Source organism: Melanotaenia boesemani, chromosome 3 (assembly GCF_017639745.1).
Source record: "Melanotaenia boesemani isolate fMelBoe1 chromosome 3, fMelBoe1.pri, whole genome shotgun sequence".
Lineage (NCBI taxonomy): Eukaryota > Metazoa > Chordata > Actinopteri > Atheriniformes > Melanotaeniidae > Melanotaenia > Melanotaenia boesemani.
In genome coordinates, this window is record NC_055684.1 from 219,715 (window position 1) to 291,803 (window position 72,089).

General features: G+C 39.9%; 1 protein-coding gene, 1 long non-coding RNA gene and 1 other non-coding gene across 3 annotated transcripts; 2 read left to right on the forward strand and 1 right to left on the reverse strand.

The window, feature by feature from the left end:
• The first annotated feature begins 25,841 nt into the window (after nucleotides 1-25,841).
• On the forward strand, nucleotides 25,842-26,003 carry LOC121637593. The gene has a single exon (XR_006009899.1). It is a non-coding gene; the product is annotated as a U1 spliceosomal RNA (small nuclear RNA).
• A 3,555-nt stretch (nucleotides 26,004-29,558) lies between these two features.
• LOC121637553 lies at nucleotides 29,559-41,512 on the forward strand. The gene is made up of 3 exons (XR_006009867.1): nucleotides 29,559-29,570; nucleotides 31,407-31,412; nucleotides 41,389-41,512. It is a non-coding gene; the product is annotated as an uncharacterized LOC121637553 (long non-coding RNA).
• A 24,108-nt stretch (nucleotides 41,513-65,620) lies between these two features.
• LOC121637536 lies at nucleotides 65,621-72,060 on the reverse strand. Its single transcript, XM_041981753.1, has 9 exons — nucleotides 71,909-72,060; nucleotides 71,688-71,828; nucleotides 68,563-68,628; nucleotides 67,829-68,033; nucleotides 66,575-67,572; nucleotides 66,432-66,501; nucleotides 66,069-66,234; nucleotides 65,743-65,864; nucleotides 65,621-65,706 (listed from the first exon to the last, which is right to left on the reverse strand). Exons 4-8 carry the CDS (start codon nucleotides 68,028-68,030, stop codon nucleotides 65,744-65,746), a joined length of 1,557 nt encoding a protein of 518 aa, XP_041837687.1. The 5' UTR covers nucleotides 68,031-68,033; nucleotides 68,563-68,628; nucleotides 71,688-71,828; nucleotides 71,909-72,060; the 3' UTR covers nucleotides 65,621-65,706; nucleotide 65,743.
• Nucleotides 72,061-72,089: the final 29 nt, after the last annotated feature.

Here is a 72,089-nt window from a genome sequence, read left to right on the forward strand (position 1 = left end):
AATCAGAATCAGAAATACTTTATTAATCCCTTGCAGGGAAATTCATGGACATGGATCATGGAGGAGTTTCTCCTGGTCTTACTGGGAGACTAAACTTTTAATTCTGAAAAGAAAAGCACATCATCATCCAGTTGAGATACATCAGTATGTTAACTAGCTGCTGGCTGTCGATGGCTTTTCATGTTTCCTCCTGATACAGTTTTAAAAATTGTATCTTGTTTGGTTTTTATCATACAGTGCTTATTCTGATTATTTTGAATTTTGCACCTGACAAATACCCTAATTCAGAAAAAAACTAACACTAAAACCAATAAAACTAAACTAAAACTAAGTATTTTTAAAAAATGAAAACTAATAAAAAAACTAGAAACTTTGCTCTAAAAACTAATTAAAACTAACTGAACTTAAAAATAAAAAGTCAAAACGAAATAAAAACTAAAACTAATAAAAAAATCCAAAACTACCTTGGTCACTACCTCCATGTGGGAACCCAAACACAAAGGAATACCTGAACTTTGTTATGGAACATAATCATTTACAAAAACCAGACATCTGGGAGTCTGCAGAGCTTTACATAAAGCTAAAAGAAATTGCCCAGCTCTAAATCAGGGTGAATTCTTTATTTCACTGACAGTTAAGTGCCTGTCATTGGTGGGTTTTTATGATTTGTGTTGGAAAGCTAAATACTGTCCACAGTTTTACTACTTGTATTAGCATTTTAGTGCTGTAAAGTCAAATAACTCTGTTTAAACACGGAAGTAGGGGCAAATCAGCAAATGTTACATTCCCAAACATTTTGTATAATGAAACTACTAACTAAAAATAAAAAGTATTGCACAGTATTGCATTTATTGATATTTTTCAAAGTTTGAACACATTACTTTTTCAAAGACTTACTATTTAACAGCACTGTCAAAATTTTTATATTTAAAATAGTAACATGGTCATGAAAGTTATTTTAACTAACTTTAGAACGGAACACAAAAGTCAGTACCTCAGATAGGTACCATTTAAATTGCAAACTATTTGACCATCTTAAATTACAATGCGGCCTCATAGAAAGAAACAAAATAAAGGGCAGTCCTACTTGACTGTCAAGGTGACCTCTTAAAATTGAAATCCATATTAGCATTTCCCCATCTATGTCCAATTCAAAACATCTTTGAAATTTAGACCAAAAAGAAGAACAAAAAGGTACAATTTGGCATCTGTTTCAGAACAGCAAACCTAACAAGTCTACCCAGACAAGAACTCTAGGGTCATATGGTCACATTGCTTAGAAACTAAACAACCATATCCTGGAGAATTCTAAATTCCAAAGTCCATCTGTGATTTAAAAACAGAGTATGAGTCAATAAGTGGTAATTTCAAGGTGTTAAGACATGTATTTTCCACTGGGAATAAGGTGTCATGCAGGAACTGTAACTTTGGCAGTGGGTCCAGTCCAGAAGGAGGAAGTGATGTCAGCCCATATGCAAAGAAAACATATTCAAATACAATTTCACAATGTCTTCACAGACTTTACATAAACCTTCACAGTCAAGGAGATAGTCTGTCCAGTATCCCACAGTTTGACTCTCCAGAAGTCTCCTGTTACTCCCAGATGGACTAAAGTTAGGTTTGAAAAGCTTCTCTAGGTCAAGCGCTGTGAGGTTCAGGACTGGGGACAGCAAAATGGGGTGTTGCTGTAGTGCTTCCAAAAAATTAAGTGCTTAAAGACCATCTGTAAATCTAAAAATAAACACAACATTGTGCCATTTCCTGTTCACTAGTGTATTATTACATGCACAAACACATGGCCTTATGGAATGTGAACTCGAATGATCAGTTTTTGTTGTTCCAACATACCATAATCTATGCTATTATATTCTATTCTCAAATTGTTCACAAGCATAGCATTATTTGGAATATAATCTTACCTATCAAGTACAGATGAGTTGCGGTCAGTGATATACCACCTGAGGTAGTCGGAAACAACGTCTTTCTTCTCTTTAGCAGTTGAAACATGTCTCAGACAACCTGCTGTCTAGCAGTGTTCTGTGTCTTATGACACATTCACGCAGGACGTCCACTGAAGCAGCATTTCCAATCTGAAAAACAAAAACAAACAAACAAGCAAAAAAAATGGACATGAGCACTGTAAAATTATCATGGATCTCTTTGTCTATTTTTCATTCTATGACAGAGAAGGCATAGTGTTAACTTATCAAGATTAAGCTAATGTACAATCAGTAATAAAGGAAGTGAACACTTCCGAAAAATAAGTTGTGTAATGTGTAATGTAATGTAATAATTTTGTTCCATAACACTGGAACCCTGTGCTGATCTCACCTCATGTAAGACTTTCCCTATGTCTTCATCAGTTACTGAAGCAAGTCGTTGCTGTCGGGCAAAAACCTCCTATGTCCAAAATTCGTGATTTTTGTTTTCCTTCATAAATCAGTACTATTGGTCACCCTTTATGTCTGTCTGTTGTTTTACAAATATTTAACCAAAGATATATGATTAAAACATAATACAAAGTTTGATGGCATTATGTCCAGTTATTACAAAACCATTCCATTTTTTTAAATTTTTTTTTAAAAATTACAGTTTTGGAGATAGGAGGTTTTTGCCCCACAACAGCGAAGTGTTGCTTTGAATGAAGCCTGACCTGCAAGATAATGGACCAGCTCTTCTGACAGGAAATGAGGTCCTGGACCTCCATGCACAACAGATACTGCAATCATCTTTCCTGCCATGTAGTACTGATCCTCCCTAACAGCTGTAAATAAATACATAATGAAAAATAAAGCATATATTATTGTAGATTTAACAAACATATAACCCTATGTATACCAATTGGATTGTAGACTGTCAATTTGGCCGACGATCCCAACAATTTTTAAGAAGAGGCGTGCAACTTCGGTCCATTTAAGCCTGGGATTGGCAAAATGTATTGAATATCTTAACCACCACAGTCATCACTTTCCAAAGAGCAACTAAGAGCTTTTATACCCTCCTGCTGCAGGTAATTAGCTGGAACAACCAGTTGAGGTGGGATTAGACTATACAAGCTCAAAAGTATCCACAAAAATGTCTTACTTAAAATAACAACCTGTAAAGCAAACATCATGAAGAAATATTTACATATATACATACTTAGGCATAATCAATTACTGATTTTGCAACAAAATTCAAATATACATTTAATTCATGCACTACTTCCCACCCCTCCTTGTTCACATAGTTTGTTCCAAAAGCTCTTAAGCATGTAATTAGGCCTACTTCCCTCTTTCACCTCTCCTGCCCTACCAAGAAGACAACAAGAGGTGAGTATTGCCATTAATTTCTTGAGCTTATAATTGTACACAATTAGAAATAGAACAAAGTAAAATTAAGTATCAAAATGTTGTCAAATGTTAAAATACTAATTTAAGTTCTCTTTTACACAGGCAGGATGGCCAGTCCCCCTCTGCAAACAAACAAACACTTTCCCCTTTTTTAACATTCAATAAAACAATTAATCTGTGTGGTCATATCTACTAATCATTCCAATAACATTTGTAAGACTTGTGGTGGTGATGGAACCACCGGTCTCCATCACATAGACCAAGAACTGATGTTTATCTGGTCCATCGAAAATGGGACGGTCTTTCAGATGTTTCATTAGCAGACTCAAAAACTCTCATTTTGGGCCACGTGCGTCCAGACCTTCTTCCAAAACACCAGCAGCATTAGTAAATTTTACTAGCATGTCATAGGTTTCAGAGTATGATGAAAACCTGAAGCCTTTAACTGCATCATCCCAAACATTAGCGAGATGTTGAATCTGCTGACTCTTCCATGATCTATAGCATGGGAGAGGTTTGCAACAGTGTCAGGTAGGGTAATGTTCACACTGGACGAAAAGTACTAAGATACGGAGTGATCCGATGGCGCTATCTGTCCGTAACTGTCACAAATATGGACAAGATACGGGAAAATCCCCACTGCATCCCTCATGGATCCTATTTTTAGATCTCTCCGGATCCGGACCACTAAAGATCCAAAAACCCGGATTTTCATCTGTGAGGTATCCACAAGATGCATGTTTATGTGATCCCTTGTGGATCCAATTTTAGATCTCCTCTGATACTGACCACATCTTTGGCGGATCATGTTCACAGATCACGGGAAATACGTCGAACATCCGTGACGGATGCCCGTGGAATATTCGCGGATTTTTCATTTATGCAATATGTCTGATTTAATAGTTCTCTTCATTAATTCTATGGTTTTGCATGTAACCTTTCATGTAAAAGTACTAACCTAGTTCTTATCTTTTAAGATCTTAGCAGGCATTAAAATCACTCAGTCAGTTTCAAACATCACAATCATAGTTATAATGTGACAGTCTTTAATCTTGGTTTGTGTACCATCATCATGTTGTACAAATCATTTGACCAAATTACACATTACTATTTCAGCAAGCATTTATAAAATGACATTGTCAGATTAAACTGTTTAAAAATATCAGCATTATTAACTGAACAGTGGGAACAGAACAGAATGAAGCAGTCTAATAAATCAGGTACATAACTGCACTGCTGTATGAAAACATGTCAGACATGAAAAACAGACGAATGTTTTTCTTTTTTTCTTAATTAAAGCACACAGTTTTATTTCAAATAAATGGATCTGGTCCCTCTCAGCGGCTGCCTCTAGCTATATACACCACTGGGCGCTCTCTGGTGCACCATCCTGGAGGACATCTTTTGTAGGTCAACGAGGTGGCGCTGACACCTTTCTAACATGTCCGTGAGTCTTGTTGCCTTGTCTTGTTTGGAGAGATAAGCATAACTTCTGATCAAAGAGGTGTCATGTTCCTCTTCATCTGTAACCGGAGTTGTGCTCAGACGTGAACTTGCAGATTACATCACAGAAAACACAACAAAGCAACATGAAACATGACAAATACACAATCTGCTCTGAACATTTGTTGGTGACTATGTAAAATCAAAGTGCCATTATTTTGTATCTGAGTCAATTTAAGATGGACTAAAGCATCATTAGTCTGTGATCTGATGAATATATACCTACTGAAGGTGATGCTGCATAGAAAATACATGTCTTGTAGTCAACTTACAGACTACTAAATGGTATTAGATGTCTTACCTCTCATTTCATCTGTATTTGTGCCCGTCCTCCAGACTCCTGTGCATCCTTTTTACCTCACACTAAAACAGCCAATATCCCAAACAGATAAAATTTAGGTCATGTGAGAAAAATATTTTGACAAACTTTTGAAACACCTCATTACAGCGGCTTGTACAGCTGTTTTTTGTTTGTGCCTGTGTTTGCAGACATATTTTGACTAAGGCAGTCGCTACATAAAGTTTAACATACAGCCTTACCATTTTTTCCTAAAATAGGGACAATGTGTGGATATTTATCACAGTGGCTCTGAATGTTTAAAGCCTCCGGGTGGGGGGTCCTGGATCCCAGGTTGTAACAGTAGTAACAGTATATGAAGATGCATATTAGATCTGTTTTACTCACATCTATGAAAACAACAATAAAGGCTTAGTGAATAACTTAGAGATGGGTTGTGGGAATCTGCTGCAGAGTCGCTGATATTACTGCTCCTGCAGCTAGTCTGTTCTCCACAGCTTCAGTCAGTTCAACCAGTTTCTCCATCACCTTGTCAAAAAGAAGCCAACCAAATTTACTCCCAGTTTTACTTTTGACAGTAATTTTGTCCACCCAATATGTATTTAACTTACTTTAATCCCAATAAACACTCGATTAATCGTCTGTCAGTGGTTACTGAACAATTTAGAAACAGTTTTAACTGATTCAACCATAAAATAAAACACAAAATAAATTTTACAAACGTTTTATATTTAATCCAGTTTAAACAAAACAACCGTTCACTTGTATTTATCTAATGAGGAGCTTACTTGCCAGGTCCAAGATGGCGATCACGTGGACGTGTCGCAACAATGGCCGATGGGCCTTATGTCGATGAATGAACCCATAAAAGCTAGCATTTAACATCTTAGTTTCAAATAAAGTTACTGCAGTTTCACGGACATGGGTATAACAGTAAGTTTGTCTGCGAAGCTAAACTTAAGTAACTCAGTATCTATAACAACTGAAACCATTTAAAGGCCTAAAAATACAAGTATCAACTTACTTCCACATAATGTCCGATGTGACTGGACGGCAGGCTCTGCTACTGGCACCAGCTGGGCGCCAAATATGAGAATTAAAGTTTTCATCTTCTGTTGGCATCGAAATTATCTCGGTGTCCTCTGAGTCTGAAGAAAGGGTGAAGAAGAGTCGTTTGCTTTGTCCGAAGAATACTTTTACAATTTATTGACGTGAACTGTAATTGAAAACACGACAATAAAGAGAAGTGCAGCGCAGAACTACATTGGCGCTGATTGATGACATCACACGATGTGCGACAGTTGAGGAGTAGGACCCCACAGGAGAGTGAGCGGAGACCTGCTGTTAGTAGTTACTCAGGGAAATTTCACATTCATAAAAGGAAAAGGGCCGACGGCAAGCCGAAGTTCACAATGTTTCTACAAGATCTTTTTCAATACAGCTCCAACCTCAGTGGTCTTTAGAACTCAAAAGCCTTAAAAACTAAGTTTACTTTGGAAAAATTCTTATTTCATTGAGATGACTCTTTCCTCACATTACTTTAACTGATGGTTAAATGTATAAATGTATAAATGTATATGTATATGCACACACCTGGATTTTTCATATATGTTTATGTATATCTCCTAGATTTAACTTACTCACTGGTCTCACTGAATATCATGTAATACTTGATCCCTATACAGTTAATGTTCTGTATGTTTCATGTTCAATAGTTTAAGCAGGAGATTATTATCTTCTAACAAACAAAGATGATTACTTGGTCGTTGCCTGGATACTTATTTTTATTCAGCATCTCAGCGAAATAAACTGTTTCAGAATAAGGACGTGTCTTTATTGCCAAACAAGTTAGCACATAAAATGAATTTATTTTGGAGTGTAAAAACAACGAATTATAAAAAAAAATAAACAAAAAATAAACAACACTATGGGTTAAACACAGAGAAGAAACTTCCCAGCTGGGACTAATAACTTAACAAACCTCCCACTGAAAAGAATCTTTGGCCCTTGGGATACCAAGACTAAGGTTAGGTTTTCAAGAATTAGGGAGGAAACTGTGAGCATTTTTGTTCTACTGTCATCACTGAGATGCATTTAAGGTCAAGGATGTTTAGTCTAAAACAGTATTAATCACTTAAAGATTACTTCTTTTGCCATTTTTTAAATGATTTTGGAATAAGATTAGTTGTTTCTCCAAAAATATGTAACAAACCATATTTTCAATATTCATTTTTTTCTTGACTGTCCACCATTGTAGCGTTTGCAGCATTTGTAGCGTTTCAAGGATTCAAGGATTCAAGGATTCAAGGAACTTTATTGTCATACCAGCTCACATTTACAGTAGTAGCGGTTTAAAAGTTCCCATCCAAGCTGAAAGCCAGCCGAATACCTGCTGGCTTCCAGCCCAGTTCCATTCCAGTTCCAGCCAGCTGCCTTCCAACTTCCAGCCGCCAGAGAGGCCCCCTCCTTCTCCTGGGAGTGTCGATGTTTTAATCAAACTCCACCCATTCCTTGTAATATAGGGTAGACCCAGAAGATGGCGCTTCTCTCACAGACTTCTCATCGCCCGTAGTCTGTCAGATTTTATCTGAATTTACACTGACCGGCAGAGGCGCCACTCAAAGCACCTCTGATGGCCAGTCACAATTCATAAAAATGCATAAAACTTAATACATAATCATCGTTTGACGTGGAATGTGAAATTGTAACATGCTTGTGCGCTGCCAATTGTTTTATTCAGAAATGAATGCTAGTAGGTTAATAAAACCTTTCAAATACTGGATCACAGCCCCTAGCTCTATTCTCAATAGGATGTATTTATCATACTGATTAATCTTTTAATATTAGCATTATTAACATAGACAAATCAGATTTGGATCAAGCAACACAGAATCTGTTTGAGGTAGCTAGGAAGGGTTATTTTATTCTCATATTATTTATTTCACCTCCATAAGAAGACAGGGCGACAGATAAAAGCCCCACGCAGGATCGGAGATAATTTCTTCCACTTCAATGTGTCTAATCGCGGGGGGACATCCAACACTCGCTGTGCTGCGACTTCCTGCTCGCCGGGAATCCCGATTACGTCACCCCTCCAGGTGGGCTATTCCCCGACACGCTCTGATTACCATTCCAAAAGGTACTGTATGCAGCCCCCAACTTGAACATGCGCCTTCTTCAACATTCGCACTTGCTCCAGAAAATTACCATCTCTTAGGCTCCTCCACCACCACTTTGACTGTGGATTGATACGTAAATGAGCCGCAATGAGGCAGCTGAACAAGTGACCCAGTTTTGTGATTGTTGCACATTGGGTAAGAGTGGTCAAACGAGTCCAGTTTGTGTTGTCATGCTACCAGAAATTCAGTATGGCTAGTCGGTCCTAATGCAGTGAATTTCCATGTTAATGTTGCCAAATTCAATAGCATAGCAAGAGATGAAAAAAGAAACAACGATATTTCTTCAACATGTTAACCAAAATATTTACCTCTTAAAGCATAAACCAAGTATTTACAACAAGCAGTGTGCTTTTTAACGTTAACGTGTGCCATAGCCTACTGCACCGCTGTTCCTCCTTCCAAGTCTTCTTTTTTATTATATTGTTGTTTTATCATCTGAATATACTACAACAACACAGAGAAAATATATGAAAGTTTATTTTACGCTGGTATTTGCGCAGCAGAGTTTTCTGCCGCTGGATTTGTAGTCCAGGAACGGAGAACACAGCTGCTGCCAGGAAAGGTGGATTACATTTTGTTAAAGCACAGCAATCTCCGAGTAGCCTATTATAAATACCCTCTCAGTGGCAAAATAAAACACACTGGTCTGGTTTAGTCTTCACTCTGAAATGGTTCAGTCAGAGGAATATAAAGCTGTTTTAAAAATGTTGAACAAGCTTAAAATAAACATTCATAGGCTATCTATGTGTTTTAGATTAACACAATGATAAAACAACAATAGGCTATAATAATGGAAAAGAAGCGGTGCAGCATGGCAATGATGCGTTAATGGCTCGGGTCGCGGGTTAAACATCAGTCTGGTTCGGATTTAAATGGAATAAATACATTGGTGACGAGTCAGGTTCGGGAGTCATTCTAACGGGTTAGGGCAGGTATGCGTAGCAAAACAGAACCGTGCAGGACTCTGCTCTAAGCAGTTCGGACTTGGTTGACCTGGAACCATTTGACAATAAAATCTGGAGCCATCCTGCAACGCGCTCGCTTAGGCGTCCAGTTAAACCGTGTTTATTCAACCAGTCCCTACTTCATTGCATTCATTCTTTCCTCATAGCCTACGTGCACATTTTTTTCAAGATTGTTTATGTCAGTTTTGTTTTGGAAAATGAAAAAGGAGTCTTTGCGCAGAACTTATAACATTATTCTAATCTTGCCACTTGCCTATTTTATTATTGTGTATTTTTGTAATAACATGTAAATTCACTGCATAGGAACCAACTAGTCTACTGAATTTTGTGTGACAACACTAACAGAACTGTTTTGACAATGCAACAATTACAAAACTGCGGCTCATTTACTTATCAATCCATAGTCAAAGTGGTGGTGGAGGAGCCTTGGAGATGGTAATTTTATGGAGCAAGTGCGAATGTTGAGGAATTTAGCCTTTGTTCAAGTTGTGGGCTGCATATATGCAGCCCACAACTTGGTATACCTTTCAGAATGATAATAAACAGAACAAGACACACCAAACCAGGAGCTAAGACCACGAAGTTCAACATCATGCCTATCTATCTTTGGCGTTTTTACACCAACATTTTTATACACTGGATAATGATAATAATTATCGATTAAAGTCACGGATAAAACTGCTGTTGTTAAAACACAGCCATCTCTTACAAAATCTAAAATGTAAAACAAAAAAAACAACAAACAAAAAATCTGGATCACTGTAGAAATATCTTTATTCATTGCTGATCATCTGGCCATTGAAGCGTTTTTATTTGGAATTGGGAACAAATATTTTCCACCCTGTTATATTCTGTTCCACTCTGTTATGTTCCATTCCACCCTGTTAGTAAGGTGTTTTTTATTTTATTTTTTTTTTTACTAAAAACATTGAGGACTGTGAACCTTGTTGCACCATATTAGGAAGTGAGGAACATTAAATTGATTTTGCTTTTCTGTTCCCAGGTCAAAAGGAATGTAATTATCTCTCATTTGAAATACTTGATTATGCTTTCCTTCTTGCCTTTGTGGAAACAGAAACGTGATAATCTCTCACTTGAAAGCAAGCTGGGCGTAGTGTGATGACGATGAAAACTCACATGACCAATGCTCAATAAAGGGTACATGAAAATGTGAGAAATGGTCAAAAGCACAAATACCGTTTGTGGTGAGTGAAACTATACAGCACAGTCCACAAGGCTTTTTTCAAGCACACTCCTCCCCCCAAGGAGTATGCTTGAACAGCTAACGGCAGGTAATGGCTGTGTTTACAAATGTAAAGGTGCTAATTGTTGGCCATTGAATTGTTAATTTCAAACCGGGCAGCCTTTTGGTTGTACTCTGGGCATGGTAGAGGGGTAAGAAATCTCTGGGTTTTCTAGTGTTAAACACTGGAAGCGTCGCCAGCGGTCTTTTGATGACCGCCAGTCACGCTATCATGCTTATAGTGTATTAAAAACTAAACGGCTGAACCTGGTATTTTAGGACTTTTATTAGATAGTTGTTGTCTATAGTTTTACCTGCTTACTTGTTTGGAAAAGTAAATACATCAATATTTACGAGCAGTTTAGCACGTCTAAACTTCCACAGAGCCGCTCAGGGAGACTCTTTCTCAGCCAAACTGTCGTATATCACGGCTATGGAGTTGTAATAAATGGCCGCCCTACTCTGCTTCTGATTGGCTGTAAGATCACAAACCCTGTGTGATGATAGGCTGCTGGTTCCTGTCATTCCTACCAGCCTTTGCGCATGTGCCTGCTTCAGACAGCGGGCAGGCAGCTGTCCCACCGCTGAGACACAGTTGTATGACGTTTTATCACTAGATCGCTATGAATAAAATCCAGGGACACTTCATTTCACAGTATAAACCATTTATTTACTTATCTACTTAGGATAATAGCACTTTGAGGCCTAATTCAGAATATAGGTTGGGCTGGGTCCGGACTTTTGTGATCCCTGCTTTACACATTATCAGTATTATGTTATTTTTACCTGCCGATATTACGTTATGATTTTGTCAATATTCAGTTACGCAGCAGCTGTATCAACCCCCACTGTGAATAACTTACGTTGCAGTCAAATGACCGCTGGCAGCGCTCCTCGGGATGTTTAGAAAGCTCGCTGCTAGTGACATTCACCACTTAGCCGACTTGAGGAGGTTGTGCTTTGCCTCATAACACCATTAGCTACACATGTTGGCTTTTTTGATACATTTATTTGACGCCATTTTCAAATCAAATCATTTTTTAAATGTTGGCAAAAATGCAACAAATGAGCGACACAGCTCATTATAAACTGTTTAGAGAGCAGCAAGATCAAATCACTGCTCCTCCCCGTGGACAAAAGAGGGATTGCAGCTGTTTTTTTACTTGGGCTGCTTGGGGGCAGAGCCTCGCTGACGACGTCATTGCGGGGGATTACATTACCCCCACAGACCTGTGAAGGATCGGCCAAGGATCAGTCAAGGACCAGTCAAGGACCAGTCAAGAACCAGTCAAGGACCCATCATGGAAACAGGGGAACTTTTAAACCGCTACTACTGTACATGTTTATGGTACAAAATTAGAACTGAGGTCCCGGTTTGAGCCATAAAAAAGAGGGCAATAAGTGAAATAAAATAAGACATGAAAAAAAATAGAAATATAGGCTAAATATAAATAGAATATAAGCTAAGTACAATAGAATATAAACAACAAAATTTTTAAATAAAAATAACAGTAAACACTAAAGAGCCCAGTTTGTAGTGTTTGTAGCGTTTGTAGCATTTATAGTGTTTGTAGTGTTTGTAGCGTTTGTAGCATTTATAGCGTTTGCAGCATTTCTACTATTTGTATTTGTAGCGTTTGTAGCATTTGTAGCACTTATAGTATTTGTATTTGTAGCGTTTGTAGCATTTGTAGCATTTGTAGCGTTTGTAGTCTTTGTAGTGTTTGTAGCATTTGTAGCATTTGTAGCGTTTGTAGCATTTGTAGTATTTGTATTTGTAGCGTTTGTAGCATTTGTAGCGTTTGTAGCGTTTGTAGTATTTGTATTTGTAGCATTTGTAGCATTTGCAGCATTTGTAGTGTTTGTAGCATTTGTAGCGTTTGTAGCGTTTGTAGTATTTGTATTTGTAGCGTTTGTAGCAGTTGTAGCGTTTGTAGCATTTATAGTATTTGTATTTGTAGCGTTTGTAGCATTTGTAGCACTTATAGTATTTGTATTTGTAGCGTTTGTAGCATTTGTAGCATTTGTAGCGTTTGTAGTATTTGTAGTGTTTGTAGCATTTGTAGCATTTGTAGCGTTTGTAGCATTTGTAGTATTTGTATTTGTAGCATTTGTAGCATTTGTAGCGTTTGTAGTATTTGTATTTGTAGCATTTGTAGCATTTGCAGCATTTGTAGTGTTTCTAGCATTTGTAGCATTTGTAGCGTTTCTAGTATTTGTATTTGTAGCGTTTGTAGCAGTTGTAGCGTTTGTAGCATTTATAGTATTTGTATTTGTAGCGTTTGTAGCATTTGTAGCGTTTGTAGCATTTGTAGTGTTTGTAGCATTTGTAGTATTTGTAGTGTTTGTAGCATTTGTAGCATTTGTAGCGTTTGTAGCATTTGTAGTATTTGTATTTGTAGCGTTTGTAGCATTTGTAGCGTTTGTAGTATTTGTATTTGTAGCATTTGTAGCATTTGCAGCATTTGTAGTGTTTGTAGCATTTGTAGCGTTTGTAACGTTTCTAGTATTTGTATTTGTAGCCTTTGTAGCAGTTGTAGTGTTTGTAGCATTTATAGTATTTGTATTTGTAGCGTTTGTAGCATTTGTAGCGTTTGTAGCATTTGTAGTGTTTGTAGCATTTGTAGCGTTTGTAGTGTTTGTAGTTTTTGTAGCGTTTGTAGTATTTGTAGCATTTGTAGCATTTGTAGCATTTGTTGCGTTTGTAGCATTTGTAGTATTTGTATTTGTAGCGTTTGTAGCATTTGTAGCATTTGTAGCGTTTGTAGTATTTGTAGTGTTTGTAGCATTTGTAGCATTCATAGCGTTTGCAGCATTTCTAGTATTTGTATTTGTAGCGTTTGTAGCATTTGTAGCACTTATAGTATTTGTATTTGTAGCGTTTGTAGCATTTGTAGCGTTTGTAGTGTTTGTAGCATTTGTAGCATTTGTAGCGTTTGTAGCATTTGTAGTATTTGTATTTGTAGCGTTTGTAGCGTTTGTAGCATTTATAGCGTTTATAGCGTTTGTAGCATTTATAGTGTTTGTAGCGTTTGTAGCATTTATAGCATTTATAGCGTTTGTAGCATTTATAGCATTTATAGCATTTGTAGCATTTGTAGCGTTTGTAGCATTTATAGCATTTATAGCGTTTGTAGCATTTGTAGCGTTCATAGCGTTTGTAGCATTTATAGTGTTTGTAGCGATTGTAGCATTTATAGCATTTATAGCGTTTGTTGCATTTGTAGCGTTTGTAGCGTTTGTAGCACATATAGCGTTTGTAACTTTTGTAGCAATTTACAGCATTTATAGCGCTTGTAGCGTTTGTAGCGTTTGTAGCATTTATAGCATTTATAGCTTTTGTAGCATTTATAGCATTTATAGCGTTTGTAGCATTTGTAGCGTTTGTAGCATTTATAGCATTTATAGCGTTTGTAGCATTTGTAGCGTTTGTAGCGTTTGTAGCACATATAGCGTTTGTAGCGTTTGTAGCAATTTACAGCATTTATAGCGTTTGTAGGGTTTGTAGCATTTGTAGCGTTTGTAGTGTTTGTAGCATTTGTTGCGTTTGGAGCGTTTGTAGTATTTGTATTTGTAGGGTTTGTAGCATTTGTAGCGTTTGTAGTGTTTGTAGCACTTGTAGTATTTGTAGCATTTATAGCATTTATAGCGTTTGTAGCATCTGTAGCGTTTGTAGCGTTTGTAGCATTTATAGCATTTATAGCGTTTGTAGCATTTATAGCATTTATAGCGTTTGTAGCATTTGTAGCGTTTGTAGCATTTTTAGCATTTATAGCGTTTGTAGCATTTGTAGCGTTTGTAGCGTTTGTAGCATTTATAGCATTTATAGCGTTTGTAGCATTTATAGTGTTTGTAGCATTTGTAGCATTTATAGCATTTATAGCGTTTGTTGCATTTGTAGCGTTTGTAGCGTTTGTAGCGTTTGTAGCGTTTGTAGCACGTATAGCGTTTGTAACTTTTGTAGCAATTTACAGCATTTATAGCGCTTGTAGCGTTTGTAACGTTTGTAGTATTTATAGCATTTATAGCGTTTGTAGCATTTATAGCATTTATAGTGTTTGTAGCATTTGTAGCGTTTGTAGCATTTATAGCATTTATAGCGTTTGTAGCATTTATAGCATTTATAGCGTTTGTAGCATTTATAGCATTTATAGCGTTTGTAGCATTTGTAGCGTTTGTAGTATTTATAGCATTTATAGCGTTTGTAGCATTTGTAGCGTTTGTAGCGTTTGTAGCATTTATAGCGTTTGTAGCATTTATAGTGTTTGTAGCGTTTGTAGCATTTATAGCATTTATAGCGTTTGTTGCATTTGTAGCGTTTGTAGCGTTTGTAGCGTTTGTAGCACGTATAGCGTTTGTAACTTTTGTAGCAATTTACAGCATTTATAGCGCTTGTAGCGTTTGTAGCGTTTGTAGCATTTATAGCATTTATAGCGTTTGTAGCATTTGTAGCGTTTGTAGCATTTATAGCATTTATAGCGTTTGTAGCATTTGTAGCGTTTGTAGCGTTTGTAGCACATATAGCGTTTGTAGCGTTTGTAGCAATTTACAGCATTTATAGCGTTTGTAGGGTTTGTAGCATTTGTAGCGTTTGTAGTGTTTGTAGCATTTGTTGCGTTTGGAGCGTTTGTAGTATTTGTATTTGTAGGGTTTGTAGCATTTGTAGCGTTTGTAGTGTTTGTAGCACTTGTAGTATTTGTAGCATTTATAGCATTTATAGCGTTTGTAGCATCTGTAGCGTTTGTAGCGTTTGTAGCATTTATAGCATTTATAGCGTTTGTAGCATTTATAGCATTTATAGCGTTTGTAGCATTTGTAGCGTTTGTAGCATTTTTAGCATTTATAGCGTTTGTAGCATTTGTAGCGTTTGTAGCGTTTGTAGCATTTATAGCATTTATAGCGTTTGTAGCATTTATAGTGTTTGTAGCATTTGTAGCATTTATAGCATTTATAGCGTTTGTTGCATTTGTAGCGTTTGTAGCGTTTGTAGCGTTTGTAGCGTTTGTAGCACGTATAGCGTTTGTAACTTTTGTAGCAATTTACAGCATTTATAGCGCTTGTAGCGTTTGTAACGTTTGTAGTATTTATAGCATTTATAGCGTTTGTAGCATTTATAGCATTTATAGTGTTTGTAGCATTTGTAGCGTTTGTAGCATTTATAGCATTTATAGCGTTTGTAGCATTTATAGCATTTATAGCGTTTGTAGCATTTATAGCATTTATAGCGTTTGTAGCATTTGTAGCGTTTGTAGTATTTATAGCATTTATAGCGTTTGTAGCATTTGTAGCGTTTGTAGCGTTTGTAGCATTTATAGCGTTTGTAGCATTTATAGTGTTTGTAGCGTTTGTAGCATTTATAGCATTTATAGCGTTTGTTGCATTTGTAGCGTTTGTAGCGTTTGTAGCGTTTGTAGCACGTATAGCGTTTGTAACTTTTGTAGCAATTTACAGCATTTATAGCGCTTGTAGCGTTTGTAGCGTTTGTAGCATTTATAGCATTTATAGCGTTTGTAGCATTTATAGCATTTATAGCGTTTGTAGCATTTGTAGCGTTTGTAGTATTTATAGCATTTATAGCGTTTGTAGCATTTGTAGCGTTTGTAGCGTTTGTAGCGTTTGTAGCATTTATAGCATTTATAGCGTTTGTAGCATTTATAGTGTTTGTAGCGTTTGTAGCATTTATAGCATTTATAGCGTTTGTTGCATTTGTAGCGTTTGTAGCGTTTGTAGCGTTTGTAGCACGTATAGCGTTTGTAACTTTTGTAGCAATTTACAGCATTTATAGCGCTTGTAGCGTTTGTAGCGTTTGTAGCATTTATAGCATTTATAGCGTTTGTAGCATTTATAGCATTTATAGCGTTTGTAGCATTTGTAGCGTTTGTAGTATTTATAGCATTTATAGCGTTTGTAGCATTTGTAGCGTTTCTAGCGTTTGTAGCACATATAGCGTTTGTAGCGTTTGTAGCAATTTACAGCATTTATAGCATTTGTAGCGTTTGTAGCATTTGTAGCGTTTGTAGTGTTTGTAGAATTGCATTTTTAATATTCTACACAAAGTTGACAACGATAGTTTTTTTTTTTTTTTTTTTAACTTGTCCTGTCCAGCATCATAGCAGCAAAATGATAATCTGGTTGCTGTATCTTGCTGAACAAATTTGCTATGCCAAGGGGAGGCCTATGGGTAAGGCTCCTCTTCATAATCTGATTCATTTATTTATTTACTTTGAATCACGGAATCTATGTAATCTTGCTGAACCTGACCGGAGGGGACAGAAAAAGAAGGAAAATACCAAAAAGAGCAAAAGCGAAAGAAGAAAGGAGACAAAAAGATCACAGACAGAAGGAAACGACCCTTCAATCCACACCATCACCAGACAACAAGCTGTTACACCTGTACATGAACACACCAGAAAATTTCCTACAACTTTTACAAAAACAAACAAAAAAAGAAACAAAAAAACAAAAACAAAAAACAAAAACAGAGCATTAAGAGTTCTTAAATAATAACCAAATCAAAAAGACACATCATGAAAGTAGCATAACAACGACCAGATACTAACTCACAGGAAAAATAAAAAGAAGAATTATCTCTTAGTAAATAAACCCACTGGACACTCAGTGACTGTGTCAGCATGTTGGTGACTGAAGTCGACTTCATGGCTACTTCAAGTCATTTTCTTATTTTTACTCAGCAACTCTGACTAATAAACAATTTCAAAATCAGAATAAGTCTTTATTGCCAAGTAAGTTTGCACATACAATGAATGTGTCTTGGGGTTAGCAAAAATAAAAGTGAAAAAAGAACACACACACACACACACACACACACATACACACACACAGACACAAAAAAAAACCAAACAAACAAAAAACAGAACACAAACCGTATTTACAGGGTATAACCCCCCATTGCTTCCCTAGCGCTGGAATATGGCTTGTCTCCCTCTCTCCAGGACAGAGAGGTGTTGGTGGGGGTGGGAGGACCTTTAGAGGTGAGCAGCTTCAAAGAGGCCACATCTCTGTTGGGGGAGGGTGAGTGGCTGGTTTGCTGGGACTGTTGTGGAATGTTGGTTCCAGCACATTGTCCTTGAAAGCAGTAGTAGACGTAGGGTTGGTGGCAAACCTGAACACATCTGTACAGTCCACAGCTCCACTGGTCCACTTCTTAGATGTCCTCAAGATTCAAAGTGTTTATTGTCATTTGTCCAGTAAGGAAACAATTTTCCCTGAACAATGAAATTCTTACTTTGCCGTCTGCACTGAATGCCATAAAAGAATATAAATAAAACATAAACAAGTTAAAAAAAACTACATAGAAGATAAACATAAAGATAATTCACTTAGTTTTTTCACAAACATAAATATTCAGTTTAAGTCTTAATTACCAAACACCTACAGCTGATATAAGAAATGAAATAAAGGACCATGCCCCACAGAATATTCTACCAAGTGAAAACTACAACATTAGACTGTAAAGCGCTTGTTTCGGCTTGAGCAGGGGTTGATTTTCAAAGTTTGTAGAGCTAATCCGCGTTTTCTTCTCTCTGAACAACAAACCGGCAGAGCTGGAAAGACGCTGAGGCCACAAGGCCAGCTGTTGTATTAGACCTGATCAGTGGAGAGAAGGGAGATGATTGCTTAACTATGTTATGTGACACAAACATTTCAGAGAGCGGGTGAAGCTCTTACAGCTTGTGTGTGTCCACAGGATGATGCCACAATTTGTTTCAGTCACAGATAGTTTCCTAAATCGTTTTTATTGCAAGAAATATTATTCACCATTCACTCTGATTATTAAATGTGTATCAAGCTAGTAAGTCTATCCTAAATGGTTTTTATAATGTTATCCATCCTTCACTCTGTATCAAGTATGTAAGTAAGGTAACCAAGACAGAAAAACAGGCGATGACCTATTCAAAATTAAATGCAACGTTGCCGTTGATCGTGACGTTTGAAGGACGGAAATTTAACTGCGACAGATGTGCATACGGAGAATATCACACACCAGGATTTCTTAAAGTTGTGTATATGGAGGGTATCCCTACGAACCCTAACCCTAGGATCTATCACAGGTGTATGTCCTATACTTGGATTTGCTATAGATGTGTATACAGAGGGAATCCTACAATAGGATCTGCTACAGAACGATCTTCCCAAATATCCCCGGAAACAGTCAGGATATGCCGCCGATACGGAGACTTGTATCCACTTGCATCTCTCCGGATCTTAGGTCTTGTCATGTCAGTGTCATGTCTTCCCTGTAATGACAAAAGTGACACAGAGGACATTCATCACTGTACAACAATGTACTTGTTTTATATAAAAATTATTTAAGTATTAGTTTACATTGCTGTGTGTTGTACTTTTGGTGAAGCAGCTTCAATCAGCTCATCACTGTCTTCTTCAATACAGGGTGCACACAGTTCTGTGTATTTGCTATTGGAAATAATCATTCCCATAATAAAACATGTTCAGTTCAACCATTCATTGTCATATGTAATAAATACTTTATAATTTTAATTAAGGGCAGCACTGTCACTTATCACTTGCTTATAAGGAGTGTTGACTGGATTTTTTTCAAGTGGATCAAGATCCTCTCTATCAGATATCACAATCTGGAAAAAATAAAATAATTAATTCATTAAATAAATAAATAGAACTACAATGATGGCAAAAAATGTACGAATACCTGTCCTGGTTGTATTGTGGATGAATGTCTTGGAGCATCTCTGAAATATGGTAAAATTGGTGAAATTATATCTTTGAAGAGTATAACAGCGTTTTGGTTAACATTTTTATTCCAGGGGGGACATAAAGAGTAATAAATATAATTATTAAAAATGGCAAATAAGTTTCTCCAACTGAACGTTTATCACAGAAAATGCACTGGACTTATTATATCAAATAAAAATAATTTCTTTTCCAAAAATGTGTACTTACTCTTTGTCAACATGTTTGTAATGGGGGTACGGGGTCTTGTGGTTCGAAAACCTGAGAGGAAAAGCAAATGGCCCTCAACATGTGAAAAGCTTTAATGTTTCTACGCCTCATCAGCTGTGAAAGAGCAATTTGTTTCTAAAATTAATTACATAAATGTCAGATAATCAAAATAGTCACTCATGGATATTCCAAAAGAATTACCAAAACACAGATTTAATGCTAAATAAGATTAAAAAAATTAACATACCACAGTGTCAGCCCGGTGGAACTCAGCTGTGCTTCTGGATGTAATGACAATTTCAGAATCTGAGTCTGAGGTATCATCCACTGTAGTGGGAGCAGACAAACGTTAACGTGTTAATCGTGCGTTTATGCAACGTTTTATTAACGTTAATTTAAATCTCATGTTAATGTTTTTTTTTCTGGCTGCTGGCTTTGATGACGGAAACATGGCGTCCATGTCTCCCTTCTGTTAAGCATGGACCTCACGGAGACAGGAGAAGGTTAACATAACTTTGTTAACATGGAGAATATACTGGAATCATCTTACTCATGCTGAGAACGGAAGGGCTGACTGAAGGACCGGGATCCATGCGGGTAAGAACTTCAAGGTCCGACAGGGAGTGAGTGTGGTGCTGGGGAATTTAAGGGCTGGTGAGTCAATGGGAAACAGGTGTGACAGATTGGCTTGATAGGTATGGAGGATCAGGGGAGTGCTGACGGAGGATTAGCAGGACAGGCCGTGACACCTTCCCTACTGCAGCGGTGCATTTGATGTAATCAGGACAGAGCGGGTTTATTAAAAGGAAGAGACGTTTTCTGTGTGGAACTTAAGAAAGAAGAAGAACTTGCAGATGGCAGAACATTGTGATTTTTGGATGGGAAACTGCACCCAAAAGACAATGAGAAACTTTTAATTTACTTATTTATTTTAATAAATGCGGTTTTAATTTATGTAAGACAGCAAAGGTAAGACATGTTTTCTGACTTTTACAAACGTGCAGCATAAATCGGGTCTTCTTCTGCCTCTGGTTCGGTGAATCTTGGTCATATTAAGATGAAACTTCCAGCTGTGGAATCTGTGAGATGTGAGCTTTCAGTAGAGGAGTCGTTTGTTCGTGTTCATGTGGAAACATCATCTGTGTTTACATGTTTTTCGGACTTTGTGTACTTGGTCTTTTAATTATTGTTGTCTTAACTGTGTTTGTTGGTGATAGAAATTTTACTGAGCTGGTAGCTGTGATTCTGGACTTTCTGTGGATACCACACATGTTTATAGTTACATCTACAGACCCTTAACTCCCGATAGCGGAGGCTGCAGGTGCAGAGGTGAAGCTAAACAGTCAAGAATGTAAGGTTAGAGAAATCCAGAAATTGATTCTGGATAATTCTGCACTGAAGGTGCATGGATGGAAGTTATTGTGCATATTGTGAATATTTCTCTCTCCTCACCATCTAGAAGCTGTGAGATTCTCATCCTGCTTTCTGTCTGTTCACCTGATGCTGATATTCATCACATATTGTTCCTTCTGTGTTTAGAAGGAAGCAGCATCACAGCTTTAAATCCATCCTGTTGACTTTTTACCTTTTAGTTAGTAAATCCTGAACATTTCATCCTTCTTTGTCATAAATATTTGATTTTATATATGAAGAAATATTTTAACTGTTGCTGTTTAAAAAGAAAACTGTTGCTAAACCTGTTAATGTGTTTAGTGCAGGGGTCTGCAGCCTTTCCAATCCAAAGAGCCATTTTTCCCTCAGCCAGAAAAATAAAACTCCTTTAGAGACGCAGATGTTACCAGACTTTTCAAAAAGGAAACTTAATATATATTTTAATGAAGAGCCACCATAGGATATTTGTTATTTTTGAAGAACCACATTTTTATTTCCATTTTTAGGTTTTAAAATAAAGAAAAACATAAAACTTGTATAAAAAAGAGGATAAACAGACTTTCTTCTAAGGGATGTAGATATTTGTGGAAAATGATGTAAAAACAAAAAAAAGTCCCTGGTTTCCAACCTAATGACAAGAAAGATAGATCACCATCAATCCTATTTTTTCTGCTAACAAATAAGAACAAAAAGAAAGACCACGTTGAAATGTAATAATCCTGCATTAAACCATGAAGATGGTAAAGACAATTTACCTGGACAGGTTTGCTCTGTTGTTTACGTTTGAATCTGGACCCACAGTTGAATGATTGCCGCTCTTTTGATTTTTAGCTTCTGTAGTCCATGAACTGTTTGCATGATGTGCATGTTTGTTCGGCTGAAATAAAGAGTTTCACATCAAAACACAGTTAGCAGCAGCTCAATTAGGCTACGAAAAGCATGGTACCATAGAGGATAACCAAATTTGAATGCAAGCTAAATGAACACATTAAATTGAAAAATCAAGATACACTATTGATGGACAGAAAGTCAGTGCCATATCATACTTACTTTGTTTAATAATAATAATAATAATAATATTAATACATTTTATTTGTGGGCGCCTTTCTTGACACTCAAGGTCACCTTACAGGATAAAACAAAAGAATAAAACAAATCAATAAATACACTCATAAATTAAAGGATGCATAAAATAATAATAAAAAGCAGTGTGAAATATTACAGTGAGTATGCCAGTTTAAACAGATGAGTTTTGAGTTTGGATTTGAACAGTTGTATTGAATCAGAGTTACAGAGGTCTGGGGGGAGGGAGTTCCAGAGATGAGGAGCAGAGCAGCTGAAAGCTCTAATCCCCATGGTAACAAAGCAGGCGGGGGGGGGGGGGGGGGGGGGGGGATGATGAGGTGGATGGAGGAGGAGGATCTGAGGGAACGGACTGATATGGAGACATGGAGGAGATCAGAAAGGTAGGGAGGAGCGAGGTGATGGATGGCCTTGTAGGTGAACAGCCGGATTTTGTAGTGGATGCGATAGATGACGGGGAGCCGGTGGAGCTGCTGCAGGACAGGGGTGATGTGATGGGTGGAGGCAGTTCTTGTGATGACCCAGGCTGCTGCATTCTGAACCAGTTGAAGTTTATGAAGTGTTTTTTGGGGAAGACCGAACAGAAGGGAGTTACAGTAGTCGAGACGGGAGGTGACAAGACCATGGACAAGTATGGCGGATGTGAGGGGTGCTGTCTAGGATGACACCCAGACTCTTTACCTGAGGGGACGGGGAAATGGAAGAATCATCGATGGGAATGGAGAAACTGTCAGATTTGGAGAGAGCGGATTTGGTGCCTATTAATAACATTTCTGTTTTGCTGCTGTTTAATTTAAGAAACTTTGAGGTGAACCAGGACTTAATGTCTTGAAGACAATTTGTGAGGGTGGACAGTGGGAGAGTAGAGTTAGGCTTGGTGGAGAGGTAGAGCTGGGTGTCATCCGCATAGCACTGAAAATGTATGTGGTGTTTTCTAAAAGTATAATCGAGGGGGAGGATTTAGATGATGAACAGCAGGGGCCCAAGGACAGAGCCCTGGGGCACACCAGTGGTGACTGGGACTGACTGGGAAGTAAATGTTTTCAACTGGATCAACTGAGTGCGGCCAGAGAGGTAGGATTTGAACCAGCTGATGGGGGGTGTGGGTGATGCCGATGGAGGAGAGTCTAGCCAGGAGGATGGAGTGGGAAATGGTGTTGAAGGCCGCACTCAGATCAAGGGGGATGGGAATAGTTAACAAACCGGAATCAGCTGCCAGGAGGAGGTCATTAGTGATTTTAAGTAATGCGGATTCGGTGCTGTGGAGTGGGCGGAGACCAGATTACATACAGATACACATTGTTGTGGGACAGATGGGCTTGGAGCTGAGAGGCAACTGCTTTTTCCAGGATTTTTTAAATAAATGGGAGATTGGAAATGGGACGGAGGTTGTTTAGATTGTTGGGATACAGACCAGGTTTCTTAAGTGTAGGGGTGATGGCAGCTGTTTTAAACAGTGAGGGAACCAGTCCAGTGGTGAGGGAGGAGTGAATGATGTGGGTAATTAGAGGTGCCAGTGAGGATGCAGATGCTTTGACAAGGATGGTTGGAAGGGGGTCTAATCGACGTGGAGGATTTGGATTTTCTTATTAACTCGGAAATGGCAGAGACGGTGGGAAAAGTAAAAGCAGAACGGGAGAGGGAAGGAGGCAGAGAGGGAAATATTGGGGATGGTTTGTAGGAGATCTTTGGAACGAGCTGTTGATGAATATTCTGGATTTTGGAGGTGAAGAATGAAATGAAGCTGTTACAGAATGCAGAGGAGGCTATGTGTGGAGGAAGGGAGTCAGGTGATTGGGTGATAGTTTTCAGAACAGAGAATAGGGCCTTGGTGTTGCCTTCATTGGAACTGATTAAACTTGCATAGTAGGTGGATTTGGTGTGTTTGCAGCAGTCCTTGTAGTGGGTCATATGGTTATGATACATTTGTTGATGAACAGTTAAACCAGATTTCCTGAAGAGGTGTTCCAGCTGGCGTCCTTTGGCTTTGAGTTGTCTGAGGGCGGGGGTAAACCAGGGTGAAGAGCGAGTGAAGGTAACAGATCTGGTTTCAGGGGAGCTAGGTTGTTGAGAAGATTCTGGAGATTATTGTTGTAATATGGAACAAGTTCGTCAGGGCTGGAGAGACTGTCAGGGTGGGGTAGAGAGTTAATACCGGTTGAGAGATTGTCCAGGTTAATGTCCTTAATATTACTGAAAGATATATCACGAGACGGCTTGTTTTCTGAGAGAACCAGATTAACATCAAAAGAAATTAACATGTGATCAGAGAAGGGAGCTACATCAACTTTGCAACCTGTGGGAATTACACCGAACAACAAATTTAATCAAGAGTATGTCCTTTGAATGAGTTGGAACGGTAATAAACTGCTGGAAGCCAAGACTGTTTAGACAAAATGTAAAATCCCTTGTGAGAGTATTATTTACATTATCCATGTGTATGTTAAAATCACAGAGAATTATTATATTGGGTAAGTGTAAAGAGAGTTCAGCTTGAAACACAGAAAATTCATTTATGAACTCCGTATTAGGCTTAGGTTGACGGTAAACTGCTGCCACAATTGTGGGAACAGAGCCAGGCAGCACTGAGACCATAGACTCAAACGAGAGACCGGCGAGATTCTCCACTTCTCGCGGGAGAACAGTGCGAGACCTCCTCCCCGTCCAGAGTCATGTGGTTTGCAGTTGTAAACAAACCCAGGCGGGTTAGCTTCGTTCAGAGAGACGTAGTCATTTGGCTGTTGCCAAGTTTTAGTCAAACATAAAAAATCCAACGAGGAGATCCTGGACGAGATGGCCCTTGTCAGTTAGTGAGCTGATATTCAGCAGGCCGAAACTGGAGATGACAGTACGTTCAGCCGACCTAGCTAGGCTGGCTAACACACTGTGATCAGCAGTCCGGCTGGTATTCCAATGATGGCGTCTGTATGTGGACCAAATGGACTTTTTCTGGTTGGAGTTGTCCGAGTGGTAATTCCGACAAGAACCTTGGTGGATGCATCTCCACCGGGAAAAAACAGCATGGTCTGGGTGGAGGTTAAGCACAGATGGTGATGGTCCAGCCTGTTGAATTGCAAGAGCTCTGCTTCTGAGTACTGGAGGATCCCGGTCACTGGTAGAAAGATGGATGAATAGAGAACCCAGGCAGGGCAGACCAGAGGTAAATCAGAAGCCAGAATGAACCGCATGTCAGCTGTAGGTTGGCTCCAGAAGCCTTTGGTGTAGCAGCAGTTGCGGTCACACAGGAGTCTAAGAATTCAAGAGAAGAGTGGTGCTGCAGATACCAGAGCGAAAAACAAGTGTCCTGACTAGTGTTAGGAAATCAGGAAACACAAAAGTTGCAAGTGTCAGAGCAACAGAGCAGCAGCCAGTATGCGCCAGCCCAATCACTACAAGATACAAGACCACTGTTGGGGTAATTTATCAGTTAACGGAGCCTTATGCTTCTTTCTAGATTGTTGACAGGTTGTTTGACATCCTGAACAGCCGAAATCGACACGCCAAAGGACTCAAAGCTCTGCTGGGTGCTTTAAATTGGACAGAAAGAGTAGAGCCCTTGTTGAGAAGCAGGGAATACTTGCTCAGTTTGGTGATGAAAGATGGCAGAACTTTCAAACTGTACTTTTGATGTCCCTTGCAAGGTGGAGCCTTCCGTCTGGTCTGTGTCCCATAAAAGCTCCAGAGACCTTCCACAGGAAGAACAAAAAGGTGTAAATTGGCCTAAGTTGGCTCCACAAAACGGGCAAACCATTGTTTAGTTAGCAAAAGCTTAATTAAAGACTAGTGTTGTGTAGAGTGTAGTGCAAAGGATACTGTACAGTGTCTTGTTTAGTGTAGTGTATTGTATAGTGTTGTGTATACTGTAGTTTAAAGTGTAGTGTACAGTGTACACAAGTGTAGTGTAGTATACTTACCTGGCAGGGGAGACACCATGATCACGAACGTGGATCACCCAGGGCGAGGCTCGGCCATTGCACTCCGGCCGTGCTGACCCTTGCGAATTCCCCAAATGTGGGAATCTCGACTGCATAATTTCTGGTAGTGGGGGACTGCGTTCGCGCTCTCCAAATAACTAGAGTGTGCACATCTGTTTTATTTCTGTAAATATTTTATACCTTAGATCTTTTATTTATTTCTATACTGCTCTCTTTGCACTGACACTGGGGATGGCTTAATCTCGTTGTACATGTGTATAATGACAATAAAAGGCATTCTATTCTATTCTATTCTAGATCAATTTTTTTCAACAAAATAAATGCAGAAATCAATCTGTTGCTGCTGCTTTGTTAGGTGACCAGATGCAAAACTATCCGACCAGCAGAGCTTGTTTTGGACACATTTGTGTCTAATATCAGAGGTGGGACCCAGTGTCTCCAGATAAATTAAAACAGATGTACACCAACATATACCCCTAATATATGATGTCTTTGATAGATTAGTGTACAGTGTAGTGTAGAGTGTAGTGCATAGTCTAGTGTAATGTGTAGTGTTTAGTGTAATGTACAGCGCAGTGTAGAATATAGTGTAGTGTATAGTTTAGTGCAGTTTGTAGTGTAGTGTATAGTACAGTGTATAGGATAGTGTACAGTGTATTGAATAGTGTAGTGTAGTGCATAGTGTAGTGTAGTGTGTAGTGTAGTGTATAGTATAGTGTACAGTGTAGTCTAGTGTATAGCATTGTGTACAGTAAACTGTATAGCACAGTGTTGTTCATAATCTAGTGTATAGTGTAGTGTAATGTATGGTGTAGTGTGTAGTGTATTGTATAGTGTTGTATATGGTGTAGTTTATACTGTAGTGAATTGTATAGTGCAGTGTATACTGCAGTGTACAAAGTACTGTATAGTGTATTGTAGTGTATAGTGTAGTGTACAGTGTAGCACACAGTCTAATGTATAGGGTAGTGCAGTATAGTGTCTAGTATATTGTATAGTGTAGTGTATAATGTTGTGTACAGTACAGTGTATAGTGTAGTGCACAAAGTACTGTATAGTGTAGGGTAGTATATAGGGAAGTGAACACTATACTGTATAGTGTAGTGTAGTGTATAGTGTAGTATAATCTGTAGTTTGTAGTGTAGTCCATAGTGTCGTGTACAGTCTACTGTAGTGTATAGTGTAGTGTAAAGTATACTGTATAGTGTAGTAGTAGTAGTATTTCTTTATTGCGGACTCATGGTCCATAGTAAAAAGAAACAACAAACAGACAGACAAATAACTACATGTAGTGTAGTGCATGGTGTTGTAGATAGTGTAGTGTATATTTTAGTGTAATGTGAATTGTAGTTTACAGTGTAGTGGAGAGTGTAGTGGAAAATCTAGCGTAGATTGTGGTGGAGTGTATAGTGTAGTGTGTAGTATGTAGTGTAGTGTGTAGTGTAATGTATAGTATACTGTACAGTGAAGTCTATAGTGTAGTGTATAGTTTAGTGTAGTTTGTAGTGTAGTGTATAGTGTAGTTAATATTGTAGTATGTTGTGTAATGGAGTGTATAGTGTAGTGTACAAAGTACTGTATAGTGTAGGGTATTGTATAGTGTAATGTGTAGTTTGTAGTGTTGTCTAGTGTATAGTATATTGTAGTGTATAGTGTAGGGTACAATGTAGTCTAGTGTAGTGTGTAGTGTAATGTATAGTATACTGTACAGTGAAGTCTATAGTGTAGTGTATAGTTTAGTGTAGTTTGTAGTGTAGTGTATAGTGTAGTTAATATTGTAGTATATTGTGTAATGGAGTGTATAGTGCAGTGTACAAAGTACTGTATAGCGTTGTGTATAGTGTAGTGTACAGTGTAGTGCATATTCTAGTGTAGTGTGTAGTTTAGCTTAGTTTGTAGTGTAGTGTATAGTGTATCTTATAGTGTATTGTACAGTGCAGTTTATAGTATAGTGTGCAAAGTACTATGTAGTTGAGTCTAGTGTATAGGGTAGTCTACAATGTACTGTGCAGTGTATTGTAGCGCATAGTGTAGTGTAACATGTAGTTAGTAGTGTAGTGTAGTGTATAAAGTACTGTATAGTAGAGTGTCATGGATAGGGTAGTGTGCACTATACTGTGTACTGTAGTGTAGTATATAGTGTAGTTAGTAGTGTAGTCTAGTGTATAGTATAGAGTAATGGGTAACTATAGTGTAGTGTATAGTGTACTGTACTGTAGTCCAGTGTACTGTGTAGCGTACAGTTTACTATATAGTGTAGTGTAGTGCATAGTTTAGTGTATAGTGCAGTGTATAGTGTAGTGGACACAGTACTGTATAATGTAGTGTAAAGTGTATTGCATAGTCTAGTGTATAGTGTAGTGTAATGTGAAGTGTAGTTTATAGAGTAGTGTGCAGTGTAGTGCATAATCTAGTTTTTGGTGTATTGTAGTGTATAGTGTAGTCTATAGTATAGTGTAGTATGTAGTGTAGTGTATAGTGTACTGTACAGCAAAGTTTTAGTAGTTTAGTAGTTTAGTGTAGTTTGTAGTGCACTGCATAGTGTAGTTTATAGTGTAGTGTATTGTATAGTACAGTGTACACTGTACTGTACAGTGTACTGTATAATGTAGTGTGGTGTAAAGTGTAGCGTATAGTGTGTTGTAATGTGTAGTGTATATTGTAGTGTACAGTGTAGTGTATAGTCTAATGTATAGTGTAGTGTAGTATATAATGTAGCATGGTGCATAGTGTAGTGTAGTTTGTAGTGTAGTGTATAGTGTAGTTTATAGTGTATTGTATTATACATTGCAGTGTATAGTATAGTGTACGAAGTACTGTGTAGTTTAGTGAGGTGTATAGGGTAGTCTACATTGTACTGTGTAGTGTAGTGTAGTGTAAATTGTAGTGTAAAGTGTACATAGTAGTCTAGTATATAGCGTGTATAGTGTAGTGTAGTGCGTAGTATATTGTATAGTGTCCTGTATAACAGTCTGTAGCAGCTGGAGCTCTTTATCGCACTATAAACCAGTATGTAGCAGTTGGAGCTTTTTATCCAAGTAGCTGAAGCCTTAATCCGAATAAAAAACATTGTGTAGAAACTGGATTTTTAATCCCATATAAACCAGTCTGTACAGGTTGAAGCTTTGAAAATCAGTATAAAACAGTCTTTAGCAGCTGGAGCTCTTTATCCCACTTTAAACCAGCCTGTAAAAGCTGAAGACATTAATGCCAGTAAGCACCAGGCTGTTGAAGCTGAAGCTTTTAATCTCAGTATAATCTAGTCTGTAGCAGCTGAAAGTATTATACCATTATAAACCAGTCTGTAGAAGCGGAAACTTTTAATCCTTTTATAAATCAGGCTGTAGAAGCTGAAGCTTTTAATCCCAATATCGCCTCTCAAAGCGGCAGGCTCCTCTCACAGCAGGCTGGTTTGGCAGGATGAACATGAAATCAAACAAACGCCCCAAGTTAACTAAGAAAAACAAAAATAATAATAATAATAATAATCTATATATATATATGTATATATATATATATATATATATATTGTTACGGCCCCTGGCCTTTTGGATTGGCCTCCAGCCTGTCACTCCAGACTTGGATATGCAAATGCTGCTGAGCCAGTGCTGCTTCGGGATTGGCTGTGGACCAGAAGCTGCAGTTCCTCCCCTCCACCTCACCGATTGGTCGCTACCGCTCCCGCTCATCGTGGCTGGAAGTCATTGAGAGATTCCTCGCCCTTAAATAGGAGGACCTGTCATTATTCATGGCAGCTGTGTCACTAGGACACAGTTCTCCTCGTGTTGGGTTCTCTGAGTAGTTTGTACATTGTGTGGTTTCTTTGAGCTGTTTGTATGGTTGATGTGTCTGAGGACACTTGGTGGCTCTTGAACCTTTAGTATTCTGACTGGACTATTCAACAGACGGATTGCAATTTCAGTAATTATAGTCATTGAGTGTTTGGGAGTCTTCTCATTAGGAGAAACTCCCCTCTTTTGTTATTTAGGATTGTGTGTGACTCTATAGTTTGGTTAAGTTTCCTTTGTGTTTTTTGTAAGCGAGTTATAATTTGCCGCCGGTTAGCGTGCGTTTTCCTTTTATAGGTCATCTTTTGTTTATTATTGTTGTAATTTACCTGATAAGGACACTTTAAGTTTTGTAAATATTTGTGTAAATAAATTATTGTTATTTTTGATCATAACACCTGCTTGTTGTGTTACTCAACCCCTTCCACCCCTAGACCAGAAGGGGTCCGTAACATATATAAAACAACAACAAAAAAACAAAACAAAACAAAGGGTAGATATTCCAAACCACACCAACCCGGTCACTCTGGATCACAGCGAAGAGGATCTCACCAGCCCGATGGATTTCATTAAGAAAGCTTCCAGCAGATCGTGATGAGGAAGCCCAACGCTGCGAGGACGAGTTCTAAAACCAACTCCAAAAGGGTTTGCCCGGTGGATTCCAACCGGCAGTGATACGACAGATATTTTAATCGCCATCGAGATGAAGCTATCCAGTCTCGATACGGGGCTCTCCCTGCTGGAAGTTCTTCGTCATGAGTTTCAATCTTTAAAAGAAAGTTTGTAATAAAGCCAAAAGCAGGCGGAACCTCTTGCTACAGAGAACAAGGCCCTCAGAGACTCGGTGGAAACCCTTACCGAAGGAGTTAGCCGACTATCAAAGAAAAATAAAAAAAATGTTTGTTCACATTAGATAATAACACTGCCAGTTTCTAGTGTTCACAAATATGGACTTATTTTATATGGGTTCATTTTCTGTTTTTCACACACTCCCCCCCTTTTTTGTAATTTTTCTCTCATTTTATTCTTCTTTTTTCTCTCTCTGCGCTCTTTTTTGTTTTTCTTTTGATGTATCTTGATCGGGAGATGTGGAAAAATTGGCTTTCAGGCAAAAACGTCTCTGGACGCTGACTTGAATAATAAAAAGAAGTTTATTACAAAAGTTCAGACATCAAAACAGATTTCTGCAGCAAAATCTGGAGGTCCCAAAACCAGAACAAAGACTTAAAGACGTGATGTGTCGTTCTGTCTTATATAGGGTTTAAACAAAGAAAATTCCCCAGTCCTGTGTCCTCCAATCATAGAGTTTGCCTAGAGGATGCTCATTTGCATAGAATGCATGTTCGTGTGTCAATCCAGTCTGTAGGACAGAGAACCTCATATGGTAAAAACTTGAGTGTGTAACATAGAAATGCTATGCTGAGATACCTCATAAACAAGCAGAAGGGTTTTAAAATCTATTCTGTGACTGACTGGAAACCAGTGTAAAGATTTCAAACCTGGTGTGCTGTGTTCAGATCTCTTAGTCCTGGTTAAAACTCTAGCAGCAGCGTTCTGGATGAGCTGCAGATGTTTAATGCTCTTTTTAGGAAGTCCTGTTAAAAGACCATTACAGTAATCCAGTCTACTGGAGATGAATGCATGGATGAGTTTCTACTGGTCTTACTGGGAGACTAAACTTTTAATTCTGTTGATGTTTCTGGTAAAAAGCTTCTTAGTGAAGCTTTGATGTGGCTGCTAAAAGTCAGATCTGAGTCTATCAAAACTCCAAGGTTACGAACTTGGTTGGTGATTTTAAGAGCCCGAGTCTCCAGGTGTTTACCAATGCTGACCCTCTTCTCTTTCTACCAAACAGAATAATCTCAGTTTTGTCTTCATTTAATTGTAGGAAATTCTTCTTCATCCAGGTGTTTATTTGCTCCAGACACTGACACAATAAGTCTATTGGACTGCAGTCATCTGGTGACAGAGACATAAAGTTGTGTATCATCTGCATAACTGTGATCATTAATACTATAGTTCTGTAATATTTGACCCAAAGGGAGCAGATACAAGTTGAACAGAAAAGGTCCAAGGACTGACCCCTGGGGGACTCCACAAGTCATGGCCACTCGCTCGGATTCATAGCTGCCAATCGTAACAAAATAACTCCGGCCTTGTAAACAGGACCTGAACCAGTTAAGGACCGCACCAGAAAGTCCAAACCAGTTTTCCAGCCCGAGCAACAGGATTCTGTGATCTACAGTATCAAACGCAGCACTGACATCCAACAGAACCAGGACTGATACTGGACCAGAACCAGGACCGATACTAGACCAGAATCAGTATTCAACCTAATGTCCTTTACCACTGTGACCAGTGGCTGTTTCAGGGCTGTGATGAGGTCGGAAGCTGGACTGAAATTTATCAAGATTTCCACTTTCATTTAAAAAGTCATGAAGCTGGTGAAATACAACTTTCTCAATAATCTTGGAAATAAAAGAGGTTAGAGACTGTCTATAGTTGTTCATTATAGAGGCATCTAGAGTCCTTTTCTTTAGGAGGCTTAATAGCAGCTATCTTTAGTGACTTGGGGAAAATGCCTGATGCCAGCGAGCTGTTAACTATCACTAGGAGACCACTTTCTACTGAGGTAAAAACTGTTTTTAAAAAGTCGGATGGTATCATGTCCACAGCGCATGTTGTTGATTTCAAATGCCAAACTGTTTCTTGTAGGACTTTTAAATCAACCATTTTAAATTGTGACATAACATCAGAATTATTTCCGGGTTTTAGACACAGACTAGTTTTCTTGTGTGATGGTTGCATTTCTCAGTGGAAATGAGCTCTTATCTGTATAGGAGGGTTTGTAAGTTTTTCAATCAATCTATTAATCATTTCAGATAAATGCAGCTCTCTGGCCTTGCACAGCTCATTGTTATAGTTACGCAGGCTTTGTTTGTACAGCTCATAGTGAATTTGAAGTTTATTTTTCCGCCATTTCCGCTCAGTTTTTCTGCATTCTCTTTTGAGGCTGGTGACCACAGTGGTGTTTGTCCATGATGTTTTCTGTTTGATCAAAGTGCTCTTGATTCTTATTGGTGCAACAGCATCCATTACATTCAAGACTTTCAGATTGAAATTATCCAGGAGTCCATCAACTGACTCTGCTCTGGTTGTTGGTAACATAGCTATGGCCTCCACAAACTTAGCACTTGTCCTTTCATTAATGTACCTCTTCCTAACCGAGGAGCAGGTTGGTTGGACATTCTGAGTGATCAGTAAATCAAACAAAATACAAAAATGGTCAGAAAAGGCCGAGTCAGTGACCACAACAGAGTAAATATCACCACCTTCAGAGAGATCCAGATCCAGAATGTGGCCTGTAATGTGGGTTGGTTCTTTTCCATGTTGCGACAAACCAAACATCCAATATGGAAGAAAATTCCTTCACATTTCCATCCATCATGTTATCTATGTGAATGTTCGAGATAACTGACAATAATTCAGAAAATTTATTAATAAAATCTGCTCAGTGTCTTGGACGTCTGTAGATGATTAGAAAATAATTTTAGAAATTCCCCTTAAAATAAAACTAAGATACCCAAAAGAAGTCAAATCAGCCAATGAAATTTCTTTCCATTGGAATGAATCTTTATATAAGGTAGCTTGTCCTCCCCCTTTCCTCCCATTCCCACATTTATTCCTAAAATTAAAATGTTTCATTAAGAACTGCAGCACTTCTGTCTTCTGTTCACCATGCTTCTGTCAGAAAAAGAAAAAATCTTAACTGAGAAATGATGAAGTTATGAACTAATAGTAACTTGCTGGACAGAGATCTAGTATGAAGTCCAGCAGCTTTATGAAGTTTAAATTGGTCTCTGTTGTATTCTGAGTTATACAAGGTACAGTTAACAGATTAGATCGATTCACGCCACAAACTGACTGTGTTCGATTCCTTATTTTACTAACCCAGGAATCCTACTGGGTCCAGGCTTGATCTCAGAACAGCTGTCAGTAGTAGCAAAACTACAGCAGGACCCTGAACGTATCATGGTATGTTATCTTTGCTGTGAATTCTGCTGCTGCTCTGTGAACATCCTGCACCTCCTCCTGTCCCCTGCTGTGCTAGGACAGATGATCTAAGAGGAGGATGAGGAGGGGAGGCCCTGTATTTTTTCGTAGATGGTGGTTTCTAGGGTCTGGTCCGGGATAGAGACATCCTTTGAAGACCTTGGGTGATGTGGAGCAGAGGGTCTGGTGAGGGGGGAGAGCTGGGAGTTGGTTGTCTGGGTCCTTCGCTTTTATCTGTACATCATGTTTGGGTTTGACATTTTGTTACAATCGGCAGCTATGAATCCGAGCGAGTGGCCATGACTTGTGGAGTCCCCCAGGGGTCAGTCCTTGGACCTCTTCTGTTCAACTTGTATATGCTCCCTTTGGGTAAAATATTACAGAATTATAGCATTAATTATCAAAGTTATGCAGATGATACACAACTTTATGTGTCTCTGTCACCAGATGACTCCAGTCCAATAGACTTAATGTGTCAATGTCTGGAGTAAATAAACACCTGGATGAAGGAGAATTTCCTACAATTAAAAGAAGACCAAACTGAGATTATTCTGTTTGGTAGCAAAGAGAAGAGGGTCAGCATTGGTAAACACCTGGAGACTCGGGCTCTTAAAATCACCAACCAAGTTCATAACCTGGGAGTGTTGATAGACTCAGATCTGACTTTCAGCAGCCACATCAAAGCTGTCACTAAGACAGCTTTTTACCAGCTCAGAAACATCAACAGAATTAAAAGTTTAGTTTCCCAGAAAGACCAGGAGAAACTCATCCATGCATTCATCTCCAGTAGACTGGATTACTGTAATGGTCTTTAACAGGACTTCCTAAAAAGAGCATTAAACATCTGCAGCTCATCCAGAACGCTGCTGCTAGAGTTTTAACCAGGACTAAGAAATCTGAACACATCACACCAGTTTTGAAATCTTTACACTGGCTTCCAGTCAGTCACAGAATAGATTTTAAAACCCTTCTGCTTGTTTACAAATCCCAGAATGGTTTAGGCCCAGAATAAATCTGTGATATGTTCAGAGAATATAAACCTAGCAGAGCTCTTAGATCCAAAGACTCTGGTCAACTAGTCCAGACCAGAGTCCAGACTAAACATGGAGAAGCAGCATTTAGCTGTTATGCTGCAAACAAATGGAACAAACTGCCAGTGGAGATTAAACTTTCCCAAAATGTAGACATTTTTAAATCCAGGTTAAAAACCTTTCTTTTCTCAGGCGCCTATGCATGAAATCTGTAAGGTAACTTTTTAACTTATCTTGCTTTTAATCATTTTAATGTAATTTATTATTTTATTGTGATTATGTGTTGATTATGTGTTGATGCCTTTTACTATTCTAAATATCTGTAATGTCTTTGTTTTATGTAAAGCACTTTGAATTGTCCTGTACATGAAATGTGCTATACAAATAAACTGCCTTGCCTTGCCATCCCAACAGCATGACGCAACTGTGCACCAAGTAATCTGTATCCAGGTGGATGTGGCCCATCAGGCCTGAGTCGCTTTTTACAGTTCTACAAGATGCTGAAGTTATTAGTGAACTTTATCCCAATGGTGATACATGCATTTGATAACTATGTGTTCAGGCCACAAAGTCTACTGAAAAGCTCAGTTCCTTTACCCACAGTGGGAACGGGTCCAGAAATGTGAACCTGGTGCTCCAAACTGACACAGTCTCTCTAACAGCAGACAAAAGTCTTTCTTCAGGATCTCAGAGCCAGTTTTCCTCCTCAGAATATCAAAAGACCCCATGTGGACAATAATCTTCACACCATCTGGATGTGAAGACAGAATGGTCTAAAGATCTCTATCAGTTCCTCGACTGATGGATCAGGAAAAGTTAGATTTTCCATCTTTTCCATTCTCACATGCTGTTATAGAGTCCCCAACCAGAACTGAGTCTGTTTCCTTTAGTGTGGAGTCGCAGATAGCTTCTCTAGGTTGTGGAATTTTGGCCTCTCCTCCTGGTCTGGTTAGCCCTGGGCTGAGTTTCAGGGCTATTTCTTGAGTTTTTATAGATCCTTGTATTACATTCATCATCATTCATTTCAATATGACTCAACACATCATATTTATTATGCAGTGAGACTTCAGGTGGTGGAGTGAGTGCTGGAGCTTTAAATTTCCTGCTGGATTTACCTCTGCGACGAACAACATCAGACCAGGTTCTGGCCGGGGTTGATGACTTTGGTCTGGCACCAACACTGTTCCAGAAGGAGAGATCAGTCTGATGGTCCGGTTTGGGATCTTCCCAGCTATTCCAGTGTCATTTGAACACATCCAGGGAAGTGTATCAGCCAGGTCTGTAGCGGGAGGCTCCACCTTCGACATGCCTTCGCATATGAAGATTTGACTCAATCCATTTGACAACTCAGTAGCTTGTACAGAAGCTACAACAGAGTCAATAAGTTCCTCATTCACAAGAATGCCTTGCAGCATTTCAGTCCTCTTCTCCAGCTGTTATTCTCAAAGAAAGTTGGTCACACTCAGTGCAGCTCACTGATACTGCAGGGTTAGGAAACATTATTCCGCTAGTTTTTTGCTGGTAAAGATAAGAAAAATAGATTTAAAAAAAAGAAGAAAAATGCAGGCAGAAGGGAGAGCAAAGCAGGAAGGGTCCACCTGGCAGCAAAGTAATCTAAAGTAATATTTAAATCAGACATGTTTGGGTTGGCAATGTGAATGCACCTTCTTTTTACATGGACTCTGAAAAACAACATCTGGTCATGGTAACGCTGAAGGGAACAGGTTTTTCTTCAAGCGTCTGGTTTAAAAAGAAAATCTATCAAATTTCTTGGGTTAATCCTTGTAGGTTATGAATGTGCTCGCCAAATGTCACAACAATGCAGCCATTATTTCTAACATTTTGATATTGACCTAAGGTTGGAGACAGGGATGAGGAAAAGGGAGACAATCACCGTGACAACACACTAATTGTATTTCCTCTTATCAGTGAAAAACTGACATCTAGATGATGGAAGTAAAGGCAAAGCCAAAAGGCCAAAATGAAGTACAGGACAGGGTTCATGTCCCTGGAATTTACACGCATGATTTATTCAATCCTGCTGATAGAACTAAAGATATTAACCAAAATTTTAAATGGACACCAGGACAAACATTTGCATGCATTTCACTGGCTCCTATCAAGGAGCAGATGCAAGACTTTTAAAAAAACATATCCAGGTTCTACTTTAAGTACAACTGAAGGAGGAAGATGTTGGTTTGGTTCCTGGGTGTGGCCAAACTGGCAGATCCCTCAGGTTGGCCATGCCCCCAGTATCTCCATGGTCTCTGCAACAGAGAGATGCAGGTGTGTGAGAGCATGAAGGTTACTTCATCTCGGTTGGTGGTGTATCTGGTCAGCTTCTTGGTTTCTGTCTCCTTGATCCATCTTCTTTGTTTGTCTCTGGTCTGATGATGTACCCATTGTCTCGGCCCATGATGTGTCCATTGTCCCAGCCTTTCATATGTGCATTTTCCCGGTCCATGATGCATGCTTCATCCCAGTCCATGATGTGTCCATTGTCACAGTCCATGATATGACTTTTGTCCTGGTCCATGATTGTTGAGTTGCTCCGGTCCATAATGGGTCTGTTGTTTTGGTCCAATATGTGATAGTTGTCCAGGTCCATGATATGTCACATGTCCTGATCAATAATGTGTCCATTGCCCCAGTCCATGATGTGTTCATCATCCAGGTCCATGATGCATCTTCCCTCATTAAATTGCCCTGTTTGGGCGCACTTTAGCTTCCCAGTGAAGCGTTTAAATGAACAAGGACTTGTGTCGAGTAGAGAACAAGAGATTCGCTGATTTGAATTGGTGGGGTGAGACAGACGTTTGCAATGCGACTGCACTGGTAGCTTCAGTGTGAATCAGATACAGCTGCCAGCTAAATGCAGAACGTATCTTTCTTAGCATGTCTGCATCGGTAAAACCCATGTTTGCATTGATTATTACATAGTTTATCTCCTCCTGACCCACATTTTCGAGATGCCTTGAATGCGTCATCACTATCTTCTGCCGTTTTGTTATTAAAACAGATGAGAGGCAGCCAGCGCAGCCATGGTTAGTAAACAGCAAGCATGGAGGGAAGCAAGGCAACAGGAGAGGAGAAGATATTCAGCATTTGTAAGCTTTATTAGTGTTTGGTAAAATGTGGTAAATTACACACAGAGAAGACTGTCTGTGAATGTTGCATTACCTCCATCATGGTGGAGGTCATGTTGTGTTGGTCTGTTTGTTAGCAACAGAACTTAAAAGGTTATGGATGGATTATGATAAATTTTTTTAGGAAATGTCTGAAATGAAATAAGGAACAAGTGATTAGACTTTGGGGGTGATCCAGATCAACGCCTGGATCCAGAATTTTTTTTTGAAGGATTCTGTGGGGAGATGACAATGGCTTGGTGGGAGTTTGTGCTCTGTGCTTCTAGAAAAAAAAATCCTAAATAAATGTATTGTAAAAGTAGAGAACAATATTAGAAACAAATGTAATGAAAAAGAATGTGTCTGATTTAGTTTACTAGGAATAAAACAGTCATCTGTCTGGAACATTTCAAACTCCATCTTCTTTTAAGTTGAATTTAATTGGTTTTATTTGATAGAAAACATGATGTTCTCTGACAAGCTCTGCACAAGCCTGCTAATGAGCCATTAATGTGAATCAGGTGTGTTGCAGCAGGGAGACATCTAAGACCTGCAGGATCTGGGCCTGGAGACCAGGGTTGGAGACCTCTGAAATAAGCTTTTCTAAAATCTCTACAGCCTTACAAAACATTATGTTTTGTAAACAACTGAGAAAATTTTGGACATCAATTAATTTATAAGAAAAGCTCAAATTAAACAGTTAGCTCAAGTTTAGCATTAGCTTGCTTTTAGCTTAAAAGTATGTATGTAGGTGGAACGATGCAAAACTAGAAAAGCTTGTTTGGAAAGACAAATACAGCCTAAGACTCGTCAACCCCCCTACAAGAGGTTAAATTAAGCAAAGAGTAAACTATTAACTTAGTTTTAGCTTAAATGTAAGCGAAGTATGCCAGCAGAGAGATACATTATTGTAGAAAAGCCTTTTTTGGAGGATACCAGATGTTAGATTTAGTGTTATGGCAGTTGTAGAAATTCTGTTAAACTTTTGTATTCATCTAAGGACTCCTCCATCCATTAATAGCTGGTCAAATTAAGCATAAAGTAAACCTTTAGCTTGCTTTTAGTTAAAAATATTAGCTCACTTATCATTTAACTCAAACTATTTCTGATAAACAGAACAATGGCCATGAGTAGAAGATGAATCCATTTTATCGTAGCTACAACTCATCAGTCAGCCTTTTACATGGCCAATATTAATACAACTATATCCAGCTTCTTTTTTTATTTTTTTGTTCAGGGCACTCTAACAGCAAGTTCTGTGACAACCTAAACATCAGGGACATTTGAAGTACAATTTTTAAAGAAAATACATTTTTAAAAAGAATAGTTTTAGCTTTAGTTTAGTGTATTTTTCATCATGTGCTCTGCATCTCATCATTTTTGTGCAAAAATCCAAACCTAGTGATAAAATGATTTTATTAACCCCAGAAGGAAATGACATTAAACTGCTGCTCTGCATGAAGACACAACCAGCATGTTTGAAATTAGTTAATTAAGCAAAACTGTGTCGCTTCACGACATAAAAGCAACATAACTGGGTTTTCATGCAGATACAAGGAGGAGGTGGGAGGAAAGGCAGAAACAAAGGCAAAGATGGAGGATTTATGGGAGCGCTCACACACTTTCACCATCAAAGGTCACATTGACACATCTTCTGCAGCTTTTCCTCTCTGTCTCCTTTCAGAGCTGAGCTCCCGGTGTGAGGGGAAGGGAGGAAGCGTTCCCTGCTCCAGTCCTTAGATGACGGAAACTGAGAGCGATGTGTGTGCGCCTCAGTGTCAGAGCTGAACAGGAAGATGAGAGGCGAGCGCAAGCTGTCATATTTGAGCTGAGATGTGGGTTCATGGTGAGGTTAGACTTTTCTCAGGGGTCTGGTGTACCTGCCGAATGAGAGATCTGAAAAGTGTAGAGAGGAGAAGATGGAGAGATTACCACAGTCAGCCAGGCGTCCTACCAACAAACCCTGTCCGTGTGGATGTCTGCACTCACCCGTGGCCACGTCACACATTCTGCTGCCAACAGAATGAGAAACCTGTGAAACATCAGGGCAGGTAAATGTGGATGAGCTCATTTCCTCAACATGTAAATGACAAAAGACTCCATAATGAAGCGTTCTGTAAACAGAGTGATACAGTTCAACATCGATTCAATACAAAGGAAGCAACTGTACAGAGAGCTTATATCTGGTGCTAATTTTCATCTCGTGTTGGGCTGTTACATGAACCATCCATCCATCTAAATGTCCCATTCCCAGAACCAGGACCAGGACCCAGTACCAGGTCAGGCAACTGGTCGCTGTGGGTGGGCCCCATTTAACAAGTGAATTTTTGATTTATAAGAGGCCAAATTCTAGCATGACAATTCAATATTTCACCCGTATCAAAACAGATTATGTAACAAAAATTAAGTATTAAGTATTAAAGTACCACACTTCTACACCCAGTAACTCACCTGTAAAGGTACTCTATAAGTCAGAGAGGATGAGTTGGACGGAGTTTAATCCAGCTGCAGGTGGTGAGGAAGAGGATGAGGAGGGACATGCACCTGTGGTTGCTATGGTTACTATCTGGAATCCGGGCTGCTGGAGGTGGCTGATCCTTGATGACTGACGTTATTGTTAAACCATTTTCTGATATCCGTTGTCCAAAATGATCCATCTACTACTTCATTAAAGCTAAACAACGACTTCTCACCTAACATCGCCATAACTTACAGAACATAGTGTGTCCTTTAAGTTATTGCATGATTTGGTGATTATACACACAGAGATTTAATATACAGACACACAACTCTAAAATCTCTGGATAGATCAGTTTTCTCAGAGCTGAAGGACAGTGGCAGCTTTTGATATGGTGACATGGGCAGCCACCCAGGGCGGCAATCGCCGAGGAGCTGGTGTGAGCAAACAGCGTAAACCAGGTCAAGATTTGGGAGGGGGGGTGCAGCGTTCACCGTCAGCTGCTGGGTGGGTCCCTATCTATGTTGGCCCTGCGATGGACTGGTGACCTGTCCAGGTGTACCTGCCTCTCACCTGTTAATGCTGGGATAGGCTCCAGCTCACCCTCGACCCACTTTTGGACAAACCGATGGAGAGAGGTACCAACACGCCTTATTTCTACTGTATAATCTCTATCATTTAGAAATCTAGCTTTAAGAGGACATACAGACTTGTTGTATTCACCCTCAAATAGAAGCTTTTTGAAGGAAGTAGTTTTAATGGCCTAGTTTGACCCAGTCATGAAGGATCATATTGACAGAGAGTTACCTGGGAAAGCAAACGCAAAACATTTAATGAGCAGCCATTTTGTTTCAGTAATGGTCAATGACATCAAACAGTCTAAGTTTCTTTTGGATTGCTTGCCAGACATCAGCCACACAGAGCAACTATCTGTCATAATAAGAGTAGTCACATTGGAGGACAAGCCCTGTATTAAGGAGCATTTTATGGGGTTTCTAGTGGCAGAGGAGTCCACCAGTGAGCATCTAGCCTCCATCATTTTGATTGCTTTTGAGGACTGTAGGGGCTGTTACGACCCAAATCTGGGGTGTGACTGGGTGCAACAAAGTTACGTCAGGACGAAGATGTAAAAGGTGAATACAGCACATTTTATTTACACAAACATAGAACATAGAATAAAACCTGGAACAAAGGAAAACATGTGTTGGGGTTAGTGAAACTGCTGAAATAAATACACAAAGGAATTAACAAAACCCTACATAAAACCCACCGAGTGAAACCAAATGAAAATACAGAACTCGGTGTGAAAACCAAACCAAACAAAAGAGCAGCAGTTCCATAAACTAATGTGACGTCTGTCACTAACAAAACCCTAACCTAGCCCAACACAACTTAAAACAAACAACAACGAAGGCAGAGTACACGCTAGGAAGCGGCATAGCTAAAACTGAAACTGGGTGTAAAACAAAAGGTAAGTCTAAACTACACGGTCAGTTCTACCGTCCCCCACTGGGAACACACAAACAGCCAGGACATGTCCTGCTGCACACTCGAACAGACCAACACCAAACAGACTACCATATAGCACAGCGGACACCCAGTAAACTATGCCACCAATTATCTGCCACACTCGGAGACGAGGCCACCTGCACTAATCAGCCTCGCTCCTACAACACGAACACAGTGCACAAGGTGAGGGGAAGCGGCCTGCGCCATTCTAGCTTCCCCTCCAGACTGGCCTCGGCTGCAGCCTTTTTAGCCTCAGCCCTTAACAAACTGCAGCCTGATAGGTCCAGACATGGCCAATCAGAGGAGCGGAAACGGAGGTGTGCCGACTCCAGCCAATCCAGGTAGCGCTCTAAGATCACCAGTCAGCGTCAGAATGAGCTGCAGGTGCCAGCAATCGGCAGTGGCCGTAACAGGGCCAAGCATATAACAATGGGGCCAACATGTGAGAGAAGAACAAGGGTGTACAGGCCAGGCTCCTACAAACAAATCCAAGAGCTCTGTTTGTGCCAAGTAGGGCACACACCTCAAATATTGTTGTTGCAAATTATTTTGGCATTTTGCAAAAACTTTACAACCTTTTTTCAGCATCCACACCGAGATGGGCAATCTTAAAAAAACATGTCAACCTCACTTTGAGAATGTGGACTGACTCAAGGTGCGAGAGCAAGGTGAAGAGCATGAAGCCCATAAAATACCAGGCGGCAGCTGTGAGGGACGCACTTGTTGAAGTCAGGAGCAACACAAAAGACCCCGTCGTCGAGACTGAGCCACAGTCTCTGTCGGAGGAGGTGGGATCCTATCGATTCAGTATTTGCACAGTTGTCTGGTATGACATACTTAGCACAATACAGCATGCATTGTGCTAAGTATGTCATGCATGCTTATTATGAAGATGATGCAGTCCCAGACAATGCAGGTCGACATTGCAATTGATCTCCTGAAAAAGACAGAGAATGGTCTGCACAACTACTAAGCAACAGCATTTGTCTCAGCACAGATGTCTGCAAAGGACATCTGTGAAGACATGAATGTAGCGGCAGTGCGCCGGAACAAGAAACTCGGGTCCACAAAGCAGCACTTTTCATATGAATCCTATGATGAGCCACTAAGTGATGCTCTTAAAAAACTTGAGGTGGAGTTTTTCAACATGGTGGCTGATTGTGCAGTATCTGCTAATCGAGAGAGATTTTCAACTCTACAACAAGTAGGAGACAGGTTTAGATTGCTATCTAACTTTCAAACTCTGTCACATGAGGACCTGAGTAAAACGTGTCAAGCTCTCAGAGTCATACTACAGCATAATGGACAATCTGACCTGGATGGTGATGAGCTTGTGAAGGAGCTGAAAAGCCTGCCTGACCTTCCAAGACAGAGAGCGACTCAGCTTGATTTGCTGTCTTTTCTTCATGACACTGAACTGACTGAAATATATCCAAATCTGTGGACAGTTCTAAGAGTTGCTCTCACCTTACCTGTAACTGTTGCTGAGGCAGAAAGAAGCTTTTCCAAACTGAAGCTCATAAAAACTTACTTAAGGTCATCCATGGCACAAGAGCAACTCCTTGCCAAGGGAGCCATTCATGCCAGAATCGCCCCTGCTGAAGGAGCACAAACAGGAACAGATTCTAATTATGATGATTTATGCATAAAATAGCTGTTAAATAAATTAAAACTGTATTAAAAAGTATACAAATTAAAATGAAAAGGCTAGTTCCTGGTTGTGAGGTTCTGTTTTGTGAATGGGTGGGGCTTGCACACTGAGGCCTGCCCATAGAGCCGGGTCTGTGCTTATCCAAGCAGAGAAGCACAGTCAGCCCTGTCCTTGTTAAAAGGTAAAACTGGCTGCTTGCACGAGTAACTCCATAGGCCTGTTGTTCAAAAAATTTAATCCAGATAAAAGCTATCCGGATTTCATAATCTATTTTTTTCAGGCTGACGGATCACGTAATCTGTATTTCCAGCAGGTAGATCAGTGTTCACTGCCGGCCATGTGAAGAACGGCAGGTAGAAGAGATGGTTTACATGCTTTGCGAGTGGAACCACCGGGAGCATGTAACACCATACGTGCATGTATTGTCCTGCTAACATGGCGACCAGGTGAAATCTCCCTCTGTGACGTGTTAATGACGCACCGGGTGGAGGTACCAAACGAACGTCTGTCATTCTGTCAGAACGAGGGACGGGACTTGTAGTGAGGGATGTAATCGTTAGAAATTTTGAACAACGCATTTTCAAAATTTGATCCTATCCGATAACCGAAGCCCCATGTTACTGAGTGGGTGTAGAAGCAACAGATGGCTTTTGCACAACAAACACATCAAAATTCTGCTAGATATCTGTGCACTGCCTGAGTCATCTTTTTCAATGAAGTGCCGAGTCATCTTTCACCATGAAGGGCTGAGTCATCTTTGGATAATGAAGTGAGAGGCTGTTTCTGGCTGGGTTTGGCAACGTTCAGGCCCACTCCCAGTGGCCAGGGAAATTTTAGCTAGTACCTGCTCTTTCAGCAAGCCCTAGTCCATGAAGCTAAAAGTTAGTGCTCACTCATGCAGTTGGGCCAGAGCCAGTTGAATGAGTGGCCATAAATTATGCTAAGAGCTGCACGTCCCCAAAGAGCAGCTCAAATACGCTGCAATGATCTGGACTCATTCCCTACAGAGAAGAAACTTCTGATTTTAAAATGGTTGGAGGATAACTTGCAGATAGAAATCCAGAAGAGTCCAAGAGCACTGCATAAATCAAGTTTGCTCTTAAAATACTCTTAAAATGTTAGAACACACACACACACACACAGACATATATATGTATACAAAAAACACACATATATGTCTGTGTGTGTGTGTGTGGGGGGGGGTTTGTGCAGCTGAAAAGACGAGACTTCAAAACATGGTTGTGTGTGGCTCTCACTTCAGACTGGAGGAGTTTCATCGCAGCGATATGATGGTGTTTAACATGGGTTGCCAAACAAGGATCAAGAGCTTAGTTAGCATCTGTCATCAGCTGCTTCTGGTGCTGTAGCCAGTTGGAGATCCGGTCACAGATCTGTGAGGCACTCAGCTTTACACAGACGTGATCTGGAAGTCTTTTTAGCTAACTTTTGTTAATTACCAACTTTGTTAAAATAATGATGTTAGAAGTATTGTAATATGAAGGTATTTAAAGAACAATACAGCTAGCTTGTAACACCCGGGTTAATAACACGGTGATGATAGCTAATGTTAGCTAATGTTAACTTGGGATAACAATGTTTATAACAGTCCAGTATATTTACAACTTTTTTTTGTAGGCCCAGCGTGGAGATGCCTTTTTTTCTCTAGCCTCATCTTATTCCCCTCATGTTATCTTTTCCATCTATATCTAATACTAATACAGGCGCACCGCGCTGTGGCTGCTGCCTCAGTCTGCCTGATTCTGTTTGTGCTTACATGTAGTTGCTTTTTAGTCTTGGACGGGTTGTACTGGAAGTCATTTCATTATGCCTGTGTCCTGCACTTGTATAATGACAAATAAAGAATCTTGAATCTTGAATCTTGAACCTAGTGACTTTGCATAGTTAAACGTTCGAAGTGTATTTCCATGTGTTGTGTTTCCAAGGATCTGGGAGGTGTCTGTAATGAAGCTGGAGATAAAAACTAGCTTCCCTGCTGCAGTGGACGGTGTCCCAGAACAGGCTTCCCATTTACTGCCTCATCAATCATCTGTGCTTCACTGTGGCTCACAGTATAACCTCAGACCTTTTTGTCAATCACGAGGTAGAAATCTAGAATTATAATATGCCACACATCTGTTTATGAAACTTTGGAGGAAAATAATTGTAAAAAAATTATTTGTTTGTATAGCAGGCTGGTATAACTCCAACAATGACCTCCATTTTAGCTTATAATTAAATGATAAACACAGTTGGAGACATTGTTGTATGGGATTATTGGTAGGACAGGAGTATCCAGCAGCCACTGAATGTATGATGTTGTACAATTATGTCCTAGCTGTCCAGGTACAGCCCAGAATGGTCAGTGTGGGAACTCAGAGTTTGAGAATCAAACATGAACTCCACTGCTTAGGCCTGTGCACAGCTATGATGAACTATCCTGTTTTCATGGATGAAGCCAACATGTCCTGGAGCCAGGGCTGGCGATTGCACCTGTTGCAATGACAATAAAGTTTCATTCATTCATTCTACTAGGCGATGGCCTAGGGCAGGGGTCTCCAAGTCTGGTCCTTCTGAGCTACTGTCCTGTACGTTTTAGATGTCTCCTACTACAACACACCTCTGTACAAGCCTGTTAATGACCCAGTGATTTGAGTCAGGTGTGTTGCATCAGGGTAGAATCCAAAACCTACAGGATAGTAGCTCATGAGGACCAGAGTTGGAGATCCCTGGCCTAGGGTGGCAAATGTGTTGGGTGCGCCCCCTAGTGGTGTCCTTAAATTTCCATTGAACTAAACTGAGTGAAAATTAACACTAAATAAGTCATAGTGTGTCCCGTAAATCGAAAGTTCGAAAGTAAATCGGCAGCATTCTGACATTACGTCAGGCAAGCTACTGTTTGGTGTTAGTCTGGCTCGACTGAGTGACATTGATTGTCAAAATGAAGAGCACAAGGACAGAAATGGAGAAAAGAAGAAAAGAAAGCCCACTATAGAGGTAAGTCATCTTATTCATTATGCGGTTAAATGTTTAATAGTATTTTGTATTACAGAATAAAATTTAATTGCTGCCACTCAGCTATTGCTGCTACTAGCAACCTGCTAGGTGCTATCGTGTGTTACTTTGTTAGCTTGCTAATCATTTTGCTAGCCAGCATAACTTCATATAACCTACATGGATGTAAGTGTCAAATCAGCAGTATCTGGTTAAAATATGATTTTGTAATGCTATTTTACCATACAGTAGCAGGGGTGAGGCAATAAACAATGTTTAAACAATGTTTATTGTCTGATAAATCGCTTCACTATGTTTATGAAACATCTTTAATAAAATATCCTACCCTGTCCTGAACTGTGAAAAAGGTACTGTAAGGATGAATTTAGAGGTGCTGTTAGAATGTTCCAGATACACAAACAATGTTTTTGCCAGCATGTGCAGGTTCAGCTGTCACGGCTGAGTCCAGCCGTCTGAATAAGGTGAAGCAGGACCCAAATAGCAGACGTGAACACCGTAGAAACAAAACAAACTTTATTGTTTTCTGGAGTCAGAGTGGTCAGAACTGGGGAGGGTCCGGGGTTTCTGGATCTCTGGGAGGAGAGGAGAATGATAGGTGGCAGTCCGGATCAAAAAATATCCAGTTATCCAATCTTAGTGGGTGGCTTAGTGAATCCAGGTGGAAATCCTGAGTGGAGGGGAAGGTAGCTGCTGCAGTACCTGAGCTGGAGGAGGGTGGGGCGAGCAGGCAGGTAGGTGAAGGTAACAAGCAGGCGACCGGTGGAGGAAGACTGGAGGTGGAGGCAAACTGAAGTTCTGGAGCAGCAAGGCAGTGCTAGGACGGAGGAAAAAGGCAAGGCAGGGTCAGCGTACTCGACTGGAAGCACAAGTAATACTGGTGGCGACCTAATTTACCACAGAAACAGTGAGATAATCTGGCGAGGTCTGGTTGGTCCTGCAGTCCTCATAAAGGGAGGGTTGATGAGGGTTGATGGAACACAGCTGCGGAGGCAGGAGCAGACCGGACTCCGCCCAAGGCTTCCTGAAGCCTGCACAGCCCCACCTAAAGCTCAGGAAGGGAAGGACAAGCAGCAGAACCATGACATCAACTGTGCTTCTACATTCATTATAATATTATAATTATAGCTGTCTGTCACACACATACAGTATGGTAACCATTTTGGGGATAGTTTTGGTGTCCATCCTTTGTTACAGTTCCCTTCTTGATGTATACTAAAAACTTAGGCAATATTTACAGAGGCCGACACCTGCTGGAGATACTTGATCCTTCAGGTTCACCCCCCCTTTGAACTTTGTATGTACAACTAGTATTACTGTTGCTATATTTTCTGTTATTGTTATTAGCAGTTATTACTATTGTTATTATCTCTATTATTAGTAGTGGTATTCAGCCTTGGAGCTGCTTATTAGTGATAATAGTAGTGGTGGTATTGGTACAATGTCTGATAACATTTATTGGAAGAATCCAATGATGTGGTAGGATGATAGAAATAACTGAATGCTGTAGCCTTATTACCAATATGGATCAACTCTGTGTTTGAATACAGCTGCAGGAAACGGACATCCTGTAGTAGTACACCAGGAAGCAGGAGACTGGACATCCTGTTACTACAGGATGTACTACTGTACATCGGGAAGCAGGAGACAGGACATCCTGTAGTAGTACATCAGGAAGCAGGAGACGGGACATCCTGTATTAGATCCTGTAGTAGTACACCAGGAAGCAGGAGACTGGACATGCTGTTACTACAGGATGTACTACTGTACATCGGGAAGCAGGAGACAGGACATCCTGTAGTAGTACATCAGGAAGCAGGAGACGGGACATCCTGTATTAGATCCTGTAGTAGTACACCAGGAAACAGGAGACGGGACATCCTGTAGTAGTACACCAGGAAGCAAGAGACGGGACATCCTGTAGTAGTACACCAGGAAGCAGGAGACGGGACATCCTGTATTAGATCCTGTAGTAGTACACCAGGAAGCAGGAGACTGGACATGCTGTTACTACAGGATGTACTACTGTACATCGGGAAGCAGGAGACAGGACATCCTGTAGTAGTACATCAGGAAGCAGGAGACGGGACATCCTGTATTAGATCCTGTAGTAGTACACCAGGAAACAGGAGACGGGACATCCTGTAGTAGTACACCAGGAAACAGGAGACGGGACATCCTGTAGTAGTACACCAGGAAGCAGGAGACGGGACATCCTGTAGTAGTACACCAGGAAACAGGAGACGGGACATCCTGTAGTAGTACACCAGGAAGCAGGAGACGGGACATCCTGTAGTAGATCCTGTAGTAGTACACCAGGAAACAGGAGACGGGACATCCTGTAGTAGTACACCAGGAAACAGGAGACGGGACATCCTGTAGTAGTACACCAGGAAGCAGGAGACGGGACATCCTGTAGTAGATCCTGTAGTAGTACACCAGGAAACAGGAGACGGGACATCCTGTAGTAGTACACCAGGAAGCAGGAGACGGGACATCCTGTAGTAGATCCTGTAGTAGTACACCAGGAAACAGGAGATGGGACATCCTGTAGTAGTACACCAGGAAACAGGAGACGGGACATCCTGTAGTAGTACACCAGGAAGCAGGAGACGGGACATCCTGTAGTAGATCCTGTAGTAGTACACCAGGAAACAGGAGACGGGACATCCTGTAGTAGTACACCAGGAAACAGGAGATGGGACATCCTGTAGTAGTACACCAGGAAGCAGGAGACGGGACATCCTGTAGTAGTACACCAGGAAACAGGAGACGGGACATCCTGTAGTAGTACACCAGGAAGCAGGAGACGGGACATCCTGTAGTAGTACACCAGGAAACAGGAGACGGGACATCCTGTAGTAGTACACCAGGAAACAGGAGACGGGACATCCTGTAGTAGTACACCAGGAAGCAGGAGACGGGACATCCTGTAGTAGTACACCAGGAAACAGGAGACGGGACATCCTGTAGTAGTACACCAGGAAGCAGGAGACGGGACATCCTGTAGTAGATCCTGTAGTAGTACACCAGGAAACAGGAGACGGGACATCCTGTAGTAGTACACCAGGAAACAGGAGACGGGACATCCTGTAGTAGTACACCAGGAAGCAGGAGACGGGACATCCTGTAGTAGATCCTGTAGTAGTACACCAGGAAACAGGAGACGGGACATCCTGTAGTAGTACACCAGGAAGCAGGAGACGGGACATCCTGTAGTAGATCCTGTAGTAGTACACCAGGAAACAGGAGATGGGACATCCTGTAGTAGTACACCAGGAAACAGGAGACGGGACATCCTGTAGTAGTACACCAGGAAGCAGGAGACGGGACATCCTGTAGTAGATCCTGTAGTAGTACACCAGGAAACAGGAGACGGGACATCCTGTAGTAGTACACCAGGAAACAGGAGACGGGACATCCTGTAGTAGTACACCAGGAAGCAGGAGACGGGACATCCTGTAGTAGTACACCAGGAAACAGGAGACGGGACATCCTGTAGTAGTACACCAGGAAACAGGAGACGGGACATCCTGTAGTAGTACACCAGGAAGCAGGAGACGGGACATCCTGTAGTAGTACACCAGGAAACAGGAGACGGGACATCCTGTAGTAGTACACCAGGAAACAGGAGACGGGACATCCTGTAGTAGTACACCAGGAAGCAGGAGATGGGACATCCTGTAGTAGTACACCGGGAAGCAGTGAAACGCAGACCACTGACAAAATTTACTAGACTATAATGAAAAGACATGGAAGTCCCAATAACATTTCATCCCTCTGAAACTAATTTCAACCACCATTTTAATCATTATTGCACATTTAATTTAATGTCACTGATCTGGCTGATGCAGGTGATGTGGCTGCATTCCAGGCACCAGTGAAACACAGACCACTGAGACCACGGAAACCCAGCCTGATGCAAGTAACTTCCTTAAATACTATCTATTAAACCACAATTAAAAACCTCAGTGACTTGTTTTCTCATCAAACCAAGTTGACACTCTTCATTACTTGTTCTCAAAAACTGCTGGTCTGATAGGCTCTACAGCTGGTCTATAGTAGATGTAGTATAGTAATGCTTAGTATAAGCACAGTCTAAAATAGCTTAATCACAGTGAAGTTATAATGTACATTATTGCAGTATTTACTAATGTTGTAATTTATTAATATTGATGAACCTTAGAAATCAATACAAGCAAATAAGAGAATTTCATGGACACAAATCAAATGGCACATTTTTACATTTGTTATTGCATTTTTTTCTTTGACATTGTGTACACTAACATACATTTTGATGGGAGAAGCTGCAACCACCAACACTTTTACAACTTGTTAAAATAATTAAACAAAAGTCTTCTTTTAAAATATTTTATAATAAACAAATAACATGTAAAATAAATAAATGTATTTTTATTATCATTAATAAATGTATTATTATTATTAAATAAAACAAAACATATTCTGACACTTCTCTGCATTTTCATTAATTGGAAGTCATTGCAATGCTGTCTACAAACAATGTAAAGCAAAATAAAGCTGTAAATTCTTATTTTGACTGTTTTTCAGGCACATCAGCATCCACAGCAAAGCTTGGGAAAAAGAAAAAACACAATAAGGTAAAATTTTTTAAAGCTGTACCTTTTCTTTCACTGCTTCAATCACTGCACTTTTTCACTACTACTAGCAAAAATAACTCTGATTTATTCTTTTTTCTTATTTTGACTGTTTTTCAGACATGCCGCAACATGCCCTCGCTGGACCAGCCCACCTTTATGGCCAGCCTCACCTCACTGGCTCTAAAACCATGGAAGAGGCGGGGGGATCAGGATTGACGGCCTTTCCATGCTCAAAGTGGGGGGAGGGACCTCTGCTGATGACGTAGTTTCAGGGGATGATGTCATTCTGGCTAAGGACGGGGACTTCTGGTGATGACGTCGCAGCTTCTGATTGGTCAGTCCCACCTGTCAAATCACTTTGATGAAATGTGGTCTATTATTTCTCTTTATCATCAGCATAAAGACTTATCTTGTGTTCTATATTTTTGGCATGGATTCCTTTAATCTCTTTATTTTGTCTTATGGCAGCAGCTAGGGGTTCAATAAAAATAGCAAAGAGTGATGGAGAAAGTGGGCAGCCCTGTCTGGTGCCTCTCTGCAAACAGAAGCTTGGAGAGGTTTGATCATTGGTCTTCACACATGCATTTGGGTTGTTATATAATATTTTTATCCAATCTATGAAAGATGACCCAAACCCAAATTTGTTTAACTTTGCTAATAAAAATTTCCAGTTTACTCGGTCAAACGCTTTTTCTGCGTCTAAAGAAATGACTGTGGATTCCAGATTATGTAGAGTAGAATAATCTATGATGTTAATTAATCTACGCATGTTAGTAGAGGAATGTCTACCTTTAATAAAGCCTATTTGGTCAGGATGTATTATTAGAGGGGTTATTTTTTCTATTCTTCTGGCCAAAGCTTTGCTAATTATTTTGAGATCTACATTTATTAATGAAATTGGACGGTAACTGGACGGAAGTGTCGGGTCTTTACCTGGTTTTAATAGTAGAGTAATTTTGGCTAGGTTCATATTTGAAGGTATTTTTTGTTTTTCCTTTATTTCTAATATCATATTGTAGAAAGTGGGTGCCAGCATTGTCCAGAATTCTTTGTAGAATTCTGCTGGGTAACCATCTGGACCTGGAGCTTTATTGTTGAGCATATGCTGGAGAGCTTCATGGAGTTCGCCGACTGAAAGGGGGGAAACCAAGACCATTTTATTTTCATGTTTTAATTGTGGAAGATTGATGTTACTAAGAAATTTATCAGTATTGTCATCTGTTGTAGTTAGTTGTGATGTATATAATGTTTTATAGAATTCTTTGAAAGTGTTATTTATCTTGTCAGGGTCGTGGCTGATGTTTCCTTCTGGATCTCTGACAGAGGAGATGGTTGTTTTCTCCTTGTTTTCTCCTGATTAGCCAGGAACCTTCCAGATTTGTTGCCATGCTCAAAATTCTCCAAGCGAAGTCTTTGCACCAAGAACTGCGTCTTTTTATCTATTATTTCATTAAGTTCAAGTTTAGCTTTCCTTATACCATTTAGTGTGTGTTCTTCTGGGGAGACAAAGGATTTAATTCTGAGTTCTAACTCTGAAATTCTCAAAGTTTCCTTCTTTTTCTTATGAGAAGAAAAGGAAATTATTTTCTCTCTCATTACTGCTTTTCCTGCTTCCCAAAGAACACACGCTGAAGTTTCTGGCAAGTCGTTATTTTCTAGATATAAGGACCATTCTCTTTTAAAGTAGCTGATAAACTCAGGATGTTTAAGTAATGACGTATTAAATCTCCAGTTTCTAGTTGCTGGTTTATTGCTCTTACTTCTCAGAGTGAATGATACTGGTGCTTGATCACTAATGCTAATAGGATGGATTCTGATTTCTGACATGTCATTCATCAGCGAGCTGCTATTTAAGAAATAATCTAATCTAGAATAGGAATGCTGAACTGAAGAGAAGAAGGTGTATTCTCTTAGTGTGGGATGGTGAGAGCACCAAACATCACAGAGACCAAAATCCTTCATGTGACATACCATCAGGCACTGAACAACAAGATCTCTGCTAAAATTGATGCTTGGATTGCTTGTTGCCTGAAAAGACAAGAATAATGACCATTCTCTGGTTATACACCACTAATCTATTTCAACTCTTCCGTTTAAGTAACAAAACATGCAACAAGATATGATGCACCCAGTAAGATCTCTTTTTCAAATATCAAGACTTTATTGTAACAGGATTTTTCCAAGTTTAGAGTAGCAAGACCTGAAAGTTGTTCCCATTGTAACAAAAGGCATTGGTCATTCAAAGAATTCATCTAACATTATGACAAAAAAGAGATTAATTCCCATGCAGCAGATTTGTCTGGCGATTTAGTTGTTTAGTCGTAGCTGTTTAGCAGCGTACTGAATAATAAATGTTTAACTCAAGACAATATTGTTAAAAGTATTTAGTACCGCTGGACACACAATTTAAGTTTGCTGCAAGTATTTTAACTATCAGTGTTGCGATAGCACCATCGTTTCACCATTATTTCAGTTACAGCTATGACCTTAAATTCAGAGCTTCATCTTAAGCCTGGTCTGAAGCGGCTATGTGAACACATCCTCACGTCCAAGGCCAGCTCAGCACTGAGATGCATTATGTGGAAATTCATGGAAGGAACAGTTTTAAAACATCAGTGAGACTTGGATTATCTGTGGTACTACAAGCATTTTTATGCTGGTTCTCCAACTATTTTCATGAAATGCTAACGTGACCAAATCAATATAACTTACAATATGTGAACGAGGAGTTCAAAATATTAGATTTTCAGAAGTAGTTAACTGTGTGTAAAAGTAAGTAAAGTGAGTAAATGTTTATTTATACAGCACCTTAAAGTGCAACATAACAAAATAACAATAACACAGAGAACACAAAAACAAATAAAACTAAGTAAAAGCAAGTTTAAAAACATGTGTTTTAACTGCTTTCTAAAAGAGATCATGGAGTCCACAGATCTCAGGCTGAGAGGAAGGAGTTCCAGAGGGAAGGAGCCTCTGCTGGGAAGGTTCTGTCACCTTTAGTTTCCAGCCATGTTGGTGTAACAACCAGCAGACCTTCGTCACTTGATCTCAGGGACCTGTTGGGCACGTAGGGCTGTAGGTCTCTGATATATTCAGGTGCTTGGTCATGAAGGGCTCGATAAGTTAAAGCCAGATTTTTAAAGTGTACTCTGTAATAAATGGGAAGCCAGTGCAGCTGGATCAGTAATGGAGTAACATGAGTGAATTTGGTGGATTTTGTTTTCAGCCTTGCAGCAGCGTTCTGAACAATCTGGTCAAGAGATTTTTTGCTTAAGCAAGTGAAGATGGAATTACAGTAATCTAGTCCAGGATGAGATTAAGGCATGGACGATCATCTCCATCTCAGACGGTGATACAACTGGACTCAGCTTGGCAATGTTTCTGAGATGATAAAAACAAGAGCAAACAAGTGATTTTATATGAGCATATAGAGACAGTGTACGGTCAGGAGTTACACCAAGATTCCTGACCGAGGGTTTAATATATGATGCAAGTGGGCCGAGACTTTCAGCTATCTCAGTAGGGATGTGACGTTCATGAACGAATCGATTCTTTTGAACAACTCTTTTAAATGAACAATGGGAACCGATTCACAGCTGTGAGCCGTTCATTTGTGAGTCATTCTTTTTATATACAAATTTTTGACACCGCCTTCATCAAATCAAATCAAATCAAACTTTATTTATAAAGCGCTTTTCATGCCATAGGCAACACAAAGTTCTTTACATGATTAAAAACATAAGAATGAAAACACTCAATGAAATCTTTCACACAGTCACACACATATACACACACGTGCCAAGCCCAATACCCCCCCCTTCCAGCTAAAAATGACTGAATGAATAAATAAATGAATAAATAAGTAAATAAGAAGTAGTTTGAGTAAAATGAAAATAAAATGAATAACATGTGACATCATAGAAGTCTGATGTCCAACACGCTCCATTCATGTGAAGAATCTATGGACAGAGAGAATTGTTTGGAAACAAATACTATGAGTTCTATCCAAAACATTTACTAGAATTTGTAAACTGCTCAGGTTTATCCTCTTTTATCTATATTTTTCCTATAATTATTTAATCTTGTATAGTAGATTTTATATAGGTACATATTTTGATTGTTTGTCATTCTTATATATTGTGAAATTTTGTAAGATATTGTGAGAATGAGCCAGTTTTTTTGAATGGCTCTTTGAAAGGAACGGCTCCTTAAGATCTGGCTCCCTTCAAAGAGCCAAAAATCACATCTCTATATCTCGGGAAAAAAATCTGTCAGAGGCACAAACAAGGACCTCAGTTTTTACATCGTTAAGTTTAAAAAAGTTGTCATTCATCCAGCTCCTGACAGCATCAAGCACCCAAGCAAGATCTGAAACTTAAAAACATCTTGAGGTTTAAAAGGAATAAAAAGCTGAATATCATCAGCATAACAACGGTAAGAAATATCTTTAAAAGAACATATAATGTGCTGCAGAGGCAGAAATCGGTAGAGAGGTAGAGAGGAAAGATCCTGAAACCCCACCCAGTGTTTCAGCCTGTCCAGCAGGACATGATGATCTACAGCGTCAAAAGCTGAGGTCAAGTCTAATAACAATAACACAGAGCAATGACCAGCATCGCTCTGCATCAGGATGTCCTTGGAGACTCTGAGCAGAGCTGTTTCAGTGGAGTGTGCCCTGCGAAAGCCAGACTGATCCAGGATATGATGCGTCTCTAAAGCAGCTGTAAGCTGCTTAGCAACAATTTTTTCTAAAATCTCAGAGATTAATGGCAATTGTGAAATAGGTCTATAGCTGCTAAAAAGAGAGGGATCAAGCTTGGCTTTTTTTAAGAGTGGATGAATGACAGCATTCTTGAAATCGTCAGGAACTTGACGAAGCAGCAGAGAGGAGTTAATTATTGTGAGCACACAGGGACCAGTAGCCTGGAAGACATCTTTAAATAGGGATGTAGGTAGAACATCAAGAGAGCAAGAAGATGCCTTCATTGGGCCAACTAATGTCACCAACGTGGATAAAGAAACAGAAACAGAAAATTTATCTATAATCACAGGCCGAGCTGGACTGGGAACAGAAACACAGCTGATGGAGACGTAGAGCTTCTCACCGTTTTGACTTTTTCAGAAAAAAAGGCCAAGAATTTTTCACAATCCTCATTTCAAGCAATGAGGACAGCAGGAGCAGTAGGAGTAAATAATTTATTAATGGTGTTAAATAACACTTTGGGATTACCATGACCTTTTGAGATTAAATTTGAGAAGTAGGCAGCCCTTGCATCTCTAACTGCATCGTTAAAGGAAGCCAGGAGATCCTTCAGGTTGTGGACATGCAAACCAGTTTTCTTCCATAAACGCTCAGCTTTTCTACAGCAGCGTTTAACCAAGGGGATGAGTGTGTAGCAACTGATATCCTAATAATTTGACTACAAAAGGAAATATCCAAATGAAAAGTCACTGAAAAATACCTTATGTAAGATGGCCTGTGGTTTCAAACCCCACAGCTCCACTCTTGGAATTAAAGACAGCCGACAGCTTGGACATCAGTTTGGTTCCTGGTGTTGTAATCCTGCAAAACCCATCAGCTGAAAGACAAAAATGTCAAAAAACAACAAAGGAAAGAGAAAAAACCCATTAAAGTAACTGCTTCACTCATACCTCAGTAAAACGTCAGTTGACACATTTGGAGTTTTCAAATAAAACATGTGGCTGTTTTTTATGGCCTTCTCATTTTCAAACTTTGGTTTCTTTTACACTTAAATATGAATTATGAATGATTAAATGAGAGATTTGATGACAGAGTAAGCCACAAACCATCATCCTAGATAGAGCTTCCGGTTCATTTACTTAACTTGATTTAGAATTTTTTAAAAAACGGATACCGGGCGGCATTCTGACGCCCCGACCCTCCTCCACTCATGACTGGGCTATAAAGCTCCCACTCTGCAGCTCTGTCTCTTTGACACAACGTGTCTAAATGAGGGAGGTTAAAATCCAGAGAAGACTCTTAATTTTACAAGTTTCTCAAAATGAAATTTCATACGGTGTAACACTGCTGGACAAAGTTGGTACCCAAAGGAGAAAAAGCTGCAAAGCCTCAAAGTTTAAGTCTGAGTTTGCTGCCTTGGTTAAAAAAAATAATAAAAAAATCACCAAAATGTTCCATCAACATTCTGTTAGTTTAACGTTTACTTATAACACTGCTTAATGCTTTTAGGCAAACGTGCTACCACCACACACACACACACACACACACACACCCACACACACACACACACACACACATATAAATCTACTTAATAAGACAGCTGAAAAGTTCTGACCCGTGTTTAATGGAGGACCCACAGCTGTGCAGCGCATGCTGGTCGGATCCCATTTGGCACAAAGGACTCTGGGTGGAAGCACTCCATGGTTAAAAGCAAAGATTTTTAAATGAGTAAAATCCATCAATTTTCTTTATGTTTATTTGGTTCTAATAGATTTTAATTAAATTGTATTCATCTCATTTAGGCTTATTTTATCCAATTAAAAACTGTGTTAAATGAAATTAAAATTATATTCAAAATTGTTTTAATCAACATAAATTGATTTCAAACTGTTAAGTATTTTTATTAAGCATAAGTTATTCATTTTTAGTTCAGTTATATTAATTAAACCCAGTCCTGCTTTTTACAGTGTGGAGAAGTCCAGAAAAAGAATCTCCTCTGAGCCATTTCCCTTGTCTAGATGGGAGTGGGCTCGATGAAGCAGGTAGAGGATGGCATCCTCCACATCAACACCTGGCTGGTAGGCAAACTGCAGGCGGTCCTGGGCGTGTTGCACCTGGGGTCTGAGGAGGCTGAGGAAGAGCCGCTCCAACGTCTTCATCAGATGAGAAGTGAGTGCCACAGGCCGGAAGTCATTCAGCTCGCCGGGCCGGTTCTTCTTCGGCACTGGAACGATGCAGGATGTCTTCCAGAGGGTGGGCACTCTCCCAGTCTGCAGACTATGGTTGAAGATCCGTTGTAGTGGTTCCCCCAGTTCTGCCCGCAGGTCTTCAGTGATCTTGGACACACTTTGTCTGGGCCTTCAGCTTTCCTGGGTCGGAGCTTCCTCAGCTGTCCTCTGACCTGGTCTGTGGTGATAAGTGGTGAAGACTGTGTTAATGTGGGGGTGGAGGAGGGGGTGTTGTGGTGTCTGGTGGGAGGTGTGTGGATTGGAGAGAGGAAGGTGGTGAGAGCGGGGATGGGGGAGACACGGGCTGGTTGAACCTGTTGAAGAAGTCTTGTGCCCCCCACTACACTGTGTTTGTGTTAAGACCAGTGATGGTCCTCACCCCTTCCCAGACCTCCATCATGTTGTTGTCCTTCAGCTTCTGCTCCACCTTCCTCCTGTAGCTGTCCTTGGCTTCCCTCACACAGTGTTTCACCTCCTGCTGTGCTGCTTTCATGGCCTCCCTGTCTCTGCTCCTGAAGGCAGCCTTCTTCTTGTTGAGTACAGTCTGGACTTCCCGTGTTACCCGTGGCTTGTTGTCAGGGTAGCAGTGGACCGGCTTGATAGGGGAGACCACGTCTGCACAGAAGTTCACGTAGTCCGTCAGACAGTGTGTCATCCCCTCTATGTTCTCACCATGCAGGTTCAGCATCACATCCCAGATTGTGGTGTTAAAGCAGTCTCTCAGGGCACTTTCCTTCTCCAGGGTCCATCTCCTGACTGATCTGGTTGTCACCGGTTGCTTTTGGACCAGGGGGGTATACAGTGGCTGTAGATGGTCCCTAATAGGGGGGAGGGGAGTTGGTCTGTATGCATCCTGTACGTTAACATACAGCAGATCAATTGTCCTGTTGTTTCTAGTCGGACAGTCTACAACCTGATTAAAAACAGCCAAGGTAGAGTCCAAGGCTGCATGGTTGAAGATGATGGTAAAAGCCTCAGGGTGCTGTGTCTGCAGCCTTGCTGTGACAGAGTGGATTTTCTCACAGGCAGTGGCTGCGTCCGCTCTCGGAGGGATAAACACAGACGGTGATCACATGACTGAACTCCCTCGGCAAGTAATATGGCCGCAGGCTAACAGCTAGCAGCTCTAGGTCTCAGCAGCATAGCACTGTTTTTACGGTGATGTGTCCTGGGTTACACCAGCGGTTGTTAACATACATGATGAGTCCCCACCGTTTCCCTCTTGCTTTAGTGTCTCTGTCAGCTCCCAGCAGGTCCACGTTAGCATCCAGTACTAGCTGGTTTAGCCATGTTTCTGTAAAGATGAACAAGCTGCTCTCACCGTAGATCCGCTGGTTGTTTAGTGCGGACAGCTCGTCTATCTTGTTTGGCAGCGAGTTCACATTCCCCATAATGATGGAAGGAATCGATGGCTTGTAACACCTCTGGTTCTCCGCCCACTCCGCTTTTAGCTTGGCCCTGGCCTTGCAGCCCCGGGATCTCCTCCTCAGCTCCTCCAGAATGGGGTGTCGTATCCTGGCTTGTCCTTTTGTTCGCAGAGCCAGCAGTTCCTCCCATAAATAAGTGATAAAACTGGTTCCTGGTTGCATTTAAACATTTTAAGTATCCATAGGATATGTGAACCACACAATCTCTTCACAGAAGAGTTAGGAAAAAATAGAGATATAGAAGTTAAAAAGTTTGAAAAGAGCTGAAAACAGAGGAGCTACTGGAGAGGCAGCCGTCACCACAGGGCCAACATTACGACATCTACTGTTAACTACATGATCTTTATGGCAGTTTTATGCATTGATTTCATTTTTCTTTATTTCAAAAACAAAATAACACAAATTAATCAACAAATTTTTGACTCAGCAGCTCCAATTAAAACAAAAATATCAGGAGTTAAATCCAAAACGCCATGGAGAAGCCAGAAAATTAACGAGTTAAAAAGAAGCTGCAGGAGAGCAGAGAGGAAACAAGGGAAAAACAAAATTAACAGTTCATTAAGAAATTTTAAAGGAACTGATAATTCAGTAAAACAGGCAAGAAACTCCAACAACCTCTTTACAAATATAAAAACAACCCACAATTCCTTTTTAAAACCATTGATCTTTTAACAAACACAGATTTGAACAACTCCCCCATGCCCGCATCAAACGCTGCATGCATGTGAGGACTTTGCAGAGCACTTCAGAAGTAAGATCAATGTCATTAGATCCAGTTTTTTATCTCAACAACATGATGATTTTAACAGACCTGAAGCTTTGCTTTTACATGAGGAAACACTGGAGAGTTTGTCCTGGTTGGTACAAAGCTGCTTTTTAGACTCAACTCCCACAACACATCTAAAAACATTTTATGGTTGCTTTGAGCCTGAGCTTTTAAACATAGTAAATTACTCTCTTCAGACAGGTGCTTTCCTTGCTGCCTTTAAAACAGCGGTGGTGAGGCCCCTTCTGAAGAAGAGTAACTTAGATCCAAACATTCTTGATAATTACTGAGCTGTATCCAACTTACCGTTTTTAAGTAAAATGACAGAAAAACATGTTTTCATTCAATTACATGAGTTCTTGAATAAGCACAAGATTTTAAAAAAATATCAGTCTGGTTTTAGGACAAACCACAGTATCGAGACGGCCCTTTTAAAAATTGTTAATGACCTTAGATCTAACTTAGACTCACAGAAACTTTCTGTCCTGGTTCTACTGGATCTAAGCACTGCATTTGATACAATGCATCACCAGATTTTACTAGACAGACTCAGAGTCTGGTGGGCCTCTGAGGTACTGTTCCTAAATGGTTTTACCCCTATCACACAGATCACCAATTTTTTGTAAGTATGGATCCATGTGCCTCAGGAATCCATGAAGTCAAGTGTGGAGTTCCCCAAAGATCAATTCTATGCCCTTTTCTTTTTAATTTGTACATGTTGCCTCTTGGGGATGTCATCAGGAGACACGGCATTGATTTTCACAGCTATGCTGATGATACGCAGCTTTACATTGCTGTGCCTCCTGATGACCTGAAGCCAGTTAAAGTCCTTTTAAAGTGTACTTTACAAATTCAGTCATGGATGGCAGAGAACTTCTTATAGCTTCATCAGGACAAAACTAAAGTTTTAATAATCAGTCCCGAGGGCAAGACATCATTTTACCAAAATTACATTTTATTTTATTTTTATATTTAACCAGGAAAAACCTCATTGAGATTAAAAATCTCATTTACAAGAGTGTCCTGGCCAAGACAGCAGCAAACCAAGTTACAAATCAATGAAAACCATCAATAAAATTACATATAAAATCACAAACATACATCAACATTTCAAGTTACAAAATAATTTTAGTCAAAACATTTACAACCTAAAGACTCGTCATTTAATGCTCTTACTTTTAAAAAGGTGAAAGGAGACCGGTTCCCCCAGACACAGCTTATCTTGTAGCAAGTTCGAAGCTGTTGGAGCAGCATGTCTAAAACTTCTTTTTCCTATTTCAAGTCTGACTTTGGGTATAGAGAGCAAAAATACATCCTGAGTCACAGAAAGAAGATTGAAGCTAATGTTTCTTTTAGATTGGACAGCATTACATAAGTATAAAAGAAGCAGATTTAATATTGCCTTATAAATAAAGATGTCTCTGAATACACAGCGAGGGCCAGCCAACTTTCATACAAAATACAACGATGAGTTAGAGCTTTGAGATTAGTTATAACCCTCAATACTCCATGATAAACAACATCCAGTGACTTTAAAGATTGTGAGGATGCATGCATATATAAAACATCACCGTAGTCAATCAGAGGCATAAACGTAGCATCAACAAGTCTCCTTTTAGCAGCAAAAGAGAAACAAGACACAGCTTCAACGTTTTAACAAGTTGCTCGACATAATACTTGAAAGACAATTCATACATTATTTCAATACTCCTCAGTGTGGGAGAAATTTGGGTTACCGCTTTCACTCTGAGCTGAATTTTATTCCACACATCAGAAATGCCACAAAGACAGGATTTTATCATCTTAAAAACATCGCCAGAGTCGTCAATTCCTCTCTCTGCCAGCACAGAGGTGCTGATGCCTTTATTTCTAGTAGATTAGATTATTGTAATGCCCTGCTCTCTGGTCTTCCCAAAACGTCCATCTCAAACCTATAACTACTTCAGAACTCTCCGGCATGAGTTCTGATGAGGACCAGAGGAGGAGAACACATTACACCAGTTTTAAAATCGCTGCATTGGCTCCCCGTGTGTTTCAGGATGACTTTAAGCTTCTTTTAGCAGTTTAAAATTGTCTTAATGGTCTTGGGCCTTTTTATTTATCAGACCTTTTAAATTATGAACCCTCACGGACTCTGAGGTCCTCTGGTACTGGTCTCTTAGCTGTTCCTAGGGTGAGGACCAAGACGATGTTGAAGATGGTGCCAATGGCACTGCTGCATCTCAAGCTCTCTCTCCTAATGTTTCTTTTCCCCCTATTTAGTCTCGTATTATTCTTTTTTTCTTTTCTTTTTCTTAGTTATGCAACCTGCTATAATAAGCCCTATCATACAGTATGTTAGAGATAAATTACTATGCATTAGGTTGGAGGTAGAAAAAACTTTTATTGCCACCACCTGCTTACAGCGGGGAATTTCCATGGTGGTGCCTACCTGTTGTTGTACCTGAGCGGCGGAGGCGGTGGAAGAACAGAGTCACAAGCTGGAGTCCTGGTCCAGGTGAGGAAACAGGGGAATCAGCCTCCTCTACTGAGTATTCTTCTGGCAAATGTTCAGTCATTAGACAACAAGCTGAATGAACTTCGGAGCAGGATGGTGTTTCAACGAGAGATTAACACCTGTAACATTTTTGCTTTAATGGAAACTTGGCTCGACCCCTCGATCCTGGACTACGCCATTGTTCCTGAGGACTCTTTATCAACTGGACCAGACTAAACATTTAGGAAAGAGCAAGGGAGGTGGTGTCTGTTTCATGGTGAACAACAAGTGGCGCTCAGATGTGGGAATTATTTCTACGGGCTGTACTCCAGACCTGGAACACCTCATGATCAGATGCCGACCTTATTATCTTCCACCTGAGTTTACATTGGTTGTCATGACAGCAGTGTATGTTCCACCACATGCTGAAACCAACGAGGACATGGAAGAACTGTTTGAAGTTATCGACAGGGCAGAGACTTCATGGCCGGAGGCTGCGTTTTTTGTAGCCGGGGATTTTAACAGCACCAACCTGAGGAAAGTCCTGCCGAGATACCACCAACACTGTTCAGCTGTTCTATGCATTTACACCCCTTACGCAAACACGTATAAGGCCCTCCCTCGCTCTCCTTTTTGGAAATCTGATCACATCTCAGTTCTGCTTCTACCTTCCTATAGACAGAAATTGAAGTGACACGGACCAGTGAGGCGGACCATTCAGCAGTGGTTCGTCCAATTGAGTTGCATCATTCAAGCCTGTCCCACCAGCTCAAGGACAGCTTCATACCGCAGGACATGAGACTTCTAAATGCTGTCAGCAGCAACGCCGCCTTTAAATAATAGCATTTTTTTTACTGTATAACTTGTTTGTAGTATTCTTGCTTTTTGTGTTTGACTATTTTTATTGTGGTTTATATTGTTTTTAGCTTTGTTAGGAGAGCCTGGGATCTAAGAATTTCACTACCAATGATTATTGATGTAAATGTTGTGCAGTGACAATAAATTCATTCATTCATTCATTCATTCATACACCTCATGCATGTACCCATAACATATGCCTACATATACATTCTGCATATACATACATGTGCATAAAACCATGTATACTTATATATTCTTATTTATTTACAAGTATAGTTTTATGTACATATTTAATTGTATTGGTTTATATACATTGCTTTTCTTTATACTTTTTGAATAACATTTAGTCATTTTTCTTTAAACTGGATAATGTTTGGACATTGGGTTCTTCCTGAAAAACACTTAAGAAACCTGGTTTGGATCCCAACAATCTCAACAAACTCTGTCCCATTTCCAATCTTCTATTTATTTCAAAAATCCTGGAAAAGCAGTTGCCTCTCAGCTCCAAGCCCATTTATCCACAACAATCTGTATGAACATTTTCAATCTAGTTTCCGCCCATTCCACAGCACAGAATCTGAGTTACTTAAAATCAATGGCATTGTCAGCCGATTTTTTGAGTCTAGCCTCGGCAGCAAAGACCAATCACTGTATATAGATGCTGTTAAACTTAACTGCCGCCTGCTCTTCCAGTCGCTCAACTCCGTTATTTCTCAACAGCCACAGGCTACACACACGCACACACACACTCACATCCAGAGCAACCCTGGGCTGAGCAGGGCTGGACTGTGGGTTGCAGGGTCTGATTAGCCCTGTCACTAACGTTAAATTACATTACTGGGTGTCAGATTACAGTAGTTGCTTCTATAGCGCCAAAAACCCACAGCTGATCACCAGCTGTGTGCACATGTGCAGAAAGTAGCAGCAGTCGGAGCGCAGCTAACCAGAGCTAGCAAAATGGACAGAAAATCTAAAATAATGCAGCTACAACAAAGTAAAGGGTAAGATAAACAGTATTGTCCCAAATATGTGTATTTTTTGTTTGACACAAGCGGACAGCCACTGGGGGTCGCTACACAAGACATTAGATTATGTTACACGCGCGCAGGTGTAAGTGTGTGCGCGCATCTCGGGAGAAACTCCAAGAGCACGACAGAGAGATCAGCTCTGACATATGTCATGTATATCCTATACAGTCTGTGTGCATATCAGATAAATAACACCAGACTATTTAGCTGTGAATAAAAGAACTCAAACTGTTTATTGAGCAAATGAGACTTAAAGGACTTCTGCTGTGACTTGCTATGATATAGAAATCAGATCAGAATAGTTCAGTTTGATCTGGTAGAGGTATAATGTTAGGGGAAACACTGATAGTCTTTTTCTGAATTTTAGCTATGGAAAATTGAGGGTTATCTTATAATCAGGGTTTAGAAATGTAAGTGTCTACAATAGCCAACAATCATTCTGACTTATACAGCATTTTTGTTTAGGTATGCTAGTGCTACCTAAGCTGCTAACCTTACACTGTAAGAATTTTAACTGTGAAATTACGGTAAATTATTGGTTAATAACTGCATTACTTTCACAGCAATTTGCTGTAAATATTTTCACAGCAGTTTACTGTAATTAATTCACAGCATGTTACTGTAATTATTTCACAGTCATTTACAATAAAACAATGACTCTTTACTGTGAATTCATGGTTGCCATGCCCAAGGAATTACCGTGATATAGCAGTAATTAGTTGTGGACTTACTGTAAACTGTGAAATAAATACAATAAACTGCTGTGCTGAATTACACTGAATTACTGTAAAAGTAATGCAATTATTAACCAATAATTTACAGTAAATTTACAATTTAACAGCATAATACATAGTAAAATGCATTTTTAACTGAAATTTTACTACACTCTTGCTTTATGCTCAAAAAAGAAAACAGAACAAAATGATGATTTGTCTTCACGTTTTATTCAAGTGCAAAGTGCAATTATGTTTAACATGAACATTCATAGCACAAACTGTAAGCATACGAACAGATTTAAAAAAAAAACAACATATAAAAGTATAAAATATCCAACAAAGATGTACAACAGTACATTGTTAAGGGTACAACAGTACAACCACTACAACTCAGGCATGTACTCTGAAGTTGTTAAAAAAAATCTTCTACATTGCCTGCCACTCAAAATCTACCAGTTTGCGCATTAGAGTGCTTACATGTGCGTTGATGCCTCCACGCTTCCTCTTCGTTTTGGATCCAGATTCTGGATTGATACCCAGGAAGCATCTGTAAATCAACAAAAAAAAGCATTAATATCATGGATGTGAACTTTGATGAGGATGAGGACAGTGAGAGTCAGAGTCTGAGTCACAGACAGAACCAGAGGAAGAATCATAGGAAGCAGGTAACGGTGTTTGATAGTCAGAGAGAGAGAGACTTGGAAAGGGTGTGTGTGTGTGTATTAGAATGATATTTTTGAGTGTACTGTACCTCTGAATAAACTCCAAAGTGCAGGAACTGTCTTCAGGGTACTGAAGATTCAGATTATAGAAACTGGCAAAAAGCGCAGCCAACCCGTTCAAGATGTTGCTGTGTGGTCCCATCACCACTCGTTCCTCAATTGACAACATCCACGCCCTGGGCTTCATCAGCTCACCTGAAATGAGCAGATGTGTGCTGTCATAAACATGTGGAATGCTGAATGTGTCATTGAGAATAAGTTTCATTCAGAAAAGTTTAGCTTCAGAAGAGATGGAGATAAGACTGACACTAAATTGAGCAAAAAAATGTTCAAAACACATATTGAAGGAATTTATAATCATTTAGAAAACGTTTTTCTTACAAAAACAGTACCTTGTACAATCAAGCAGGGGGTGCTTGGCAGCTCCTCTGTCCTTTGTACATCAGCAGCAGTGGCACATGGCTGTAAAATAAGATATGTGTATCATATATCTGTTGTAATCACAAAATACTTATTCATCTTTTGAACAACTTACATCAGTCTCAAGCATGATGGAGGTTTTGGGCTCTTTGAAGTATGCCATCAGAAGTAGAAGGACACACACAGTCTTATTTGATATCTCTGGCTCATAATCAGCTAGAATTTCTTTAATTTTGGGATGACGGCTGAGTTCCTGGCAGAACCGAATGATGGTACTGCCTTTGTTGTTCATGGCCTCTCGTATTTTAACAAGGATGGAGACATCTGTCAGTAGGCCGAAGTGGTTGTAAAGGCCTTTCCGCGAAAAAAGAAAAGGCCACTCCTTCTGAATCTCCACAATCGCTGGTGCAGGGACACTGTTAAGGTACTGGCGTTGGATAACATACGTCTTCTCCATCAGAGCTTCTGCTGTCTCTTCCCTGACAATTCCTTTCTTCGAGTAGATGTTGGACAGTTGGTTTTTGATTTCATTCAAGCTCTCCATAGTTTCTCCAGATGGGAGTTCTGTAGGACTCCACCTCACACAGCCATACTGATCCACAGGGCCTCTTGCCATTAGTCTGCCCCCCTCTACCACTGCAGTGCGTGACTGTTTTTCTTGGCGATGCCGCGCAATGGTATTTTTTCTGTTTTTGTATTCCACTCTTGCTTTAATTTGTTGGAGAAGAGAGTGACTGCCATCTCCAACAATATCACCTCTCTTCCCGACATCAGCAAAACATTTAGGGTATTCCCGTACAATGCTCCGGGCGACGCTGTGACATATTGCTCTTGTTGGGTTGAGATCATGCTCAAACATCTGGTCAACTACTGCCCTCACCATGTCTTTTCTGTCGCCTGGTGATGGTCTTGCTTGCTTTGACAATGCTCTTTGAATTGCTGCTGGCATCATGTTCCATCTGACCCGAAAGTGTATATACCATGGCCTGCCAGCCAGTGGAGATGAAGGCAAAGAGGGGCTTGAACTTCTTGCCGAACTCGAGGATGGGGGATCAGGAGAACTGAGAGGTGAAGAGGGGACAGCAGCATATTCCATTTCAACTACTGGAAATGCTGGAAGTGAGAGTACAAGAAAATATCAATAAGCAAATGGAAAGCATGAGAATATGTTGCTGAAAAAGGTGTAAATTAATAAAATATTAAATTCAGCAATTTTTGCTATTTTGCTGATATCATAGGCCAAATATTCATCATGACCCCCTCATGCTCTAATGAAAATAAAACATTTTCAAAAGATTCCAAATTGTTATTTGAAATTGGTGTTGCAACTGGTCAAGTTTCTTACAGCACTGTTTAAATGTGCACTTACCTTCATTCTTAAGGCCACTCAGCAGCTTACGGAACTGGATCGGTCGAAGGCATCTCTCCAGATCATTCTCTTGAAGAAAAACAAGGTCTGCTCTATTCTCAACACCAAGCTCTTCCAACACCTTCAGCAGGGATGTAAGAGTTTGAGCAGACAGGTCAGGTAGATATGTCAAGATTGCTTCCCTAATGTCTTCACGATTCATGTTCTTTAAGACAGGAGAAAGTGACGGACAAATTGATTACAGCAATGTACAGTCTTCAGTTAATGGAGCTTGATTTATTATACCAGTGGGGACCCTAAGAGTGCCACCACTAAGACAAACAATTCCCATCTTAGTTTGTTTCCACTTGCAATACTTCTGTTCATTAATCAAGGTTAAGAATCATCTCAATAAATAAAAAATAAATATGCCAATTTAACAGGTTTCAACTGTACTATGAAAACAGAAATTTAGCATACATTTGTTCCACTCCCATAACTTTTACTCTAAATACACTGTTTGTCATACTGGCTTTGGCTCCAAAGAAGTACAGCTCAACAAAATATCCTTTATATTTCTATTACAATGGCTGCTAAGTGCATTCCAAAAACATTTAAGTACAAGTCATATTAAATAAATGGCAACTTTGTGGTAAGTTATGAATATAACAAAAATAATTTAGTTTGATTCTCCACCAAATGCCTCATCAAATTATACACCATATACCTTCTCACAACTTAAAAGTTATTTTTACCTCAACAGCCTGGTCCAGTATTGAGGTGTTCTGCCTGCTTTCATCACTTTCCTGTTTATACTGCCTCTGAAAAAGAATGGTGAAGAGCAATTAGTGACAGGTCAAACACTTTGTAAGCTGGAAGAGGATAGTAGTCAAGCAAATCATCATGCTTGATGCAAACATAATGCTCTTGGGCTTTGCCTAACTCACAGTAGATTCCCATGTCTCTCAACTTTACATAGGTGTGTTTCTCTGTCACAAAGTGCACACAGTCATGGCAAATAATGACTAGGTTGATATCCCCAACATAAAGTTCTTCATCACTGCTCCCAAGCAAAACGAACATTCCTTTTTTGTAAAGAGTGCCTTTAACTGTAACACTGTTACAAGCCATGGCAGACTGTGATTCAAACTCGTAACTGGCAACAGATGACCTAATCTTGTCATTGTAATCATTTACATAAAACTCTGTGCCCTTCTCTATTTGTATAGGTGCAGGAAAAAGGTTGCCTGCACTCAAATAGGCTTGCAGAAGTTGGTGTCTCTCGGCCATGGTTTTGCAAATACTTTTGAAGTTATGCAATTTTCTGACACATTGCTTGAAAAATGTGTGTTTGCTTTCAAACCTGAGAGTCCACAGGCGAATAAGTGGGCCAAAGTGTATGATCAGCTCTGGATAGTGGCACAAATAATGGTGCTTAGGTCTCAGGGAATGACCAGGGAAGAGCTTTTTCCTGTGGAATATGTATTCTTCAATGACGACTTTCAGATAGGCTATTTGCCCTGCTGTAATGGCTGGTGCACAGACAAGTTCAACTATCTCCCTCAACTGCAAAATAAGCTGCCAAACATCATTGTTACAGGGATCCTTAATCCTGTCTCCCACCAAGAGAGGTAGCAATCTGAGCAGGCACCAGTTTTGAACCGCATGCCCATTTAATCTCTCACTTCCAGGGAGGATATCTGCTGGTTTGTCAAAGCCATCATTCCCTTGGTACTTGAATTGGTTCTTGCACCGATTTAATTGCAGGTAAGTAAAATGCTTCTCCTTGACTAAATTGCTGATGAACAATGCAAGGTCATGAGAGACAATGCCCTCAAACAAATCATGGCCTAAACATGGTGGAAGGCCAGGTTGACAGACATGAAAATTAGCCAGCTGGTTAAAAGGAGAGTCGCACTTTATGCCACATATTGATTCAGTGGCGGTAGTTGTCAGGTGTTGCAAGTGACTTTGGTAAGATTGGGCTGTTCTGGGGGTACCACACAACAGGGGTTCATTCAGAAATGTGCCTCTGTCTACCTCACAGTAGCGACAGAAATAATCAGCCCGGCTGAAATTTTCTAAAAAGCCACCAATAGAATGGGATCCCAAGTTATCTCCTGAAATGGCAACCAAAGTACCTTTTACAGCACTACCATCACTTATCACAATACCTATCTCCTCGAGGATTTTAAGGTCTTTGATAAGTGGTTCCAAAACTTTGTTCATCCCAAAGTACTTAAAGTCCTGCTCCCTACATAGGAGGACAAGTTGCATTTGATTTAAACTGGATCTGTTGTGAGGCAAAATGTCAGTCAGAGTTGAGTACACAGCCAACACTTTGTGTTTTTTTTTCCCTGAGCCAAGCGGATTGACCACTTCAAATGCATCTTGGTACAGTATCACACCAACTGAGGATGGCTCAGTTTTTAACAGAGGATTATTTTTAAATACCTCTCCATCCCTAACATCCTGATAGACATTAACTGTGGAGGTTTGCATGTGCGTTGTGGCATACTGTTCTCGCACAGATTCGCTTTTGAACAGGGCAGCCAATGTCTCCTGTACAGGTACATATTGAGCAAAACATTCTTTACCATTTTCATCATTTCCCAAGAATACAGGCACAGGTTCAACATAGTGGAAACTCTTTTTAAAAGCATTCTTCCTCTTAAAATCTGTGCTCAGAACTCCTTTGTTATAGCACTTAATAGATCCTCTTTGTTAATTTCATCAATAATGTTGCTTATTGTGGACTCATGAATTCCAAGAACCTTCAATTTCTCTCTAAGAATGTTAAACATGTGTGACAGGCCAATTTCATGAGCATTTTGAAAGTCCTCAATGATTGTTTGAATAGTGCTTACTGGTAACAATAACTTGGCCTGTAATTTCAAGTAGAGAAGTGTTAGATTGTGTAGGAATAAGGCTTCATCAACAGCAAAAGGAACTTCTTGTTCATTTTGTTCATCAGAAACGTCTGAACATGAGGGCACCGGTTCAGGCTCAGGCTCTGTGGGAACAGACTTGTGTAGAACCAAATCAGATAGATCCTCTAATTGTCTACCTCTATGCTTCCTGGAAATGTGCGAGTCAAAACTGGATGAAACTGTGAAGCTGCAGTCACAGCCTCTGAATGGACATTTGATTTCTAATCCCTCTTTTGTATGTGTCTTCAAATGCTTTATAAGAGAGGTTACAGTATCGCACTTGAATGCACAAGGCTGAGCCACACACTTTAAGGTTGTGTCCACTCGTTTGCATGGCAATCCCACTGATTTGTGCTCTCTGTACATATGCGTTTGTAGAACAGTGGCTTTGAGGTACATTCGTGTACAGTCAGGCACACCACACTTATAGTGATAATTGGGAGTGTTACTGTGCAGCTTTATGTGCTTAATAAAGTGATAAACGTTATCAGACACAAAAACGCACCCACTAAATTTACAGTGGAACATTATTCACCAAAACAATGAAATGAATAAACGAGAAGAGGAAATATGTGAAAAGGGAAAAAATGTACCGCTGCCTTCAGTTAGACCGAGTTTTCAACAGGTGGATATCTGTTATTGCCCTACGTTTTTTTTCCCCCAAGATGGCATTTATATGTTGCTGTAAATTACACCGTGACACCGTGGTTACAAGCCGTTGAAATGCTTGAAAAAAAACACATGTTATTTTAGCCTACGTGCTGCTCTACTGAGAATTTTACACACGTCAGCGTGGGTGTTTTGTACCGTGCTAAACCAACTTGCTAACTTGCTAACAGCCACAGCCTCAAATCAAAATGTGGAGCAAAAATTCACTCTACCGTGACACAAAAAGCCCCTGTAGCTCACACACAACAGAAACACACAAACAGTTAATAAAATCAACTTACCTGTTAATCCTCCGTGTGGTTCAGGGAGGTGGTTGCCACTTCGCTGAGATGTCACTTAACTGCACAGAAAACGAGGGGAAATAACATTCACAATAACTTCTGTCTTGTTCTCCTCCGGGCGGGTAGCATCAAGTCCTTGTACTGCCAGCAGTTAAGATTTGAACGAAACGGCGGCAGGTCCCACAATTCAGTGTAGTTCATGTAATTTGCTGTGATTTTACCTGGAGCAGGGTCTTTGATCTTGGCAATTAGCGAAATCATCATCTTAGTCCGTCATATAATCTTAATATTCGTCACCAAGAGTCCGTGTTGGATGGTTACAACAAAGTCGCCCTAAGTCATATAATTATTCGGTGTTTCCCAGATGATAGCCCACTTCAGAATACTTTAAATGGATTGGAG

Excerpts from the sequence above, each read along its gene's own strand:
- LOC121637536 (XM_041981753.1), bottom strand. The coding sequence starts at position 68,030 with ATGAATCGTGAAGACATTAGGGAAGCAATCTTGACATATCTACCTGAC. Across the intron at positions 67,573-67,828 it reads GAGTGGCCTTAAGAATGAAG|CATTTCCAGTAGTTGAAATG; the intron begins GTAAGTGCACAT and ends TCTCACTTCCAG. Across the intron at positions 66,502-66,574 it reads CCATCATGCTTGAGACTGAT|CCATGTGCCACTGCTGCTGA; the intron begins GTAAGTTGTTCA and ends CTTATTTTACAG.